This window comes from Rhamphochromis sp. 'chilingali' (assembly GCF_963969265.1).
Source record: "Rhamphochromis sp. 'chilingali' genome assembly, chromosome: 2".
Taxonomy (NCBI): domain Eukaryota; kingdom Metazoa; phylum Chordata; class Actinopteri; order Cichliformes; family Cichlidae; genus Rhamphochromis; species Rhamphochromis sp. 'chilingali'.
In genome coordinates this window covers 45,517,154-45,589,242 of record NC_137930.1, presented here as the reverse complement: position 1 = coordinate 45,589,242, position 72,089 = coordinate 45,517,154, and the positions used below count along the sequence as shown (strand labels likewise).

General features: G+C 41.5%; 1 protein-coding gene across 1 annotated transcript; it reads right to left on the bottom strand.

The window, feature by feature from the left end:
• Nucleotides 1–14,585: 14,585 nt before the first annotated feature.
• LOC308384378 (uncharacterized protein) lies at nucleotides 14,586–55,405 on the bottom strand (the record flags this gene model as incomplete). Its single annotated transcript, XM_080862892.1, has 6 exons — nucleotides 54,951–55,405; nucleotides 52,648–52,800; nucleotides 47,413–49,489; nucleotides 46,751–46,890; nucleotides 46,449–46,694; nucleotides 14,586–15,059 (listed from the first exon to the last, which is right to left on the bottom strand). The coding sequence occupies exons 3-6, from the start codon at nucleotides 49,460–49,462 to the stop codon at nucleotides 14,586–14,588; spliced, it is 2,910 nt and encodes a 969-aa protein (XP_080719018.1). The 5' UTR covers nucleotides 49,463–49,489; nucleotides 52,648–52,800; nucleotides 54,951–55,405.
• Nucleotides 55,406–72,089: the final 16,684 nt, after the last annotated feature.

The window sequence follows — 72,089 nt, the reverse complement described above, 5'->3', positions numbered from 1 at the left end:
AACATGCAGACTGTGTTTTGTATATAGATGTTTGTTTGTGATGACTTAAGTCAGTTCTATTTTCTTTGTAAATAACTTTTTGTGCACCTGGGAGGCCGGCAGAATAAATTATCCTCACTGAATGCTTTCTGACTACGCCTGGATTTGTTCGGGAGAAGCTTAGGAGAGGACCCCGCGACACCATGTTATAACCAACCATGTTATAACCAACCATGCTATACCCACCCGTGTTATAACCATGTTATAACCAACCGTTTTATAACCAACCATGTTACAACCATGTTATAACCAACGGTGTTATAACCAACCATGTTATAACCAACCGTGTTATAACCAACCATGTTATAACCAACCATGTTATAACTATGTTATAACCAACGGTGTTATAACCAACCATGTTATAACCAACCGTGTAGTAAATAAAACCATTTTATAACCAACCATGTTATAACCAACCATGTTTTATCCATGTTATAACCAACGGTGTTATAATAACTATGCTATAACCAACCATGGTATAAACATGTTATAACCAACCATGTTATAAACATGTTATAACCAACCATATTATAACCAACCATGTTACAACCAACCATGTTATAACCATGCTATAACCAACCATTTTATAACCAACCATGTTATAACCAACCATATTATAAACATGTTATGAACACCCTTGTTATAACCAACCATGTTAAAACCAACTTTGTCATAACCAACCATGTTATAACCAACCATGTTATAACCAACCATGTCATAACCATGTTATAACCAACCGTGTTATAACCATGTTTTAACCAACCATGTTCTAGCCTTGCTATAACCAACCATGTTATAACCAACCGTGTTATAACCATGTTATAACCAACCGTGTTATAACCATGTTATAACCAACCGTGTTATAACCATGTTATAACAAATGGTGTTAAAACCATGTTATAACCAACCGTGTTATAACCAACCGTGTTATAACCAACCGTGTTATGACCAACCATGTTATGACCAACCATGTTATAACCAACCGTGTTATAACCATGATATAACCAACCATTTTATAACCAACCATGTTATAACCAACCATGTTATAACCCTGTTATAACCAACGCTGTTATAACAACCATATTATAACCAATCATGTTACAACCAACCATGTTATAACCAACCATGTTATAACCAACCATGTTAAAACCAACCTTGTTAAAACCAACCTTGTTATAACCAACTATGTTATAACCAACCATGTTATAACCAAACGTGTTATCACCAACCATGTCATAACCAACCATGTTATAAACATGTTATAACCAACCATTTTATAACCAACCGTGTTATAACCCTGTTAAAACCAACGCTGTTATAACAACCATGTTATAACCAACCATGTTATAACCAACCATGTTAAAACCAACCTTGTTATAACCAACCATGTTATAACCAACCATGTCATAACCATGTTCTAACCAACCATTTTATAATCATGTTATAACCAACTGTGTTATAACCATCTTATAACCAATCGTGTTATAACCAACCATGTCATAACCATGTTCTAACCAACCATTTTATAATCATGTTATAACCAACTGTGTTATAACCATCTTATAACCAATCGTGTTATAACCAACCATGTTAAATCAACCATGTTATAACTAGGGATGGGTATCGTTTAGGTTTTATCCGATACCGGTGCCAAATCGGTACTTTTGAAACGGTGCCGGTGCTTAAGCGGTGCTCAAACCGGTGCTTAAAGAATGGAGAACACAAAATTGGTCCAAAAACCTCTCATGTTCAGCTGTTTTTTGTAAAAAGATAACAATGTTAGCCTTTTCTGCAGCTATGGGGCATATATGGTATCACTCTTGGCTGGAAGCAGTGCTTAAACAATGGAAAAAACACAAACTTTGTCCAAAACCTCTCATGTTTAGCTGTTTTCCTCTTTTTCTTTGGTCATTTTAGCCTTTTTGGCCAGGGTGAAGGGAGTATCTGCCATCAAACAAGAAGACAGCCGCATGTAGCTATGATGATGTTTGCTAGTTCACCTTACATGCATTAATGTAATAACGTGGTTAGCCTACTCAACGTAAATTAGCTACTCACGCAGAGAAGAACGGCTGCTGCTGCCATCATCATCCGTCATTATTTCTGCTACACTGGCAGGGCTAGGGGCCAGGACTCTCCTCTTCCTGTTTTTGGGGGATGTTGCATAACAGGCAACCCACCCGCAGTAGATGTGCACGGTGTGAGGTCTCGCAGCACGCTATCAAATACGGCGCATTTCTGGGCTTTTAAAAAAAAAAACGCTATGCGTTGCCAGGTGTTTCATCGGATTTGAGGTGTTACCTCCTTTGACAGTATCCCAGTATCACCTTAAAGGACTTGTTGCAGGCTGCTGAGTTTGCATATTTTGCTATGAAGTACAGCCAGACTTTTGACCGCTTCGCCTTGGACATTTTTAATCTGTAGCTCTGCTCTAACAGAACGTACGTACCTGGCCCCGCCTACTATCCTCGGAAACGTAAAATGATTGGCTAGAAGTGTATCACAGCTCAGGAAAAAAAAGCACCGAAATAAAGCACCGAAATGTGCGCTGCTTTTCGGTCTGGTTACTACCGTTTATGTCAGAACCGGTGCCATGATGGCACCGGACACCGGTACCCATCCCTAGTTATAACCATGTTATAACTAACCGTGTTATGTTGGGCTTGATGTACCTTGCACTCTCTGATGGTTTTCAGCATTCTCACGTCTAACAGGCAAAGGAAGCTTTGGAACACACTTGTAATCTTATGCTGTTGGAAGATAAACAATTAGAGAATGGTAAATTTACATGAACCTCACTCTAAATGGGTTTATATAAATATCATATCTACTATGGCATTGACAAACCTTAGCAGACTCTTTGGGTCCAGCTTGCGCAGTGAAGCACGAACGATTTGCTACTGCACTGGGCATTCCAATGTCCTCCTCAACCCACACATTGCCGTCTTTCGCTGTGTGGCTCTGCCTGGGCTTCCCAGTACCACAGGGCCTCTTCCGTGGAGGCATGTTGGGATCTTTTTCCGTCTCCTTTTCAGATTCTTCTGAGGAGGTATCAGTGGCCTGCTGGACAAATGAAACCTCTCCTCCATCAGAATCTGCTTCATGCATGACCACGGCCTATTGTGGCCAAATTCAGCCAATTCAAACAAAAGGAACAGGTGAAGAGTCGCGGCAGAGAGCTGAAAGGAACGGACTTCAGCGTGAACGACCAGTTCCCCAAAGAGATCCTGGAACGACGCAAGGTCCTGTTCCCAGTTCGACGTAGCTTTATCCAGAAAGGCTCCCGTGCTGTCATCGCTGTGGACCGGCTCTACGTGGACGGACAGCTGTACCGCGACCCCGGCACCACACCGTGGTTATACTGACTGCACTCCAGATAAGAACCCGCTACACTCTTTTCTTATTCATTCACACTTTCTCCTTTAAAATGTGTTTAACCTAGTAATATCAGTAGGATGTCATAGCAGATATAACACCGTCACCCTCCGTCATTGCTTTAATTGGAATGTTTCCGTTTCGTCTCTTTTTTTTTGTTGTCGCTCACAGTTCATGTGGTTTCTTTCTTTCTCTTGTCTTTCACTGCTGTGGTCACCTACTTCCCCACTCACCTACAAACAACACCCTCTATTTCTACATATTTTCACAACACGATCACGCAAACACATCAGCTCAACGGCAGCACATTCACAACAGCCTCACAGCACGCACAGACTTGCAGGACACATAAGCAAGCCACGCTTGTTCATATTAGTGAATATTCACACACATAGTCAGACTTATGGAGTCTCTCACCACACTTCTTTTTCTCTTTCTATTTACAAACAAGGGATGTTTCCATATTCTCTCTACCTGTCTAAACGAAACACCCAGCATACATCATTAAACATACACGCACAATTAAGGGCATGCTGAGGTTTGTCACATGGAATGTAAATGGAGCTGGCACCAGAGGAAAGAGGTTAAAAATATTTAACCAGCTTAAAAAACTACAGGCAGATGTTGTTTTATTACAAGAAACTCACAAACCTGTCACAGGTTTAAATGAACTTAAAACACCTGAGTTTCCTAACGTGTTTGCAGCCGGTTATAATTCTAGACAACGGGGAGTAGCAATTTTAATACATAAAAATGTTAATTTTACAGTACTCGATACAGTTATAGATCCAGAGGGTAGATTTCTAATTATTAAACTATCAATATTGAACAAAAAACTATGTATTGTTAGTATATATGGTCCAAATGTTGATGAACCCTCATTCTTCCACGGTTTTTTTAGTGCACTCTCTGAACACCTTGATTGCACACTCATTCTTGGCGGTGACCTCAATCTTGGACTAAATGAAGAAATGGATAGGCTCAACACAACAGGAACTCAGCGTAATTGGCAGTCCACAAATATAATCAAACAGTATATGAACGACTTTGGTCTTTGCGATGCATGGCGCTCTCTTCACCCCACCAGTAAGGAATATACTTTTTTCTCGCATGTTCATCACTCTTACTCTCGTCTGGATTATTTTTTGGTCAGCAGCTCACTGCTGTGTGACATTTCAGACACTGAGATTCATCCTATAGCTGTCAGCGATCATGCTCCTGTATCTTTAACACTAATGCACAAGAATAATACTACGCCAAGTAAAAACTGGAGATTTAATATATCACTACTTAAAGATGAAGACTTTATTAAATACCTTAAAAAGGAATGGACTTCATATTTAGACTTTAATGACACTCCCGGAATATCTGCTTCTGTTCTATGGGAAGCAGGGAAAGCTGTGATGAGAGGTAAAATAATTTCTTTCTCATCACACAAAAAGAAAGAAGAAAACAAAAATATTCAGGAATTAGAAAAAAACATCAAATCACTAGAAGAAGCCTACGTGTGCAACCAAGATCAGGAAACATTGAACAAAATATGCAAAACAAAACTAGAATTAAATGAAACTATTAATAAAAAAACACAATTCCTTATACAAAGACTTCGCTTGCAGAATTTTGAACACAGTAACAAATCAGGTCGATTTCTAGCTAACCAGCTAAAAATAAATAAAGAAAAAACAACTATATGTGCTGCTAAAGATTTATCGGGGAACACAATATATGATCCTGGAAGAATAAACAACATTTTTAGGGATTTCTATGAAACTTTATACTCACCACAAATAAACCCATCTAAAAATGAAATTGATCTGTTTCTTGACAACGTAACTCTTCCAAAATTACTAGACAGTCAAGCAATGGAATTGGATTCGCCACTGACGCCAAGTGAACTCCAGGAAGCCCTGATAAGTATGCCCAATAATAAGGCTCCAGGTCCAGACGGCTTCCCTGCAGAATTCTACAAAGAATTCTGGACAATTTTGGCACCAGTATTCCACAGCATGTTGCAGGAAATCGAGGAAAAGGGCAGACTACCACCAAATATGAATTCTGCCAACATTAGTCTCCTGCTAAAACCAGGCAAAGACCCTTTATTTCCCTCAAGCTATCGTCCAATTTCTCTTTTAAATGTAGACCTTAAAATAATCTGCAAAGCTCTCTCAAAGAGATTAGAGAAAATGACCCCCCTCTTAATTCATCCTGACCAAACTGGTTTCATAAAAGGTCGGCACTCCTCAACAAACACTCGTAGATTACTTAATTTAATAGACTACTCATACGATAAAAACATCGAAGCCATAATATTATCTCTAGATGCAGAAAAAGCATTTGACAGAGTTAATTGGAAATTTTTATTCGCAACTTTACACAAATTTGGTTTTGGAAACTCTTTCATAAACTGGATAAGAATATTATACAATTCCCCAACGGCTCGTATCAGAACAAATGACCAGACATCCTCCAGCTTCTGTCTCCTGAGGGGCACCAGACAGGGATGCCCACTCTCCCCCTCACTTTTTGCAATTTTTATCGAACCTCTAGCAGCAGCATTTAGACAGGCTACAACAATTAAGGGCATAAAATGTAAGAACATAGAACATAAAATCAGTCTCTATGCGGATGATGTGTTGCTTTTTCTGCAAAACACACAAACCAACCTCTCTGAGGTAATTACTTTAATAAACTGGTTTTCAAGAGTTTCAGATTATTCAATTAACTGGCCAAAATCTACAGTTCTCCCCATTAACTGCTCCTTCCATAATTCTTCCTCTGCCCCACTGCAATCCGGAAACATTAAATATTTAGGTATTAATATCTCTCCTAAGCTTTCAGACTTAACTAAACTAAACCACATCCCACTTCTAAAGAAAGTAGAAGGCGATCTGACTAGATGGAAATCTTTACCCATATCACTCATGGGAAGGGTCGCCACTATAAAAATGATGATCTTGCCAAAAATAAATTACTTATTTTTGATGATCCCTAACAAACCATCACAAGATTGGTTCAGATCTCTGGATTCATATATTTCCAAATTCCTTTGGAAAGATAAACCCCCGCGTATTAGCTTAAAAACGCTACAAAGAACCAAGGATAGAGGAGGATTAGATCTGCCTAATTTTCACCAATACTTCTTAGCCAACAGGCTTCAGTTCATCTCAGAATGGTTAAAACATACCTTCTTAGTTGAGCCCTGGCTAGATGTTGAACAGGCACTATGCAAGGATCTAGAGATTTCAGACCTACCATTTATTAGCTCAAACATCAAAAGACATGAATGCTTTAAAAGTATCAACATCAGCTTTTCTCTAACAGCATGGTGGGAGTTTCTAAAAATAACGGAGTCTTCATTAATCCCATGCAAACGTACACCTATCTGGAATAACCCTGACATATTACAAAACAATAATATGATTAATTTCCCAGAATGGAGTTGTAAAGGAATTAAATACTTAGAACATATATTAGAGGGAACAGAATTTATTCCATTTGACAGACTAGTTGAACAATATGGGATCAACAAGACAAGGTTTTTAGAATATCAACAAATTAAATCCATAGTAAAAAAGAAATTTAACCTCAGTCAAGTTGAATTACAAACACCACTAAGTGCGGCACATTTTCTTACTCTTAAATCCCCCAAATTATTATCTAAAATATACAGAACACTTTCTAAATTAGATGAATCAATATCCCTTCCTACTGCAAAGTGGGAAGCAGATTTATCAGTCAACCTAGACCAAAACTTCTGGTCTCAGATTTGCTTAAAAACTTTTAAATTAATTAAAAATCCCAGTCTGCAATTAATACAATACAAAATACTTCATAGAGTGCACTATACAGGTCATCGGATGTTCAAGATGGGCTTTACATCTTCCAACAACTGCTCACACTGTCAAGGCAATACACCAGACAATTACATCCACGCTCTTTGGTTCTGTCCACCAGTGCAAAAGTTTTGGCGCGAGATATGTGAAGACTTATCAAAATGTCTGAAATGTAACATTCCAACCTCCCCCTTAGTGTGTTTGTTGGGCAGCTTAGATAATGTCACTTCAGAAAAGAATATAGCCCATATGATCTTCACTGCCCTATGCATAGCCAAGAAAACAGTCCTCATGAACTGGAAAAATAAAAATAATCTTAATTCTAACCAATATAGAAATTATCTATTAGATTACATTAGTCTTGACACAGCCTCTGCCACCACATCAGATCAATTGCTCTGGGCCCCTTTTATCAGCTCCATCACCTAGTGGGGGTGGGGGGTCATAGTTTGGTCCCGCCTTCACTGTTGTGATTGGTGAGGGGGTAGGGACAGGCTTAGGGCGTCGGGGGTTCCCCGGAGGCATCTTCCTTGGGGGGCTCAACCCGGGGTAGCGGTCACGTCCGGTTGAGGGCTCTGTTGGCTCTCAGGTGATTGTTTCCTCGCGGCTGCGTGCAGCGGGGCTAGGGGAGGGTCTGTGCTGACGGACGTGGGTTACTGACCTGGCAACCTGGCTGCCCCTGGGTGGGTCCGGGATGGGCGTGAGGTTCTGGGGGTGCTCCGTCTCTGGGCGGGGGCCCGGGCCGGGCCTCGGGGGCTCGGGTCCTGGTTGGTGTGTTGCCGGGGTTGTGGGCGGGTGGGTGCATGGGGGCCCGGCCCTGGAGCAGGGTGCCGCCGGTGCATCGAGCCGCCTGGGGGGCTCTTCAACTGGTGGGGGGGATGGTCACATCTGGCAGGAGCTTTCTTCTCTCAGGAACTCTCTGCAGGAGGGGGAGATACAGGAGAGGTGGAGGAAGATCTCAGCCTGGGCGTTTACCGTCTTATGTAGTCTGGAAGATGTGTGGTTGGTGGGGTGGGTGCAGTTTTCTCTGTGGTGGGGTTGGGTGGACTGTCCAGGGCTCTGTGGAGCCGGGGGGCGCTACTGCACTGGGCCCCGGTCTGATGGGCCTGGGCCCCCCTTCCCTGGCGGGTCGCGGAGGGTGGGAGTGCCTACTGGGGTCAGCGGGGGAGCTGGCCCCAGGGAGGGGTCACTTGCCCCTCCCTTCCTTCCCTCCCCATCTCCAGCTGCCTCCCTCTTCCCGCTCCTCCACAACCACCCACACATGCAGGGCCTTGGAGTGGGGGTATGTCACCAGGGTGCAGAGGAGGCTACCCCCCCCCCCCCCCCCCCGTCCCCTTCTGGCTGCCTCTGCCTCAATTTTATCCCACATCTTAGACATTCACATTATTCACACTCTCATTACACATACATATAGGATCTTGGGGGTGGGCACAATCACGGAGTCCAAATCACCATCAGGGTGTATACCTCACCCCTGACGTCGTTGCCCACCTCTCAATTTTAAATACACTTAGTCATTGAGGGTTAGCAGGAGGGACTATGCGCTTACCTGCTGCTCCTTGGCAGGTAGCTCCATGCCCTCCTGGGTTTTAATTGCACCTTAGAACACATATGCATCAACACTACAATGAGCGGGTGGAGGGAGGTTTGGAGTCTTCTCCCACCCCCATTCTCTGCGGCCTGCTGGAGCGGGAGGGCTAGTAGGAGGAGTTGGCCGTCCGACTGCGGTCTGGGGTGTGGGGCCTCCCTGCTGCTGCGGAGTCGGGGTGGTCTGCCTCTCCCCACCGCAGGGAAAAGGGTAACACCACCTGGGTCTGGGTGCAATTCCCCCCTCCAGGGGCAAGGGTACCTAGACCCGGATTGTAGAGTACGCTTGGGGAGTGTGATTGTGTGTACAGCGTCTCTTTATGTCTGTCTCCACGTTGGTTGAGTGTGGAGTGAGTGCATATGAGAGCATGAGGGTGGGAATGGATGTTTGTGTCTGTGTGTGCCTGTATGTCTGTGTCTATATGTCAGGTTGGGTATCAGACGCCACCTCTCTGGGGACACCTCAGGCCCTCCAAGGTTTGGAGGCCTATCTCCACCCACCACCACTTCCCCTGCCGGTGGCGGACTCCCTCAGGTGTCGGTGTGTTGGTGGTTCTTTGTGTCTGGGGGTGGGCGTCCGGGTACACACCGGCTCACTCCTTGGCGGCCGCTTGTCGGGGCCTGGGGCCTGGGGCTCGCTCGGGCCCCCTTTGGAGGTGGGGTGCCCCCGGCCTCTCGGCCTAGGGCTCGGTCACTCAGGCGCAGCTGGGGGCCGGCGGAGCTCACGGGCGCGTCACTGCAACCCCCCCTGGCTTCTGCTCCGCGGCTGCTGAGTGAGCCCTCATCTGGGACTCTCCTCAGCTCTTACTGGAACAGTGGCGCGGCTGCCCCTCTGTTGGTCTTCCATGGTCTTTTGTGTTCTGGGGGTCTCTGGATGTCTGGAGTTTTGATCTCCTCCATACCCGCTTCACACCCTGGAGGACGGGGCTGAGGCCCCCCCACACTCCCTAGCAGATCATTACATGGAGAAACCTTTGGAATGCAAGCATGCTGATCCACACAGGTATGCACACATGGGTATTCACAGACGCGGACTAAAGCTTTCTTGGCTGCTGCCTCAAAGCACATTGTGCGCTGTCTATCTTGCGTGCTGCACAATATTGTTTATTACTTAGTAAATATTGATATCTATGACTAGCTAGTTTATTGTGATGGTGCTTTGTTTTCTCTATTATTATGTTGCTCTTTGTTGTTTGCTGTCTCCTCTGTTTGTTTGTTTGTTTGTTTGTTTTTTTTTCTCCATACAGGTGACCCAGGAGTTTTTTTTTTTTTTTTTTTTGTCTCTCTTCCCCCCCCTTCTCACCGTCTCTTCTCCCCTTTGGTTTTCTTTCTTTCTCTCCCCCTCTCTCTCTCATTCATTCCCCCTGTCCTATTTATTAAAAAAAAAAAAAAAAAAAAAATGACAAAGGATGAACTGAAGCTCTGCCATCACGTAATGTCGCATACTGCTGTTTCTGATGTCATAGAAAAAAAAAAAAAAAAAAAAAAAAAAAAAGAATCTGCTTCATGCATTTCCTGAAGCAAGGCCAAAGCCTGTCGCGCGGAGAGGTTCTTCCTGCGTGGCAGTGATACGGAGGCCATCCTGATGTGCGTTCTCAGAAATGCGAACAAGAAATGATTCTCCCGCCTGGGTCGGTCTGCTTTTATGCACAGCACTGTGCTGTAGTCAAGCAATGCCACTTCCTCACATACACAGTGACAATGGAACAATGGAAGATCTGTGCTGAGAGTCAAGGAAGGTGTGAATGTGTGTCTTTTATATAGGGCTTTGGAGTTGACGTCACGCCGCAATGCATTATGCAGAATCTCCTTATCATATTAAGTGATTCATAATTGTCACTTTATGCTTTCTCCATCTTGAAAGTGATGACATCCTTGCATTACATACTTTAGGTTCATTTTCTGCAAGGCAGGTTTCTGACAGAGAACAGGCAGATTTAGAATATAACATGCAGCGTTCTATAGATGGACACATAAAAAAATGAAAAATTACATGTATGTGCTAACTTTCTAAACACTTTGTTACATTAATGATAAAGTAGATAAAACATATTTACGTCGGCCTTGGCTCATTAGTTCTTGTCTTTAAATGAACTTTGTCTGTGTGTGTTTCAGGTACTGCACTCTCAAAGACTGAATGAACCAGCATTGCAGCCATGGGTCACTGTGAGCATCACAGGAAAGGTTGAAGCCGGAGTCGTGGAGACCTGCACCCACGTCGCTGCTCTTCTGTTTAATGTAGGAGCAACAGTTTTGATCCGTGGCACAAGGACTGTTACAGATGAACCTGCATACTGGGTTTTGCTCGGTAATATGACCAAGATACAGCCAGAGGTTGGCCATAAGATAGACTTCTCCTCTTCAGCTGCCCAAAAAAAGGCTCTTGATCAAAACATAAACAGACCATCCGTATTGACAGGTAAAAGGAGCCGTCCTCAAAAAAGGAAAATCCCACCTGCTACTGTGGAGGAGTTGTCACTGCTATTGGATACTTTGCTGGAACACAGTAAAGCTGTGGGTTGTGGGAATGACCCATAATGTTTTATCTAGGGGTCTAGATTTATGCCTGTAGTGCACTGCCGTGTAAATAATTTGCATTTACTGAATATATACTGACTGAGTCCCACTGTTCAAAAGTTGAATAAAGAAACAAACTAATTTTTGCCTCTTTTTTTTTTTATTAAAACCACCTTATAGAACATCACATCAGTTACAGTGTAGAATCCATGTCATTTATAGTTTACAAATGACAAAATGTTTACACAAAATCATGAGTGTTTACATGACATCACCCACTACTAACATTACTTTATTTACTGTATCTTTTGAAAAAATACAGCAATTTTAACAGCACAATACTTAAGAATATTTAACAGGAGCAGGTTTCATTTTTCCCTGGTTTTATTATCACACTGTTCACCAAACGCAGCAAACCTTCACCATCTTATCCAGAAGGGTCACCTCTTCACCCTTACATGGAAGAAGTAATCTGATTGGCATGGTGGTATGTTTGAAGCAGGTCCCTTGTGTAGCGCTGGAACCCAGTCATGATGTTTCATCCATTTCATAGGCTGGTTTGCTGCAATAATGCCAAATAATTAGCAACTCTATAAATAGAAGGTAGTTCTGCAAAATCACTCAGTAGGATGTTTGTTCTAATTTGCTATGAGCTCAGAGCGCATAGAAAATAAAACTAATAGGCTATAAAGAGTGATATGAACATATTTAGAACTTACCGGAATGAAAATGTCAGGAGCACCAACAGATATTTGGGGATGGAAGAGAACTGGAAGCTGTGAGAAGCTCGTCTCACAGCTGCTATCCAGGCTGGACGCCTTCGTTTGGTAACATCCGATACACGAGCTGCCTCATGTTGCTTCCAGGTTGGGAAAGAATGAAAAGATAAACCCTTTTCAAGCTTATTCTCTTGCCGGTCGTGTGATTGAACATTGCAGCCGACCACACAGCAAATACGAACCATGGCTGTTGTGTGTGCCTTCGCTCCCTTTTCACTTGCGCTAGACCCCCAAAATGGCGGATCGGGCCAAAATCTTTTCCACGCCCACCCCAGTGACATCACGCTCCAAAGCCCTATTTGCAGATCAGTCAATGTGTAGGATATTTTGTATGGATACGGCAGGCCAAAAAAGTTGTAACACAGAGGTTTGGCCTGACTTGGATCTGAGAAACTCTGAGTGAGCAAATGCAAATGTGCCAGGCCTCAAGGATAATGGGTGGTTTGCACAACAAAAGCTGAAGGAGAAACGAGCTGACGACCTGTGAAAATCTCAGCAGGGGTGATTAACACCTCGGGACTTGCACCAGAAAATAAAAAACCCAGTGTCATGGGCTGGGTCTGTGACCCAGTGTTTGAGTTCTTATATATTCTATATATATATAGAATATATATATTCTACTACTTCAACGGGGTCCACAGTCAAGAAAAAGCGGTGTTTGCGTCGCCCTCACACCGCCCAACACTCGGAGGTGAGTGAAACTGTTCTGTCATCCCAAGTTACCTCTGAGTGGAAGGCGTGTGAAGTAAATACAGACTTAGCCAGAGATATGGCTAGTAATGAACTATTAACCAAGCCACAGTCTAGAGATAGTTCTTCTCAGTCAATCACAAATAATTCACTCAACCCTGCAGGGACCTCAGAATCTACAAATAGACTGAAAAAGACTTCCACTGCTTCTCATGTTAATAGTGGGAGGGAGGTGTTTCCTTTTGTGTCTCTTACCATGTCTGCAGTTCCGACCAAGTCTGAGCTGCCTATGGCGAATGTCTTCCTTCCTGAGTCGGCTCTGCCCCTCCACCAGTCACTTAATGAAGGTAATGAAAGCAGAACTCAGTCACTGGTGAAGGTCATGTCTGGAAACCATGTTCTAAATAAAGGTTCAGCTGTACCAGAGCTGACTGGCTCCCAAGCCGCACCCTTCCTCAATGGGCCAACAGGTGTGCTTGTGTCAGAGCCGGACCTCAAGAAATGTGTTTTCCGACCTCTGGGACCCTCTGCAGCCACAGTGAGCAAGGATAATGCAGAGGTGGTGAACCATGAATTAAAGGGTGACATGACTAGTGATCCTGTTTTCCCAGCCACACTTGTGTTTAATGAACTGAAAACTGTGAACGCTGATCATGAACTCATGTTAAGTTGTCAAGATGCAAACATAACTGCAGATCATGGTGACCTGGACTGTGTAATGTCACAACATGAATTCTGTCTTCCTGAAGGTAATAAACAGGGTGATTTTGAACTGTTTTGCTCCAGCACCATTACCTCCAATCAGGAGATGGAGGCTGAGATCAGACACCATTTTCCCCTGTCTCTGTGAACTCATCACTAGATAAGATTTTGGCCTCGAACAATGGTGTTACCACTCACTCACAGTCTGAAGTGTCACCTGCTTCAGTTAAGGGTTCAAGTACCGTTTTACCTGTATCTGTCTCTCCACTTGATACAGTTATCACTCTGAAGCCACAGATCACTGCGGGTGTGGGTTCAAGCAAACGTGTCTGGCCAACATATCACAGTCATGCTACTAACATGCCATTAGTTAGATCCATACCCGAGTATTTAATGTTTGTCCAGGAGCCTCACCCTGATGGTCTAAGTCTTGTTTTTGTGGGTCAGGTGGTAATTCTTGTTTTTCGTATGACTAAACCAGCCCCTCTGAGCCTTACACTGCCATTGATTAGGTCCAACAAGCTTATGTTGACTTCTCCTGTGACTACAGAGACTGGGCCATTTGCCTTTAAGCCAATTAAAACCGATGCAGACTCTGAGAACCTAAGGATTGCTGGCTCAGAACTGGTGGTCATTAACACTGCTAAGATAGTAAGCACTATGGACTGTTTTCCACCTGCTCTCTCTCTCTGTGGGATTATGCCTCAACAGCTTGTTTTTCCTCAGCCTTTACCGCAGTTGGCAGCTCTGCTCCCGGTCAAGCCAGGAGCCTCCATAACTGTTCATCCTGCGTCTGCTGCTGGATGCCTGGGTGTGCCTACCCAGCACCCTGCAGCATCCACACCACTTCACATCATGTTAGCTGGAGGGCCCGAGGAGCCCGTCCAGCCTCTCGCCACATCAGCTGGAGGGCCCGAGGAGCCCGTCCAGCCTCTCGCCCCGTCAGCTGGAGGGCCCGAGGAGCCCGTCCAGCCTCTCGCCCCGTCGGCTGGAGGGCCCGAGGAGCCCGTCCAGCCTCAAGTCACGTCGGCTGGGGGTTCGGGAGAACCCAGCCAGCACATCCTCATGTCTGCTGACGGTCCGGGGAAGTCTGTTCAGCCGTCACCTGCTGTGTCATCCCCTGCGGCTGCCTCGCCGTCGCTGGGTCCAGCTTCAACGTCGGCTTCGCCGTCGCCTGTTCCAGTTTCAGTTTCAGCTTCAGCGTCAGCTTCGCCTTCGCCTGGTCCAGCTTCAGCTTCGCCTTCGCCTCGTTCAGCTTCGCCTGGTCCTGCCAAGCTGCGTCCACGACTGTACAGTCACTGGCCGTTTTTGGGGCCATTAGCTGGACTTCTTTGCCGTCCGCACGGTCGGCCGCCTGAGCTACCTTCGCATCGCCGCCGTCCACCCGGTCGGCCGCCTGAGCTGCCTTCGCATCGCCGCTGTCCGCACGGTCGGCCGCCTGAGCTGCCTTCGCATCGCCGCCATTGCCGTCCGCACGGTCGGCCACCAGACCTGCTCTGTTATGTGCTTTGGTGCCATCACCACGGGGCGACCGTGGCTCAGGGGGTTGGGAAGCGTATCTGTAACCGGAAGGTCACCGGTTCGATCCCCGGGCTCTCTGTCCTGGTCGTTGTGTCCTCGGGCAAGACACTTTACCCTACCGCCTACTGGTGTTGGCCAGAGGGGCCGATGGCGTGATATGGCAGCCTCACTTCTATCAGTCTGCCCCAGGGCAGCTGTGGCTACAACCGTAGCTTGCCTTCACCAGTGTGTGTGAATGCGAGATTGAATGAATAGTGGCATTGTAAAGCGCTTTGGGTACCTTGAAAAGCGCTATATAAAACCAATCCATTATTATCACCCCCCAGGTCGACTCCCTGAACTAATGAATTGTGGGCTTTTGTGCCGTCACCCTCCGGGTCGACCTCCTGAGGGGTGCTTTTGGACTTTTGCTCACCTGGGCTCGGGGCCGACTCCTGAAATGTTTTATGAACTGTTCTTGGGCCTTTTGTTTCAGACTGTTTGAGCTTCAGATTTGTTGTGACTCTTGTTTTCTTGGTCGGTTTCGTGTTTCCATGCCCAGTCTTTTGTATCCCCAGCCATAGCCTTACCATAGTTTGTTCCCAGTTTAGGTTTCTGTTTAGTTACTGCTCTTGTGCTGCCCTCATTCTTGTTTGTTTCTTTCGTGATCATCAGCCACAATAAAAGGCTCGCTTTTTGTTTAAGTTCACTCCCGTATCCTCACTTGTGTTCGCACCTGGGTCCACCACACACATCTCCGCATGGTCTGTCTCCACAAACCGTGACACCCAGTAATTCTAGGGGGTGTTGGGTTTAGGGAAGTTACGCAAATTTGCGCAGGTTTAGTAAACCTAGTGTTAAAGCTGCTATACAGAATCTGCACAACAAACTGGGTTGAAATATTTTTGACCCTCTTTAACAACATTCCAACATAACATTACAATTGATTGGGGAGATTAAAATTAATGATATATTTTTATGTGGTTCAGCCACAACTCTACTAAAACCTCAGCCAGTAATAGGTAGGCCAACTTTTGGACCATCCAGTTGTCTGTATGACTGCCGCAGTACGTGCGCCACATTTGCGCACTATCAGAAAGTGCCAAACAGCCCTGGTGGAGTGAGGAGCTGTAAAGAGAAGCAGAGTGCTCTGTTTCTAAAAATGTTTTAAGCTAGCTTGTTTCAAAGATTCTGTACAGCTGCTTTAAATGTTTTCCAAAAGCACACATACACTTCTCCAAAAGTTGATTCTGTTCATCTGGACGTAGCGTTTTGTGGGAGAAACGTTTCGTCACTCATCAAAGTGACTTCTTCAGTCTCAGCTGACTGCAGGTTTCCCCAGTCTTATAAACAGTACATTTGCATAATGACTGAAAACAGCCCACTGAAGGAACAATGGGCTGGGAGGTCCGTTCCGTAATCTTAATCACACATACACTTATCAGTGTTTCTCAAACTTTTTACAGTGTGTACCACCTGATAAAAATTTCAAGCTCTCCTAAGCATGAAACTCATAAATCTTACAACACAAAATTAGTATTATTAAATTAGTAAAATTAGTATCTGCAGTAAAGATTTTTTCATACATTGTATACATTCTACCACAGGCAAAGTTGCCTCCAGTTTTATATTTTTTATTAATATTTTATAATAATTTATTTGTAATAATTTATTCTGTTTTGGGAGTATTTTTTTTATGTATCTGTATTATATTATGCATACACATTAAAAATCTCTGTCCAAAAAATGCGCTCAGTTTACTTCTTACTCACTATGAGCGTCATTCATTATTCTCCCCCAGTAATTAAGGTTAGGATATGTATTTTTTTTTTATTCCAATCCATTCTTCTTTTGCAGCATTTAAATAACCTTTATCAGATTTGATGGTTTTGTTACAGACTTTTCAAAAAAAGTGTTTTGCTTTTCTTTCATAAATGTGGGATTAAATTGTGTTAAAATGTACAAAACAGTGATGTCATGTTTTGTGACGAGGACCCAGGCACAGAGCGACTTGATGAATTTAAGAATCTTATGATTTAATAAAGAAATTTGCAGACTTGCACAGAGATGGTAAAATTATGATGACTGATAACGGAGAAGAAGACAACAGACGACAAGGACAGGGAGGAACAGGGGTTTAAATGCATCAAGGAGACAGTCAGAGGGAACTCAGGACAGCTGGAGACATTTAAGGATGCAGGGACTGACAGAGACAGGGAAGAAGTCTCATTGTGATGTGTAAAGTTTATCTTGCCTGGCTGGGCAGCTCTCTGGGTGCTCAGCACCCCCAAAGCTCTGATCCTAGAATCGCCCCTGAGACAGACTAATGTCTTTGGTTTATGTGTGTCTTTTTTGGTGAAGGGACATTACACTCCACACCAGTTGGTGGCGATAATGCACAATTTTGCTGTTTGCCAACTGCCAATAAAAATTACTAAGCAGAAGCATAATAGAAACACTGAGCAGAGAATGATAAGACAAAACAATATCAAAATAAAGAACATTATAAGAAACCAAGCGATAGACTTAATTAATCAATTAGTGACTTAATTGATAAATATTGTAAATTATGTGAGAGAATAATGTGTCTTTTTTGATTTGGTATTTTGCATAAGGGATAGGGGAAATGCTAATGCTCACAAGTGGAATGTAAATACTGTCACTGCTACAGTTTCTACCACATTACGGAAAACACATGATGGCCCTGATGATTAAACACAGCTGCTGAAGACATTATGCTTAAGAGACACATATCCAGCTTTTTCCTTTCTTTTGTGATTTATGCACAAGCTTTGGCTGAAAATAAGCTCCCAATACTTCCACCACTAATTATACTTTAGTATGTTGCTCTAGGGAGGCATCTTTTTGTACTGAAACCATATTGTTGTTTCATAGAGGATCAAATGTTTGCTCCTCCAAATACAGCGCCAAAAAATTTCATGACTGCCATCACAGTGAATGTTTTCTGTTGTTTTCTGCTCAATTAGTCTGTGCTTTCTGACTATAGTAGAATTCAAACATATGAACCGAAATGAAGGGCGGACAGCTGCTGTCCTTTTATGAGGGAACAAGCAATGCAAACGAAAATACCAAGGCAACAAGCTCCAGACAAGTCTGTCATTTTCCTTATTTTTGCACATACTAATATGTACAATGGTCGGGGTGTGATCACTTAAACAGTAATTTTTTTATATTATTATAATTTATAATTACTCATCTTATGTATCTTTTTATGTTTTGCTTATGAGTCTTAATCATTTAAATGGCAAAATCACCCAAATGTCCACTATTTCCTCAAAGGCAATTTGGGGGTTACTGCAGGAAGTTGCAGATGTTCTGTGTTTCATGACCAAATGATTTCACACTTTCATACAATATTTTTTTTTTCAATGTGATGTAAGAAGGTGGCAGCAACAAATTGTTTTTTCACACCTTACTTTTAATCTGAATGTTTTTTTGTTTTTTTTCTCGCCTGTCCCATTTGGTTCTTTAGCCATCAGAATTGTTGTCTGAAGACCAACAAGGATACCCAATGGATTTACTTTGCCAAATGGATCATCGTGGCATTGCCGTATTGGTCCATTTGGTCGATCTTTGTTTTTATTATTTATTATATTTTATTTTCAGATGTTACAGACGGGACAGACATGAGTGAGAGATAGGAAAGGGAGAAAGAAAGAGGAAGGAAAGGAAAAACAGAAGGGGAGAGGGACAGTGAGAAAGGGGGGAAGAAAAAAAAAATCTCCTGGATCACCTGTTGAGAGAAGAATAGAAAACAAGCAAAAAAAAGACAAAAAAAAACCAAAGCAACATACTAAACACAACACCATCGCATTAATCTAGCTAAGTGTAAACAGCAGTAAATACTAAATATTCAATGTTGTTGTGCAGCACGCAGGACAGATGTGCTTCGAAGTAGCAGCCAAGAAAGGTGTAATTTGGGTCTACAAGCAGTGAACACCCGTGTGCATACCTGTGTGGATCAGCACGCTTGTATTCCAAAGGTTTCTCCATGTAACGATCTGCTAGGGAGTGTGGGGGGGCCATAGCCCCGTCCTCCAGGGCATGAAGCAGGTATGGAGGAGATCAAAACTCCAGACATCCAGAGGCCCCCAGAACACAAGAGACCATGGAAGACCAACAGAGGGGCAGCCGGTGAGTACCTGGACGCCCACCCCCAGACACAAAGAACCACCAACGCACCGACACCTGAGGGAGTCCGCCACCGGCAAGGGAAGTGGTGGTAGGTGGAGATAGGCCTCCAAACCTTGGAGGGCCTGAGGTGTCCCCAGAGAGGTGGCGTCTGATACCCAGCCTGACATATAGACACAGACATACAGGCACACACAGACACAAACATCCATTCCCCCCCTCATGCTCTCATATGCACTCACTCCACACTCAACCAACGTGGAGACAGACATAAAGAGACGCTGTACACTCGATCACACTCCCCAAGCGTACTCTACAAACCGGGTCTAGGTACCCTTGCCCCTGGAGGGGGGAACTGCACCCAGACCCAGGTGGTGTTACCCTTTTCCCTGCGGTGGGGAGAGGCAGACCTCCCCGACTCTGTAGCAGCAGGGAGGCCCCACACTCCAGACCGCAGTCGGACGGCCAACTCCACCTAGCCCTCCCGCTCCAGCAGGCCGCAGAGAATGGGGGTGGGAGAAGACTCCAAACCTCCCTCCACCTGCTCATTGTAGTGTTGATGCATGTGTGTTCTAAGGTGCAATTAAAACCCAGGAGGGCATGGAGCTACCTGCCAAGGAGCAGCAGGTAAGCGCATAGTCCCTCCTGATAGCCCTCAATGTCTAAGTGTATTTAAAATTGAGAGGTGGGCAACGACGCCAGGGGTGAGGTGTACACCCTGATGGTAATTTGGACTCCGTGATTGTGCCCACCCCCAAGATCCTATATGTATGTGTAATGAGAGTGTGAATAATGTGAATGTCTAAGTTGTGGGATAAAATTGAGGCAGAGGCAGCCAGAAGGGGACAGGGGGGGGGGGGGGGGGGGGGGGGGGGGTAGCCTCCTCTGCACCCTGGTGACATACCCCTACTCCAAGGCCCTGCATGTGTGGGTGGTTGTGGGGGAGCGGGAAGAGGGAGGCAGCTGGAGATGGGGAGGGAAGGAAGGGAGGGGCAGGTAACCCCTCCCTGGGGCCAGCTCCCCCGCTGACCCCCAGTAGGCACTCCCACACTCCGCGACCCGCCAGGGAAAGGGGGCCCAGGCCCACTTTCATACAATATTGAATCAGTGCATCAAACGTAGTTGAGATTAAATGAGTGTGATGTTATTTTTGATTCTATGCATATGATTAACATCATACCGCACCATGTGAATCACTGTACGTTTTTTTCTCATCTCATCCAGCTCCTGACATCATCTTTATTTTGTGTCTGTATGCATATATGTCTTGTTTTTGTCTATTATCCACACATAAAAATGATTATGCAGTGCTGAACTTAATCGATTCATTGAATTAGGCAATGTTAGAAATGTACCCCTTAAAAAGCTTTAATCTCATGTCTGACCACAAGATGGCAGTACAACCTAAGTCAGTCTTTCTTTATGTTTCTTCTTTTTTCAGTTGTTTTTATGGATTACTTGGAAGATAGCTATTATTTTTACATAAATCATAGACGTCTACAGCATATTTCCGACCCCAGCCAAGCATCAGAACATTTTATAGCAAACACCTTGGGTAAATAGTTAGGATTTCATAAACAAACTTTAATTGTGAATCTGACTGAACACTCATTTTTGAGTTTTAGAGCACATAACTACAACACATCTGTGCTACTGACTTTTTACAGGTACTTAGAGTAAATCGGTTTACTTTGTGTCCTGTTATTGCTCGCTCTGTTGCTTTTTTTCGTTTGTTTTTTCTTCTTAGGTGGACACATTTTAACATGCCCTCCTTGTATCTGTGTTTTTAACAAACAAACTCAATACTGACGCAAACAACAACATGAGCCATTGGGAACAATCAATTTATCCAATTTAACCCTAACGCTGACATAAACACACAGACATCGCATGCACTCCCTGACTCCTATTCTGACCTCTGTGTATGTGAGAGTGTGACTGAGGCACTGGTCAACAAAAAAGGCCTCAGACCACAGTGAGTTCAGCTGACCCAGTTTACAACAATGTTTTAAGGCATTTAGGAAAGATTATCTTATGCTTATTGCCCTCGTGAAATGAGCATTTTAAAGTGAACTTCAGTTCCTCTACTGTTGACACAACATTTTTTAACAAGCAGAACAAGAAAAACTGTATAAGAATGACACATCAATGATATCGATGTAGGGTCTGTGCCTTACAATGTAAAGCTTTCACGGGCTTCTCATTTTCCTTCTTCCTGATGTTTCTGTCACTTGGTATTGCTAAAACTATGACTACGGCACTAAGTCTGTCTTCCTCTCTTTTTCCACCACTACTATATCCTATTATATATAAATGAGTGACTTCATTACTCTGTGGCTGTTATGAATTTGAACATTAAGAACCAAAGGTTATTTTTCTTATACCAGAGGTTTTTTGGAGGTTTTTTTTTAAACATATTTATGTCTGGCAGGGTGTAACTCCTCAGGTTGCAGAAATTCTTTTTTCCAAAAACATCTTCTTCCAAGAAGCAGTTTTTGAGAAAAGAGGCACTGTTCACTCTGTAGCTGAGGCCTTCAAAATAGTTAATTCGTGCTCTCTGATAAAAAAAAAAAAAAGTACAGTACACCCTGCATTTCTCATCACAATACATGTAGAGCTCTCCTTACATCCCCTCCTCCTTTCTCAAATTTGATCTTCCTCTTCTCTTGTCTGCACCAAAGCAGTGTTGCACAATCATTACAGTTAAATTGCTAAATTCCCTAAGATATAAACTATAGCATTTTAAGTGTGTTCCACTTTTCAATTTTAAACTCTTCTTATCTCCTATTCTTGCGTCTGTTGTTTTTATAATAGCACTAAAATTCTTCCTTTTTGTCTCACTGATGCAGTGTTAGCTGTTGCTATCCCTCCTTTGTTCTCATTTCTGAATGAGCATGTTTCCCCCAATGACGACATGCTTTTCCCTCCCACTTAGGCTCTCTGGGGTTTGCTCTCCCTTCCCCCTCTTTCATCCAGCTGCTGTTTTACTGAATGAGCACTGAAATCATCATCATCGTCACAAACCACTGCTGTTGCTATGATATGCAGCTACCAGAAACATCCGGTTGTCTCCAGACAATCGCATGTGCACATACACACAAAACTCCGACATGCATGCGCACAGCATCCCTACATTACAGGATTATAGCATTTAATCTGCACAGCAATAGCCTCCAGATGCTGCTGTAATGCTGAACTGGAGAATGAGTGAACGAGATGGAGGAGAAACGAAAGGAAAAGAAAGCATGAGACAGAAAAAAAGGAGAAATGCCAAGACTCAGTCAGCGATATCATAAAGAAAGACACAGCTATAGTAAGAGATCAAGAGATGCGAACGATGCAAAGGCAGCAAGGAGAGACAAGATTAAGAATGGCTGCTTTTTCATTCATAATTTCCTCTTCATTCAGATTGCCTGTTAGCCCCGTGGACAGCCGTGATCACTCGATTATATAAGCAGCGGAAGAAGGGATGAAGAGGCAGAACTGGTAGAAGGGAGGGGCAACAGGAGGTTAAGTCAGGTAAAGGAGGATGGAGATGGTAGAACAAAAATAATCCGATCCTTTCACTACTGGCACATTTACCCTAATGTGCCAATCAGGAAGCAGTTCATTTATTGTGATGATGTCTACAGTAATTCAGTGGCATACATGCAGCACAGAAACTGTTGTCTATATTGTTTGACTGTAGGAGAAATCTGTGTCCATTGTTATATTATGTTAATCTGAAAAAAACTAAAATTAGTATTTCAAATAAACGTTTCAAAGCTCAGACTGTAAGATTTAGCTACATGGGTGTATCACAGTAAGGTACTTCTTTCAGATAAACGGAAACATGCACTTAAGAGGAGTAAAACTGAGAGGATTGAAGAAAAAAAATGGTACAAACTGCTGCAAAAATTAAGAAAGATTCAGTATACATTTTTGTCCAGATGTCTACTTTTAGAAGTTAGTTTAGTTTGCTGACAAAGGACAACAAAGGGCAGAAGCAGGAAAATATTATGGCAGTATGGAAGCCTGCAGAGCCATTCTTGAAAGTGTTGACAAGTGCTGTGGTAATGAAAATAAATTTGATTTTTCACTGTATGCATAAACTGTGAAAAACCCAAAGCTGTCTGTCTATATTCCATTAATCTAAAAAATGGGTATCCATTTATTGGATTATTATGGATGTACTTTAGTAATATTCCATAAACATTATTGTGGAACAAATCTGTAACTTCAAAGTGTTATTTATTGACTTTATTGGCTTCATAAATATAGTAGCAGGTCATTATTCTCTGAGTCTCTGGTGCTGTGCTGCCATGTTTGTAGCCAGGGTATTCAGGTCTGCAACAATTCTATAGCCAGTAAATCTTAAAGACTGCTCATTTAAATGTTCCACATTTCCAAATTAAAAGAGCAGTCATGATCAGTGTGTTACATATTTTGCTTACTTATACACACAATACAAACATGATCTTACATCAATGATGAATCATTCCTAAAAGCTTAACTATTATTTTGACTGATAAAAGTGATATGGTAGCTCACGGAAAAGTGTTTCAAATGCTGACTCCCATAGCTTTATGGATTATGAACTTGACTAATAGTAAGATAAGCAAGTAATATTATATTAATGAATTTTCTTTTTCATTCAGATATAATTACACATGCGTTTGCACATAATGTGAGAAAACAGTACCGTGTTTGGGAACCTATTATCCCAGTGTTTTGTTTTTTGTTTTTTTTGTTTGTTTGTTTTTTAGCAGAGGTGGTGGAGATACAATTTCTCCCAGTCCCATGCATGTTCACGATGTAATCTAACCTGGTCTTTTGCTATTGTTTAATTTAAAAGATATGTAAAAGAAAATATCCAAAGCAAAATAAATTTGAAAATATCTTCCATGTTTTGACATCATCAGCACATCAGTTTTAAATGGACAAATGGACAAAGACATCCTAAAAGAGAGGCATGGCACTCACACAATCTTGAACTGAAATCTATGGGTGACACCAGAAGATAGTAAATATCAATTAAAGTCTCATACACTTTGGCATTACAGCTTTTCTGTCCAGAGTTCCAGGTGAAGATTATTTTGAAAGTGTTATATGTCAGCTAAATGAAGGGTTAAACAGTTTTTGCCTGACTTAACTGGTCGATCTATACATGTCTGAGGACCACTGGAATTAAAGTTATATGTAGATTAAAATAATCAAAAAAATACCTGCCAATTTTGTACAAGTGGCCAGATGCATTGTCAAAAAGGCTGCAGGGTGGCAAGAATTGCTTATAGAAGGGATTTATTTTGTTTTGTTGGCCTTGAACTGTGGAATTGTCTATGCCCAAAACTTATTCAGAGAACCATTTTTTTTCTTTAGGCTTTTTTAAGTCATTTTGGAGATGCAACACTTTCTGTTTTAGTGATGATTTGTTCGCTGTGAAGTGCTGCTGTGCTTTGTTTCACAGCACATGTTTGAATTAAGATGACTTATTTTTTGGTTGACCCAAATAGGGTTTTTTTTCTCACCCCTAATAACAAATACACAGCGGCCAGTATCTTATTGCATGTCACCTTGTCACGGCTGCCGAGGCGAGCCGTGTGGAATAAATGAGGATCCAAGCGCAGGCAGTCGTAGAGGAGTGAAGGTGATTTATTGAACACAAAAGAATGTGGACAAACAGCAAACGGGGCTCGAACTAAACTAAACTGGGAAACAACTAAACTACAGAGCACAAACCTGAATGAAAACGAGCAGAGGAGGATGACGATGAACAGCAGGGAGAAGACACGGTGGATACACAGACTGACACTGAGTAATACAGACGAACCGGCAACAGGCAGGAGAACACACAGGGCTTAAATACACACACCAGTAATCGGGATGAGAGACAGGAGGGCAACACAGCTGGGAGGAATCTGGGCTGACGGGACAGGGGAAACGTAAACTGATCACACTCACATACGACATGGACCTTCACAATAAAACAGGAAACTCAGATACATGGAACCAGACAAGACATTGAACTAAACAGACAGATTCACAAACAGATGGGGAGACACCATAGACAGACAGGTACAGACGCAGACTTAGAGGCAGATCGAAAATAACACAGAACTTAAACAATCATCATCTAGAAAATGATAACAAACTAAAAGCGCTGGGTCACCGACCCAGGACCATGACACACCTCCTGTAACCTCACTGGGAAGAGATATGAAACAGAAGAAGAGTTTAAGGGTGGGGGAACGAAAGAGAGAATGAAAGAGAGTGAACCAAGGGATGAATCATACTGTGATGACTAACGTCTTGCATAACCTAGTCTAAGAATCCTTATTGCTTGACAGCAAGCGCCCACAAAAAAAGCTTTTGTAAGCCACCCACTGTGCCCTCCTCAAAATCTACTCCTGTATAAATACTAATAGCATTTATTACCTCATAATACCTGTGTATATGTATCTTATTATAAGAAGGCTATCACTGTTTAAATGTCATTGTGTTCAGTAAGACATTTATCAGATGAATGACTGAAAAACACAGATGAAAAGTATCTTGTGTGGATGCAATAAAGGCTGTAGCCCAAATGGCACTGAGGTTTGGATTCAGTTAGATGGGCAGGACTTGCGCTTTCACTGGGCCTTATCAAAGATATTGGTATTTTTGGACTCTGTCATAGTTCATTTACATAGTTCATTTGATACATTTGGAAATGTATCAAATATTGCTTAACTTTCAGGTTGGATACAAGTTTCATTCATGCTTCTCAAATATACACATATATATATATAAAAGAAACAATATGGTCGTGTCCAAATTCATGGGCTGCATCCTCCTGAGGCCGCATTTGTAGGCCGATTACGTCACAGCGACGCGACGAAGGCTGTCCAAATTCGTAGACTCCTCCAAATGCAGCCGACAAATGCGTCCTCCTTTTCCTCGAATTTGAAGGATGGGTCGGGTGTGTCCTTCGTGGCCCACCATATCCCAGAATTCATAGCACCGCTACTAAGTTTTTAATATTACTCTTATTACTCTTTCTGGGTCACAAAATAAACTTTTAACATATTTTCAGGCGAGAATGTAGCTGTATAACCTTCAAATATCTGCTCGGTTTATCAAGATATCGCATATTTGCAAAAGTGCTCCGGCGTTTTCGGAGACGTCTGTTATCCACCAGCTCGATAGCGAGCCAGGAGCTCGAGGGTCACTAGAGCCGCCGAGAACGGCAAACTCCCAGCACATCATTTTCAGATCACCGCGGACTTTCGCTACTTGGGTTAAACGTAATATATAAGTCACTTAGATAACCTAAAAATGTTATTGTTGGGCTTTTTCAGTGTTTTATTTGTTCGTGAGTAAATCGGTTTGGCTGAGATCAAAGTTATTAGATTAGATAAAATAAAACTTTATTAATCCCCCGGGTGGTTTTCACACAGCTGAATAAACGTCAAACAGAAAACTCATTAAACAGAAGTGTGAGATGGTCGAGTGTCCTGTTATATTTTAGATAGCAAGGAGCAGACAGTCATTATTTTTGAACATATAGACATACATAGACATATACCTATCCATACACTAGTGGTCATAAGTTTGAGAAACACCCCAGCTTTTCCAGTTATTTACTGCAATTCAAATCATTCAAGTCCAATGAATAGCTTGAAATGGTACAAAGGTAAGTGCCATAACTGCCAGAGGTTAAAAAAGGTAAGGTTACACAAAACTGAAAAATAATGTATGTTTTAGAATTATACAAAAAGGCCTTTTTCAGGGAACATAAAATGGGCAGTGGGCAAGTTACTTTGAAAAAGTCCTTTTGCCAGACCCTGCCTTCGTCATAAATGCTGTTCAGAATTTTTATGGCTGTGGTTAGAATTTCCAAGTGGCCAAGTAGCAAAGGATTTTAGTGGTCTCAAAATATCATTTCTGTTTTTTGCAGATAATGTGGTTCTATTGCCCTCATCAGGTGGTAGCCTCTGACTGGACCATTGCATCATCACAACAGGGCAAGTCAAAGTCCTGATCTTAACCCAATTTAAACTCTGTCCAAAAAAAAAGAGCTGTACATAAATGAATGCATGAAAACGTCAATTGAACTGAAGCAACAATGTAAAGAAGAGGGTGCCAGAATTGCACCACAATGATGTGAGAGACCGATAATGTTATGCAGAAGATAATTACCTGAAGTTATTGCTGTTAAAGGTGATTCGGCAAACTACTGAATCATAGAGGCTACTTTGTTTTTCACACAATCAACTGCGTTTTGGATTAGTTTTTGTTTAATAAACAATGATACTGTGTAATGTTATGGCATATGTTACTGCTGTGTTTAAAGAACAGGGTGTCCTCTCTTTTTGTAAATTGTATCCAGTAGCATACACAGATACAAGTTTATGTAAGGTTGTGTTATGAGTAATTTCTTTGCTGGTTTCCCCTAATTTAAGACGATGGCCTACTTTTGATTGTGACTACACCCCCACCCCCAAACCATCACTACTCACCCCCCAGTCACCTCTCAAACACACACATCCCTTTTACGTCCTCCTGCAGAGGCTTCCGAACTTCCCTCATGGATTTTGTTGTTCCATCCAACTAAAAATAAATACCCGATGGGAGAGGATGAATCAGACCACCCCACAACCACCAGCAAACTCTTCCCCCTCCTTTTCTCTTTTTCCCTTCGTCACTTGTACATTATGATGCATTGTGAATAGTGTCTCCTCCTGTTTCTGTAGTCATCCACTTTCTTCTCTCCTTTTGATTCAGGATTTTTATTCTTCCACCCATACATTCTGCACTGTCCCCTCCCTCCTCATTGTTCCCAACATTACTTTTACTCACTGTTCACTCATATTATTTATTTATTTATTTTTAATATCCCTTTAAAATTTGGACTTCCGTATTGTCAAGATTGCCTAGAATGTAATTCTAAATATTCTTGCCTTTTTGGTCAAAACATGAAAGACTCGATAGTAACAACATGAAAATCCTTGACCCTATATAAATTAAGCTGTTAATCATGATAATATGTGCAAAAAATATGAAAAAGTGAAAAAAGCTGTTAAAAAAAAGAGCATAAATGCAGAACGCAAAGCAATATTTTTATTTATTCATTTATTCATGCTTAGCTACCAGAGTCTTACTTAATCATGCCAATACATAAATGATGAATCAAATTATAGCACTATATCTTAGTAGCTTTAATGCTGACTACCTGGTAAAACTGGCAAACAGGTGTGGATATACACATGGTGAAATTGCTGGCTGTGAAAGATTCTTGCATCGAGAAGCTGAGCTGTGTGCAGAATGTTCTTTAGCCTTAATGTGCCACTGGAACAGGCAGGAGGATTTCCTGTAAATCTAAAATAAGGATTTGGAATTTCCCTGTTTTGCTACTTAATAAGAGATAAAGGCTACTGTCAAATGCTTCATTAATATGCATGACAGTATGCATGCTTGCTGTGGTAATATTTAGGGTATGTTAATGTTGGATTTGCACCCAGAACAAATGTTCTGATGTAGCAATGTTGTGCTTAAATTCTGCTTCTCCAGATTTTATGGCCACAGCTGAGAAACTCCAGAACCAGTTCAGTAACAAGAGTTTAGATACGTGTTGTTTTAAAGTTGTATGAACTCTTGAGGATGTAAGGAGAATGCCGTTCTATTAAGTTGTCCAAAACTGGCCTTTTCATGCACCTCTACCAAGGTAGTTGAAGGGCAGAGTTTGTAGGAGGCAAATGAAATGAAAGTGAATTTTCCAGACAACTACTTCCTTTGTATTCACATAGACTCAACTAGACATTGCACTGACTTGGGCAGAGCTAAAGATAAAGACCATTTAATGTCATCATGACTGATTTGTATATTTGCATTTTTCATCTCTTTTGGGTAATGGCAAAAAACATTCAGGGCTTCAGTTTAGCAGTTCAGTATTTCATCGCCTGGGAAGTGAATGTGTTGGGCATTATTGTCTGAATTTGGTTTTATTCATTTAATTTTTTTGGTATCTGCTCACATTATTTCAATCTGAATTTATGCTTTCTGTGTATTAAAGTTTGCTTCCCATCAGACTTTCCCATTGCACAGAACAAAAAACAGCCTTTAGATTTTGCTGGAATATTGCTGACCACAGTGATACACACATGTAAGTGGCAGTACTTGCAGCTAAACCACCTCCCAAATTTCATGACCTCTCACTAGAAATCACATGTATCCATGAAGTAACAGGTGGGTGGTGTTTCTGTTTCCAAAAGCTTCACTAAAAGAGGTGCGACACTGACAAGGGAAACTAATAATAACATATCGCAGCTCCAGTGACATCTCACACTTTTCCAGAGCTGTTAAAGAAGAAAGAAAATGAGAATGCAAGTATAATTAAGCCCTTTCTCATACGCATACACACATGTAAGCTGTAGACTCAAAATGTTGGACTGATGTCTGTCGTATTTTACCCTCCAGAATTTTCACAGGCTTCCTGTTTATACGTATTTCTCCATTTGTATGTTACTGTTTTCCATATGTGCCCATAAATTTATAACTCTAATAAAACCAAGACAAGACTATGATGTAGACCGGGAACATGTGGAACTAATCTGAGTGTCTTATCACAAGTAAGTGGGATTCAGCAGTTTTTGATTGCTGAGTCTAGAGCTCATCTACTCCTTGTGAGTAATAAATTAGAAAATGCTTTCATGAGATGTGATGGATGACTGAATGTTTTCAGCAACTCTGTTTCCCACCAAACAGCGCTCCTTTTTTACATTTGACATTTTTTTCACACCAGTGTTTAGCAAATCACAATTGTGACAGAGGACAGAATGAAATGCTTCACCTGGCCTGAAAATTTGCATTGTGTCATCAGTGAATGCTTAGATTTTTATTCATCTGCATTTGGATTTCCTTATATCCTTTTAAACAAATCTTAATGCATTGTTGATGACTAAGGCTACGTGCACACTAATGCATTTTTGTTTGAAAACACGTCGTTTTCGCTGATGGAAAACGCAGCGTTTTGAAAACGCTCTCGAAGACGCATACATTTGGAAACGGTGCTTTTGCGTTGCAGTGTGGACAGCAAAGACGCAGACTTGCTAAAACGATGACACGTCATATGATGCAGTCATGTGACCAATTAAACTAAGATAGCGGAGGGCATTATACAGCAGTTGTTTTGTTTGCTCTCAATTTTGACAGCCCTATTAAAGATTAATATCAGTCTGTACATGCTTCAGATAGCTTTTCTTCAAATTCTTTAATTCTCACTCGCTTTTGCAACTTTGTACTTCTGTGTTACTCGCAGCAATAACTCCACCTCATTGTTAGTCCATTTGAAAAACTCGGTGCTTTTCCTCAACATTTTGCCGCGACGTTTCAAAGAGCCGGAAAGTAAATAAGTGGCAGACATTTTTTTTTCTCCGAACTTTATTTGAAATTATAAAGTGAACAGTCAGTCATTCCAGTTCAGTTTGTACAGTAGATATACAGGGCAAATAAGAGTAACAATAAACAGTACAATGAAATAAGAGGGGTAAATAAATAAAGGAAAGAAAGAAAAAAGAGAGGGATGTGACAGACTTCATAACAACTTTGTACTTGAAATCTGTGACAGCTCATTTGTTAAAAATTTCTGAATGAATTGCAATCAATGATAAACCTTTTTTATTTGAAGTTAATTTAAGAGAGTTTAAGTAATATTCAATTTCAATCAAAAACAAATTAAATGATGGGGTTGAGTTTTGAAATTTACATTTATGTAAATGGATTTTCCCTAATAAGATATAAAGATTGACAATGGCACTTTTTTTTCCTCTTTACTTTCAAATTAAGTGATAATGTTCTTCCCTTCAGTTTTGACTTCGTATGTTGTTTTGCACAGTATATAAAATAAGTGGCAGACTAAATGAGGCAGGTCGAATCTTCTTGCGTTTCACGCATGCGCGGTACTGGAATGTAAGTGTTTTCGGCCGTTTCAATGTGGACGCACAACTCTGTGAAAACGACTGAAAATGCTAGTGTGGACGCTTAGCGGTTTCAGACGATAACGCCGTTTTCAAATCTATCCAGTCTAGTGTGGACGTAGCCTAAGGATAGGCTCAGCCACCCTTTAGAGCACAGGTGTCAAACTCCAGGCCTCAAGGGCCGGTTTCCTGCAGATTAACATGTTGTCGCCTCTTGGCCAGGACTCCCTTGAAAAAGAGGTTTTTAATCTCAATGGGACTTTTCCTGGTTAAATAAAGGTAAAGAAAAAAGAAAGAAAAGATTTTAGATGTGTCCTTGATCCAACACAGCTGATTTAAATGGCTAAATTACATGCTCAACATGTCTTGAAGTTCTCCAGAAGCCTAGTAATGAATTAATCAGGTGTGTTGAACCAGGGTGATATCTAAAACCTGCAGGACACCGGCCCTCGAGGCCTGGAGTTCGGCACCCCTGCTTTAGAGGAAGCTCTTTTCCACCTTTGCATCCACAGTATCGTTCTTTCAGTCACCGTCTGGGTGAGTGTAGGAACCTAAATCAGCCACACTCAACTCTCTTTACTACAACAGTTGATTACAGCATCTGCATCCACTCATAAAGGGAGACTTAGGTCAGTGAGTCATTCCTGACCCAGACTTAACCCTTTTCCAGCAAAAGACCATGATCTCAGACTCTAAGATGCTGATCAAGGTTATTATATTAAACTAAAACTAAACTAAAACCGAAAACTAGATTTGAAAAATCCCTTCAGTTAACAAAAATAACAATAAAAACAGACTTTTGAGAATAATTAGTTTGGTTTAAAAATAAAAACTGTTATTACAACTTGCCTGATCAGCATTTATGAATGTGCTTGAGACTTTGGATGTATACAAGACTCTGAGTCAACTGCTTCAAAAAGTTTTGTGTTTTTGTTGTGACACCTCTGCTGATTTTCCTAAATCTTTTGTCTGACTTATGCACAACAATATACAACATATACATCAACAATTAAACAGATTTTTAAGTGATAAAAACTAAAGTGAAATAAAACCTTTCTATCTATAGAACTTATAAACAGAATTAGTGAAAAAAGACTGCCCTATAGGAGTCCAACTCTCACTACCAATGTGTCTGACATACTACATAAAGTGCCAACTCTTAGTATGGTTGTACTAAGACTGAATGGCTAGTGAGCCAATACTGCCAAAATACACAATACTGCATGTCTCAAGAGATGAAATAATGATTTTCTCCAAGTGCAGAAAAGGCATGGAGACTGGTTAGGCAAATTCCCATAATGGATTGGATTTATATAGCGCTTTTCAAGGCACCCAAAGCGCTTTACAATGCCACTTCACTCTCACATTCACACACTGGTGGAGGCAAGCTACGGTTGTAGCCACAGCTGCCCTGGGGCAGTCTGACAGACATCCACCCTCTCACAACTTCAAAAAGATAAAGAACTGGTTCAGTGTTCCATAACTTGGAAAGAAAACATATTGCTCCTCCTGGATGTAAGTCTATGCCAGGTAGATTTCCTCCCATCCTCCTTTATGAAAATGTGTCCACCATTCCAGTCTGCCAACCCAGGTACTGTCCCCAACTTCCATGCAATGCTGTGGAAGTGTATCCATCAAGACAGCTACCTTTTTATGGCTGGGGACTTTGCGTATCTGTATGATCCCTAGAGCTATGCTGTTGGAAGCAACTCCAGGCAGTTGGTATTTGGTGCTGAGTGAGGGATCAGATTAAGATTGATAAAACATACCTTCTTCACAAAATTGTCAGTTAACTTCAGTGCATAACTGAAGTTATACCAATGGCAGCGTCAGTGCCACATAGAAGAAGTTGTTTTGGTTTTTTCACACAATAAATTCCAATATGCTCCCCATTTATACCAAATTTGTGTTGTTTTCTACTGGCCAATAGGGTTTTGATTTTCACATCCTTGAGAGAACAAAACATTCACAATGAGGTAATAGTACATGTACATATATGCGTACTGAAGCATATGAAGTATTAATGAGAAACTTAGCACATACATATTGATATGAAAAGTTAAGCACAGTCTGAGGAAACTAAGATGACTTCATGTATATTGTATATGCACATTTTGTTTTCTCATTCTTAAGTCTTACATATACTTTCATGAAGTCACAACAGCATATTTGGAGCCATTACACAGTTATTCATCCTGAACTCACAGCTTGAGGCAGAAAACAGACAGAAAACATGAATTCTTTATGAGCATTCTGAGAGAAATGTTACTTGATGTTTACTGCTAAACATTTTCAAACTACAAATGAGGTTTACTTTCTTTCAAGGAGTTTTTTTTAGGTTTTTTTTTTTTTTTTTACCAGTTATATGGTTTTAAACTTTTTGTAGTTCTCAAGTTTTGATTATTATTGAAACCTGAAATGTGATTAATATAATTTTTTTTTATCATTTTTGAGCACATGTAGGTTCAGAAACATTTGCATCTTTGTATCTTAAAAGTGTGTCCTTCACCACTGTTTTATTAGTCATTTTGCAGACAAAGTAGCTATCGCAAAAGGCAGAGGGAAGTTGTGCAGTTCTACTCCACAACATGCACTTTGTTTAAGGAGATGATAGTAAGTAAATGCAGTACTCAATCTGCTCTCAGTCCATCAGGAGAAGATAGAGCTCTCATATAGCTAGAGATCACATTCTAATAGACAATCAACATTGACATCAAGCTTAATTTGTGTTTATGTCAATTAAATTGGGTTTTGACAGATGGAAGAACCCTAAGATTGGGTGCAGCCCAGTGTTCCCTCTAAGCTGCTCGCGTGCGTAATTGCGCACTGCTGGCACGGTCTCTGCGCACAGAAAATCTGCGTTGCACAAAAAAAAAAAAATCTAACCTGAATTGAAATTAAAATTAAAGCTTTAACAATTCTGTTTTGCAGTGTTAGTCAGTAAGTGACTGGCTGCTCCATATGGGATTAGAACGATGCTGCCTTATCCCATAGTCCAGCCAATAATGCAGGCTATGACAGCGTCCTTATTTGCCAACACTGGTGTTTTAACTAGCAAAGCGGCGTGGCTGATGTGGAGTGAAGCCACGGTAAGGACAACGTGTACAACCATTGGAGATGTGAGCAGGACAGACGGAACAATTGACAGAAAAAGTGTGGACTTTATACCATGTAAAAACTGCGTTTTATAAGGAAAACCCCCAAAGCACTCTCCACCTGTGAGCAAAAACAACACCAAAAACACCCCACCCTTTCCTATTGGTCAAAAAATGTACCATGTCGACCAATCAAAAAATGATATGGCAACATGGCATTTAGTTGTTTAGGAAGGGGGGAAGTTTTAGGAGTGACGGTAGTTTTGTTGCGTGCGTCAGAACAATGAGGCGACTGCTGAATGTTACAGGTGTTACAGGAGTGATACATCTCCTGTTGTCAGGCCTGCGGGTATTAGGCTGTTGTTCTCCTTTATCTCATAGTGGACAGAAATTATTTTTGGAGTGGCACAAATAATTTGTGTGGCATCAAATTTGATGCAGAACAGCTGATTGTTCTGAAAATAGATTGAAATGTTTATTTAAAACAAAACACCTTAGCTGCATTTTTAGGTTAAACAGCTGCAAAAAACTTTGCTGTTTGCAAAACTCAGTAACTATATAATTAATTGCCCAACATTGGTCATTATATACTGTATTTTGCAGACAGAGAGTTACAGACTCTCTCCCAGACCACAGACTCATACTCATAATACCAGTCAGAGTTTTATATATATATATATATATATATATATATATATATATATATATATATATATATATATATATATATATATATATATATATATATATATATATATATATATATATATATATATATATATAATAAATAAAATAAAATAAAAAGGAAAGTTGTGTTTTCAAAATTGGAGTTCAAGTTATTTTTACTTCCAATAGTGTTAACATACTACACAGGTCATGAACAAGATTTTTTTTTAAATTTTCATTGTAAGTGGGCTAAAGCAGTTAATTAAAGTAGTCTAACATAAATGCTGTAATTTGATTATTTTAATAAACCATGTAACTTGGATGGATTCGATGCTGCCGTGACCACAGTGCACATGTCTGCTGTTGCTCACAGTGGTCCAAGTGTCCACTCAGGGAGTTTGTGTGTTCGCTCAGACACATGAAAAATTAGAGGTAACATTGGTGTAGCCCCTTCACTAAATGCAGAATTAAATCAGATCTACAGTGATAACCCATATTGCTAATCAATTAGTACATTTTTTGTGTTCTGCAGCCTGGTGTTGTTTCCATAATACTATAGATATTGATATTTGCTTAGTAAAAAAAAAAACATCCATGGGCCCACTTACACCCTCAACACATTACATTTCCTTTCTGATGCTTTTTGCTATGTGTGCTATATGGCAGTACTTAACCATATAGCTTTCAATGTGAGAAGAGCAAGCATAAAGGGAATAATGTTTTTTAAGTGCCAGGTCATTGTAAATGGAACTTTGCACAGACGGAGTTTGTGAATTTTGTGATATTTATTAAGTTGTCATCTTACTAAATATCTGAAGTCAAAATATGTTTCAAGAACACATTCAAAAACATAACAGATAAGTTAAAAAGGACATTTTATTGAAAAGAAATTTCTATAATTATGTGTGCTTCTGGAAAGTCTGCTTAAATTATTTGACTGAATATGGAAAGAGTAAGTTTGAGAAAGTTTATTTTTCCCAAATTTTACTTAAAAAGCCATATGATGACAGGAGGAAACACCCTGGGTTTGACTCAGGCATGTATATACAAAAAGAATGATCACATCACATAGACTTACCTTAGATTAGTCAGACTGCACAGGAGCTAGAAAATGTTTCCTACTGTTAAACCTTCTGTTCATCAAAAGCAGCTGGAGATTTTTCATCCTTTGTTTCTGTCTTACACCCACACAAGTACATACGCATGTCAGCAAATTACCTCTGCACCTTGGCTCTCCCCAAAGAACCAGATCATTAAAAATCCATGACCCATTTCCCTCCATTTTTTTAACGAATGGTTGTCAGAACAGAAGGCTGACCTCATAGCCAGAAGGCTAAATTATGTATGTGCGTCTTGAGATGACATCATTCAAGAGTCTACATCACTGGTGATTCCAACTTGACAAGAAACTAAGGGGGTCAAAAAAGGAGTTCTATTGGATATTCTTTTCTGTAGATTACAAGAGAAAAATTGTTAGCTAAAGCTTACGTTCACCTTTATGCGCGTTTTAAGTGTACTGCATATATGGTCTGGATCTTGGCAACACATTAAAAAAAGTATAAAACCCTTTAGTCTATGTTTGATATTCAGCACCTGGATGTGCTGTAACAGTTTCATTTCATCCATTCTCTTCTTCCAATTCAGGGCTGTAGGGGAGCTGGAGCCTATCCCACCTACAATAGGGTGAGAGGCAGGGTCCACCTGAAGCTACGTCCACACAAGCCCGGATAGATTTGAAAATGACATTTTCATGAAAATGCTCTGTGTCCACGCTAGCATTTTCAGTTGTTTTCACAGAGTTGCGTGTACACATTGAAACGGCCAAAAATGCTTACATTCCAGTACTGCATGAAACCCAAGAAGCTTTGACCTGCCTCATTTCTGTCTGCCGTTGATTTACTTTACGGTTCTTTGAAACATCGCGGCATAATGTCGAGGAAAAGCACCGAGTTGGGTTTTTTTTGCCTGTCCCGTTTGGTTCTTTTGCCATCAGAATTATTGTCTAAAGGCCAAGAAAGATGCCAAACAGATTTACTTTACCAAATGGACCATCCTGGCCTTGCCGTATAGCACCGAGTTTTTTAAAGGGACTAACGATGAGGTGGAGTTGTTGCTGCAAGTAACACAAAAGTACAAAGTTGCAAAAGCGAGTGAGAGTTAAAGAATTTGAAGAAAAGCTATCTGAAGCATGTACAAACTGATATTAATCTTTAATAGGGCTGTCAAAATTGAGAGCAAACAAAACAACTGCTGTATAATGCCCTCCGCTATCTTAGTTTAATTGGTCACATGACTGCATCACATGTGTCATCATTTTAGAAAGTCTGCATTTTTGCTGTCCACACTGCAACGCGAAAGCACCTTTTCCAAATATATGCGTTTTTGAGAGCGTTTTGAAAAAGCTCCATTTTCCTTTAGCGAAAACGCATTAGTGTGGATGTAGCCTGAATAGGTCACCAGTATGACGGAAGGCTAACACAGATAAACAGAGAACTATTCACACTCACGTTCACACCTAAGAACAATTTAGAATTTCCCATTAACCTAACCCCACTGTGCCATGGGTTCCCAAGTTTCACCCATTCTGGCCAACTTAAACATGGAAGAAGTGGAAAACAGGGCTTTGTTATCCTACCCTGGAACACCACCAAGTCATTGGTTCAGGTATGTGGATGACACCTGGGTAAAAATCAAACCTCAGGATGTACCACAATTCACGGATCACATTAAGTGGACCAACACATCAAATTCACCAGGGAGGACATGAAAAATGGCAGGTTAGCCTTCTTAGACTGTGAGATTTAAAAGCTGATGTGTACTGTAAACCTATGCATAAGGATCAGTATTTAATGTATGACTCTCATCAGTGGTTGTTGATCAATGGCCATGACAGTTTGCATATTAATGATCAAAGAAACTGACCTCCTAGCCCATTGTTCTTCAGTAGTGCTAGTTTCAGTCATTATGTTGGGGTTGGGGAAACCTACAGTCAGCTGAGACTGAAGAAGTAACTTGGATGAGTGACAAAACGTTTCTCCCACTGAAAACGCTCTGTCCAGATGAACAGAATCAACGTTTTGGGATCTACTTACCTGGATGACTGAGCACGCATCAAGACACTAACCCCACTAACGGCATATTTTTGGACTGTAAGAGGAAGCCAGAGTACCTGGAGAGAACCCACACAAGCACAGGAAAAACATACAAACAAAAAAGCCCCAACCACATAGTGGAGTCAAACTCAAGACCTTTGCACCACTGCACTGCAGTAGCAATCCCAATATACGTTATTGTCGTCTGTCATTTTTCTTCTAGTCTCACACCGTTTGTCGTAGACAGACTGTTCATACCTCAAAATGACCGGCTTGATTGTGTGTTGTGTTTTCACACCATTTCTGAAATATTGCACTCACCTCTCTCTTATTGTAGTGGGCACTCACTCTTCCACTCCTTCATACATGTTGAAGATTGTGAGTTCAAGAACAGCATGGGGCATTTCTCATAATGACATTTTTACTATATTTTGCATTATGCATTAACACACTTTTCAGATTTTCTTTCTCTGTATAATCTCAAAAAAACAGACACACCAAATGTTGTAAAAAAAATTCTTGATTACTCCATACTGCAGAATAGCAACAACCCCACCCCAATTTCTTTAGAAATTGTATTGTCTAGTTGTAGAGTTAGTATTTCATAATACTAAAACAATAGTAACTCAAGCGTGTACACTTGTGGTGATGACCAGTGTAGCTTTTACCCTTTGACTCATCCTCATTGAGCAATGTTACAACCTGGAGGTCACAGTACGTGTTTTCACAACATAACTTTATAATGAGGGTGATTACAGGCGCATTAAAAAGGAAATGATTCACCTGACATGTTTATAGCTGTGTATGTAGTGAATCAGTCTTTCCATCTTTAAATTATTGTTTTTTTCATCATGCGTATTCCAGATCCAGCATGATTCATTGTTCTAAAGCTTTCCTGAGATCACTGCCAAATCCGCATTTACATACCCTATAATTAGATGAGTACAGGAGACTGCTGGGTACAGTGGGTGGACTCTGTTATGATTTCTCACCCATATCAGCCTGTGGGGATGATTGTTGTAAGCAGCAACATTTCAACCTCTGTAAGATGCTTTTGGTTTCTGGTTTTATTGTCATCCAGACATTAAATCCTATATTTTACAAAAAGAAAATGATAGAGAAGGTGCACAGGCAGCAAAGAGTTGAGGTCTGACCATTTGTGCATGTGTCTTACACCACTTGTCCATAACTCTTATTGCTCACCCAGTGACATTATTATTATTTTTCATAGAAATGTGGCATCTGGTATGATCAGTCAAGACAGATTTTGTTTGTGCTGCAAGAGAATATGAGCAGGATATATTTTATGGATGGCTTGGAATCTCTTCCCTTCAGTCACACAGAGAAGCTCACATTATGATTCAAGAATAGAACCACCATCAGTAGTCTTGAACTTCTGTGGAGGAATTTTGAACTGAACTATCCTTTCTTTGTAACATTAATTCTGTTCATTGACATTATTGGGCCTCCATTTATGAAAGCTCTCTTGCGGTCCTGTCACAGAATTTCAGTGAACTTAAATTCTAGACTTAGACTGGGCCTTTACAGCACTTTGATTCTTACCTTTTTTAGCAAATATGTTGTAGATTGCCCTGTCTGCTTGGGATCCTTGTCAAGTTGCATGACCCAAGTTCAGCTAAGCTTTGGCTATCAGACAGCGTCAAATGTGATGTCATCTGTTTGACAGCAAAAGCTTAGCTGAAATTGGGTATACAAGGGGAATTTATGGTTGACACAGTGATACCAAGGTGCTCAGGTTCTGTGGCAGCAAAACAAGCCCAAACCATCACACTTGCACCACTGTGTTGGCAGTTGGAATAAAGTGGGTTTTTTTTCTGATATGCTGATTAATTGTCCCGGTTATAGGCATTATGGCCAAATATCTAAACTTTGGTGTTGTCTGTCGAAGGGGACATTGCTCCAGAAGTCTTGTCGTGCGTTCAGATACAACTTTGCAACCTTGAGCTGTGCTGCTCTCCTTTTTTTGAGTGAACAGACTTTCTCTTGGAAACCCTTCTGAACAAGCTATACTTGTTCAGTTTTTCTTTTGTCTTTTTCTAATCCGTTTCTAGTAAGATGATTAACAACACTAAACCACGAGCATTGTTGCTATCACTATTGCACGTTTCACTTTGCTATTCTTGTTCTCTTTTTTCAATGTGTCGTTTAATGTGTGGACATGCTGCAAATCAATCAAGTTAAAGTTACCAAGTTACCAGATTATGCCACTGTGTTAACACAGATCTGAATGCTGTAGAATACCAAAGTTTTGAATTTTATCCTTTTATAAAAGTATGTAACGCATGCTGATAATCAGTTAGTCAAGTGTACTTGATCCAGAGAGCCAAATAGTGGCAGTGAACATAAGCATTGATAGGAGTTTCCAGCTGCAGTCTCCCAACACACACAAAACATATATATAAACACATATTTGTTTTTATTAATCCTTTTTTATTTCTAAAGCTTGTCTGATTCAGTGTATTATGCAACTTCCTATAAGCTCATGATATCATACAGTTGAAGTTTTTTTTAGAGATTTTCAGAGATAAACATTTTTGGACTAGAAATATTTCAACAAAAAGCTTTGTTGAAAAATGGGATAAAGTGCATTACTTCTCCTCGGTTTTCCTACAAAATGAGACCACACACCAGCAAAATACTTTTGGACTGCAGCAGCATGGTGTCAAGAGCTGAGAGGCCAATACTGATTGTTTCCAAATCCTCAAGCTGAAGCCAGGTAATGCAGTGTTTAGACAGAAATACTATAGTTTAATATCTTTTTGTCTATAAACCATTAGGAATCACTCTCACTCTCCAGATAATTTCCTCTTTTTCCAGTAATTGCTGCTGATGTCATTAAAAACTTTTAAGAAAAACCAGCAAAGCATGGAAGATTTCAGATACATGGAAACATGCGCCGTATTAGAAATGATTTTACAAAGAGAGCTTTTTTTTTTCTCTTTGTGAACCCCTCTCGTGAAAGGCCAATGCATTACGTAGCTGAACTGTAGAAAACACATAATTTCCCTGGTTTGTTGCACAGCATTGGCGACATGCCTGCTTCCACTGCATCAATATTTCAGCCTTCGCTTCCGCTCATCAGTGATGGCATGTTGAGTCAGATGTTTGAATTTAAGAGTCTTAGATCATTTCGCATGGGCTGAGAGAAAGGTTAAAAAAGGGAAGGGAAGGCATAACAGACATGCTATTATTTCTATCCTTACTCTCAGCTTAATACCATAAAAATGTGACTGCAAAATCTTAGTACATACAATAAACAGATGAAAGATTCTGTGGCCTTTGTGTGTAGGAGCTCTAAAACTGGGCCTTTCTATGAGTTATGACATTCTTATTAAAGGATGCCAGGAAGCCTGAGTTTAACATTACAGCCCTGAATAACAGTCTTCCACTGCTAAGTAGGGATTAATCTCCTGAGTGTTAAAGAGATGAATGACAGTGTCCAAATAGATGATATAGGCACTTTTCTCCTCTTGTGTGAAGTATTCAAGTTCAGGGTGAAGCTCTGATCAGTTGATGGCATATTTGAATAATTTATGCTTTGATAAAATATGTAATTGTACTTCTAAATTATTAATTTGAGGGGACAGAGTAATGATTTTTCATGAGATCATCATTATCACGCGTTATCATTCGGTTTCTGTGTGGTCGTCAATCTCAAAAGGGTTCAGAGGCCCAAGGACCTCTAATCTGCTGCTTATGAGTTGTGTGTGAGTTATGTGGGCACCGCTCCCCAGTCAGTGATGACCTTTTGAACTTCCTATTAGGATTAGGTCAAACTGCTCAGTGTTTACCAGGATACACAAGAATTCTTGCAACATAAAAGGTCTGCAGGGAATTCCACAAACAGTCCATTTCAAATGAGAGCTGTTGTGCCTTAAAGGGCCAAGCATGTGACCCCTAGATCATAGGTTAGACAAATAAAGCTTAATGGCAGACGATAGGAGCAAGAATGTCAGCTTTGAAACCACTTTGTTCAGGACAGTTCAAACGACTGCTTTTTAAGCCTTTGTTTTCCTCTTATGATCTAGTTGTTTGTTCTTTTCTCTGGTCATCAGCTTCTGAAAGTACGATCTGTTTTGAATTAAGTTGTTTTTTTTTTTCTAAAAATGTGGTTCAGTAAAATTTTATATTCAATTTGTTAATTCATAAAAAACATTAAACTGGCAAATACCAGCTTTGAATTAGCTTCAGCTAAAGTACACTGTATTTGAATAATAATAATGAATAGTTTTTAAAATATACACAATTATGCAAATATAGCAAGTTCTCTGTTGAATAATTTTTTATTTTCATTTTTTAACTGAGACTAGAGAAATATAGGCCACACATGCACAATAAAACATGCTTCACTTTAGTAATAACTCATTGCTGAATAGAAGTGTTTGTTGAGCTGTCATGTGAAATGCTGTGGTTAAACTTGGCTTCGTTTCTGTATCTCATGACCTCCTTTGAGGGCAGGCAGTCTAAGCTGACAGAGGCTGAGAACCAGGGAAAGCCTGCAACACAAACTGCACATGCTTCTGACTGAGGACCAACTAACACGTTATGTTAGTGCTGTCTGAAGACAAGCCTAGAAATTTCCAAAGCAAGAACCCAGATTTACATGGTCATTACTGTTAGGATGTGATAGTGGACTATTGACTAACCACCAGGGTGAGAGGCAGAGTAGGGTAAAGTGTTGACCATCAGCCACTGAGCCCTGTTCACATGATGATCCTGGAACAGATATGTTCAAGATACATCCAGCTTACAAACATACAATTGAATATGGTTAAATCAAGCTCAAATTAAATATACTATTTTTTCAGAAATGACTCTCAAAATGTACATTTATATGTGCACAAAATAAGTATTACCATGACAATTTGTGTTTTCAGCAAGTTACAAGCTAGAACTAAGTTTATCCAGAACAAATGTACAGCCTTAGATTAATACAGTTTGTTTTTTCCAGAAGTTTCAAACGCTCCTTGTAATTGAAATGTGATATGTAAACATGGAAGGAAAAATTAAGACTTCACCAAACTTTGCACCACGTTTTTTGGCCCATCAGCAAGAGTGACAAGACAGGGACTTATATCCAGATTTTAGCGTTAAATTAAAATGCTATAATAGTGTAGGAAAATGGGTTTTAAGGCTGTAGTTTTAGAGTTCAACATAGAGTTGTTTGTTTTCTGTAAGCAATAAACAGTTAAACAGCAACTATTACATTAAAGAAAGATATGTGAACTTTTATTCAGTTTTCCTCTGCTTCCTGAGCACTGATGACAGCAGAGTTCATTTCACACAGTCTATTGTTGCTGCCATTGGTGTCAAGCCCTGGCGGGTTACGCAACCCACATACATCCAACTGTTTGACTGGCAGAACGGATGTGGCGGCTCCTCTTAGCCAGGTCTTGGCATTCTCCTGTTACTGAGTGTGCAGGCAGACAGGTCCTTGTGTGTATCCCTTACACTTGTTTAGGCAGGCAGGAAGTTCCTGTTGACATGAATGAACTGGCCTTTCAATAATTCAGGAGGAGCTTAGGGGAGAATGGCTGTCTCTCTCTGACGGCCATTAGCTCAGCAACTGTCTTGCTTAGGCTGGCCTGGAGAGTCTGTGTGCATGTCTCATTAAGAGAAAGAAAGAGGATGAGGAAACAGTGTTTGTTTTATGTTAAGTGGTTGCATTACAGTGTGTGTGTGTGTGTGTGTGTGTGTGTGTGTGTGTGTGTGTGCGCGCGCGCACGCACGGATAATGGTGTAGATGTGTCTCTTCTTAACATCCCTATGTGAACCATAAAATAAAGTAAGAGTAAACAACAGTTAAAAATATGCATATACATAATTTTATCTTTGCCAGTCCCACCTTATGTCTCCTTGAAATGGAAACATGCAAGTACTCTGACCTAGACTTCCATGGAGCAATCCAAAAATAGCACGATCTGGAGGAGCACAAGAACACAACACTTAAGAACTGAAATCGAGTAAGGGTTTTATATTTTATGGCAGCCCGTTCTCACTCCCGAGGCGTAACATGTCGACGTTTTGTCACGTCCCGCGGCGTTCCTGAGGAACGCGAAAGGAGACCTTCGGCGTTCTTATGGTACGCGGCGGGCTATGGCTGGAATCCAGTGCAATGACGCTCCCGTGGTAATAGACGTTCCAGCCCTGTATTCCAGCCCTAAACCTAACCTTATCCCTAGCCCTAACCATAACCTTATTCCTAAACTTAACCAGGACTATAATGATGTTAAATAGCGTGTTTCTAAGCGATTTGAAGAAAAAGAGCGAACATGTGTAGATGGAGTCCAGACGGTTCTCATATTTCCTCTTTTTTCCGAGGTCGTTATTTAGGAACGTGGTGGGTAGCCGAAAACGTAATATGTTGACGATTTGTCACCTAGCGTAAAATGTTAGGCTTTGGGAGTGAGAACAACGTGTTGTTTATGGATATGGCTCACATGACTGGACCTACATGTTTCTAATGACCCTAGGTTTGTCCACTTGCTTGTTCCTTATGACATTCGACTTAATAATAATAAACTTTATTTATAAAGCACACTAAAAAACCAAGGGTATACCAAGGTGCTTGACAAAGAAAGAAAAAGAAAAAGGAGATGGGAGGGGAAAGACAAAGGACCTGGCACGTATCAATTATAAAACCATGACAATCATAATACATAAAAGTAGTTAACAAAGCATAATGGATAAAAATGTATCTACGCACACCAAATATTAGCTAGGTGGAAAAGCAAGATTAAATAAATAAGACTTCAGCCATGATTTAAACAATGGCATAGAGTCGGATGCCCGGATAGCAACAGGAAGATTGTTCCATAAGACTGGGGCAGCTACAGCAAACGCACGGTCGCCGTGGACTTCAGCCGAGAACGAGGTTGCTCCAGAAGAAGTTGGGTAGCAGATCTAAGTGCTCTGACAAGAGTGTGTAACCTAAAAAGCTCATTGAGGTAGCGCGGCGCCAAATTATTGATAATTTTGTACGTGAAAAGTAGTATTTTAAATTGAATACGGTATTTAACTGGCAGCCAGTGCAAGCCAGCAAGAACAGAAGTGATGGAGGAAAATTTCCTGCTACCTGTCAAAAGGCGTGCCACTGCATTCTGGACAGTCTGCAATCTAAGGAGAAGGGAGGAGGAAAGGCCAATGTAAAGAGAGTTGCAGTAGTCCAACCTGGAAGTCACGAATGCATGAATAAGTTTTTCCAGGTCAATATGCGAACTATAGCACTTAACCTTAGAAATGAGGCGCAGCTGATTAAAACTAGACCTCACTACGGCAGAGACTTGCTTGTCAAATTTAAATGAGCTATCCAGTAATATGCCCTGGCATAATCAGAAGAGGAGCTAGCAAAAGGCATCAGAGCAGCACACAATTGGTCGCAAGGGATTTTACTATTGAACACCACAATCTCCATTTTCTTTTCGTTCAGGACAAGAGAATTACTCTTGAACCAATCTTTAACCTCACGCATGCATTCACGAAAATAGTGAAAAGACATAGCAAGATCATCAGTAATCTCAAAATAAATCTGTATATCATCAGCATAGCAATGAAAGGCAATATTATTGTCAGGGCTCTGTGTGCGGGCAGGCAGAGATGAGGATCCAAATGCAGGACTCGAACACAGAATTGAAACTCAAAAAAACCTCAGCTTTATTGCTGGCAGAAAAACATGGAGTGAGGATGGAACACTGAGACCAAGGACACACAGGCATAATTCTGAGGGTACGACGCGACACTGAGCATGGGAAAACACAGGGCTTATATACACAGGGTAGTAACGGGGAATCGGCAACAGGAGGGAGACACAGCTGGGAGAGATCAGGGCTAACGAGACGGGGGAGCTAAGCTGCACACACTAACATAAGACAAAGACTTTCACAATAAAACAGGAAACATGAATTACTAAACAAGCATGCAGACTTTACACTGAGAGACAGACAGATGGCACATGGAATCTGAACTAAACTAAACGTGAGATATAACTGAGAACAAATCCTTAAGCACGGATAAACAGAAACAAGAAATAATAATCATCATCATCACTACGAGAAGAAAACAATCCATGAAGCAGAAATAAACCAAAACATAATAAACTCAAAATACTGGGTCCAACGGACCCAGTACCGTGACAGTACCCCCCCTCTAAGGGCTGGCTCCCGACAGCCCCAAACAAAAAAAGCACAACAAAGCACCAGGCCAGGGCGGGCGGAGGGGGTCCAGGATGGAGGGACAGGCCCAAGCAAAAAAAAAAAAAAAAAAAAAAAAACACAAAAACAAGGAGCACCAGAGTCCAAAAAACGCAGGAAAGCATATCAAAAACAAAACGAAACCAGAGCTCACCAAGAGTCTACAAAAAGTCCAGGGGGCCGACCGTGCACACGGCAACGGTGGCGACGTGCGAACAGTTCTGGAGGCCAACCGTGCGGACGGCAACGGCGGCGAGGAAGCAGTTCTGGGGGCCGACCGTGCGGATGGCAACGGCGGCGGGAATGCAAGCCTGGAGGCCGGCCACGCGGAAGGCAGTGGCGGCAACAGAAGTCCGGAGGGCGGCCACGGTGGTGATGATGCCCAACAAGCGGCCTGGCAGATGACCGACAATGTGGAGGTGGTAGGAGGGGACCCGAAGGCTGCGTGGCCCCTGCAGCCCCAGGCGAAGCGGAGGTTGGATCAGATGAGGCAGAGGCTGAAGCCGAAGCTGGGCCAGGCGACGCTGAAGCGAATGCGGAGGCTGAACCAGGTGAGGCTGATGCAGAGGCGGGGCCAAACGAAGCTGGTGATGCGGGAGCTGGACCAGACGAGGATGAGGACGCGGGAGCTGGACCAGACGACGCTGAAGCGGATGTGGAGGCTGGACCCGGCGAAGCTGAAGGCGGAGGCTGGACCCGGCGAGGGTGGAGACACGGAGGCTGGACCAGGCGAGGGTGGAGACACGGAGGCTGGACCAGGCGAGGGTGGAGACACGGAGGCTGGACCAGGCGAGGGTGGAGACACGGAGGCTGGACCAGACGAAGCAGCTGATGAGGATGCTGAAGCTGGGCCAGGCGAAGCAGCTGATGAGGATGCTGACACGGAGGCTGGGCCAGGCGAAGCAGGTGATGAGGATGCTGACACGGAGGCTGGACCAGACGAGGGTGGAGACACGGAGGCTGGACCAGACGAGGGTGGAGACACGGAGGCTGGACCAGACGAAGCAGGTGATGAGGATGCTGACACGGAAGCTGGGCCAGGCGAAGCAGGTGATGAGGATGCTGACACGGAGGCTGGGCCAGGCGAAGCAGGTGATGAGGATGCTGACACGGAGGCTGGACCAGACGAGGGTGGAGACACGGAGGCTGGACCAGACGAGGGTGGAGACACGGAGGCTGGACCAGACGAGGGTGGAGACACGGAGGCTGGACCAGACGAGGGTGGAGACACGGAGGCTGGACCAGACGAAGCAGGTGATGAGGATGCTGAAGCTGGACCAGACGAAGATGATGATGATGCTGATGATGAGACCGCAGCGGGCGAGGATGATGAGACCGCAGCTGAAGGCTGGACGGGCTCCTCGGGCCCCCCAGCTGACGAGGCAGGCGGCTGGACGGGCTCCTCGGGCCCTCCAGCGAGAACAGTCTCAGGACCAGTGGGCACAGGGGCCCCTGGAACACACAGGACAAAACCAGCAGGCGCACGGGCCTCTGGCAGGGACAGAACAGGACCAGCGGGCGCACGGGCCTCTGGCAGGGACAGAACAGGACCAGCGGGCGCACGGGCCTCTGGCAGGGACAGAACAGGACCAGCGGGCGCACGGGCCTCTGGCAAACACATAGCAGACTTCAGCCGCCCAGAGCATTGACTCTGCTCAGGCAGTGACAGCCGGGTGCAGTCCTCAGCTGGGTTCCTAGCCTCCAGGGGTCCAGAGTAGGCTGAGGGCTGAAACTCAGCCTCTGGGGAGGCCCTGGAGCGCGTCACAGTCTCTGAACTGGCCAGCTTTTTAGGAATGATTACATTATCATGAGGTTTGTTGCTCTGCTTAGAACAAACTGATGAAACACAGTTCCTTTTAGATTGATTTGACTGAGCTTGTTGTACCGGGGTAGCAAGTGACACAGGGTGCAGGGCTAGTGGCTGCTGAACAGGAGGCTGAACTGAGGGTGACTGAAACAACGGTTGGGATGACGACGGTGGTGGAATTGGAGACTGAGCTTGAGGCCGGGCGGCTAACTGAGCTTGAGGCCGGGCGGCTAACTGAGCTTGAGGCCGGGCGGCTAACTGAGCTTGAGGCCGGGCGGCTAACTGAGCTTGAGGCCGGGCGGCTAACTGAGCTTGAGGCCGGGCGGCTAACTGAGCTTGAGGCCGGGCGGCTAACTGAGCTTGAGGCCGGGCGGCTAACTGAGCTTGAGGCCGGGCGGCTAACTGAGCTTGAGGCGAAAGTGGTGGTGGTGGAGTTGGTGTCTGGGCTACAGGTGGCTGCCGAGCAGGGGACACTGGAGACTGAGCTACAGACGGCTGCCGAGCAGGGGACACTGGAGACTGAGCTACAGACGGCTGCCGAGCAGGGGACACTGGAGACTGAGCTACAGACGGCTGCCGAGCAGGGGACACTGGAGACTGAGCTACAGACGGCTGCCGAGCAGGGGACACTGGAGACTGAGCTACAGACGGCTGCCGAGCAGGGGACACTGGAGACTGAGCTACAGACGGCTGCCGAGCAGGGGACACTGGAGACTGAGCTACAGACGGCTGCCGAGCAGGGGACACTGGAGACTGAGCTACAGACGGCTGCCGAGCAGGGGACTGAGCTGAAAGCGGACGGGCAGCTGACTGAATAAACATAGCTCCAGAATAAACAGATCCAGACGGAACAGTCTTAACTCCTGGATCTAAAAAAACATCAGGCGCACAGTCTTCTGAACCAATGGGAAAATAGTCATTCTTAAAACGAAAACTCTTATTTTCCCGAACCGGAGAAACACGAGCTGTAGTGTTCATGTAGCTGGCGTTCGCAGCTTTGGGGGAAACAGTCTGTCTATCCCTTGACAAAAAAGGCGAATGAAGGGAGACTCTGTCACTCACCCTAGGCGGTTGTTTAAGCTGAATCCCAGGCTCCTGCTGGAGCTGTGAGTGCTGGCTGCGTGTTCGCTGCCTCCCTGTTGAAGAGGGAGCGGCGCTGGCGGAATGTGACGAGGGAGGACTCTGCTGTGGCTGCTCCTGCTGTGATGTGGAAATGCTGGGTGAGTCAGGTGGCACGATAATAATCCCTAACATCTTGTAAAAGGCTTGTGCAGGCGTGAGCTGATTGCTTGCAGGCTCGTAGTAATCCTCCCGGGACCGGCTGGAGCGTTTTCTGCGAGACCTGGGCGTCCGCGGGGAGGAAGCAGACGAGTGGGCCGAAGGGTAGGCTGCCAGCGAGGAACGGCAGCACGGAGGCCCTCCAAGCGCTAGCCGAGTCCCGTCAAAACGGGAGCTGCGCTTCCACGGTGAGTCCGCTGGATCCATTACTGGTCGCGTCGTTCTGTCAGGGCTCTGTGTGCGGGCAGGCAGAGATGAGGATCCAAATGCAGGACTCGAACACAGAATTGAAACTCAAAAAAACCTCAGCTTTATTGCTGGCAGAAAAACAAACATGGAGTGAGGATGGAACACTGAGACCAAGGACACACAGGCATAATTCTGAGGGTACGACGCGACACTGAGCATGGGAAAACACAGGGCTTATATACACAGGGTAGTAACGGGGAATCGGCAACAGGAGGGAGACACAGCTGGGAGAGATCAGGGCTAACGAGACGGGGGAGCTAAGCTGCACACACTAACATAAGACAAAGACTTTCACAATAAAACAGGAAACATGAATTACTAAACAAGCATGCAGACTTTACACTGAGAGACAGACAGAATGACACATGGAATCTGAACTAAACTAAACGTGAGATATAACGGAGAACAAATCCTTAAGCACGGATAAACAGAAACAAGAAATAATAATCATCATCATCATCACTACGAGAAGAAAACAATCCATGAAGCAGAAATAAACCAAAACATAATAAACTCAAAATACTGGGTCCAACGGACCCAGAACCGTGACAATTATACTTCTCAAAAATACTTCTCATAAAACCATCATTACATTTTTGTGTTGTCAGCACTAAGCACTCTAGTTAGTTAGTAAGTTACTTAGGAAGGAAAGTAGATAGATAGGTGAGCTAATCTTATGCTAGATTTTCTGGTATTCTTGGGCAACATTTTGCTCTGAAGCTCAAGCCAGCTCTATGTTGTTCATGTTGCATTTTAACTCTGGACTTTTTACAACTTACTTATTTCAAAAATGTTAATTGTAGCACCTTCAATGTGTCAAGAGGCAAAAATGTAGGCTCCTCTATGAGTTGTGTAAGTTAAAGCACATATGAGAATACCCATTCATTTTCCAGGTTGGGTGGATGTTAGCATGGTTCTCACAATAATTTGTGAGAACTACAGTGTACTGAATTATTAAAACTGGCACTTTAAACTTAAGCCTTTTCTTCATAAATCACAATCTGCTGTCACATTTTGTCGACCAAATTATACATCAAACACACCATCATCGCAACAGTGCTATTGTAAATGCTTCTTGTTATCTCAGTAGACTAAACAAGCCAGACTACAAAAACCTGTTTGACCATAAACCCCCAGTGCACAGACTCTCCCCTCCCCTCAGTACAGCATTCACACTACACTGGGCTCCACTCTTCAGCAACTCTTTTGAAGTCATCCCCTGCAGCTCTCCACCATTAGACACCCTTCCATCTGCCAAAGCTACTTCATTATCAACCTACTGCTGCTGCCATAATCGGAAAGAGAACAGCATGCCAGTGTAGGAATGCTGCTTCCTGAACTGAACCCCGCTCATTCCCAGTCCAGCAATTAGCTGTGAGCCCTTACTGACATGAAATATTCCAATAACTTGTTCCTCCTCACCTCTCACAAGATTATTTAGTTTTACAAGATGGCCCACAATTGCACATAGGCTCCAAAGAAAACATTTTGTTTGACTTGTTTTTGATTTTGACCGTGAGTAACCACAAAAGTTAGCCATCTACAATGGCCATTTTCCTAACTGCACCTTGGGTAGTCACCAACTGACCTATAACTCTGTATATTTGTTCATTTACTCACACATGTAAGGCTCATTTGTTGGAAATTCAACTACAGTGGTAACAGAGCATTCGAGTCTGACTTTCAGTTGTATTTCTTGGTGCCAGAGGACATCAAAAAGAAGCTAAATCAAATAAAAAGACCTGAAACCGGATATACTCTGAAGCCTAAAAGACAGTGTACCTTCTGAAACTGGCAATGTTCCTGTGCTCTCTGCTGGGGTGAACTTGTAATATTAAAAGGAAGGCTTTCTTGGAACATACATTTACACACCTGAACCTTTCCCAAATGAAAGTTTTTATTTTCCAATGAATCATCTTGATGTTTCAAGTGAGCACTCCCCCATTAAAGCACACACAACATCTGTTTCTAGACCAAAAAAAGAATTAGTATGCCATTTAGCATTGGCATTCAATATACTGTTCCTGTCTTTTTGTGTTTTATATGAAGGACTGTAAACATACAGATAGCCTGTGGCTTTGTGGTTCCCCTCTCCTCTACCTAATTTAGTTACTTCCTTTCAAAGTGGCAGTAAAATGAGCTGTATTCCTCACTATCCCTCTGGTTTTTTGTAGTGCCAGACAGCAAGATCAAGTTTAGGTCAGCCAGGTTCTTGTTTGCATGTGATTGGGGGGCCTGTTTCTGCTGCTGCTCCAGACGCTTAATGTAAATGTTACACAGATATGTGCTGATTAGTGAATGATCACATGCTGAGATGCTTTGAAGTTGCTTTAAAATGTGAACAGTACACAAGATTTGTATAAGGAAACGATGAGAGTTGATTTTCTATAACTCTATTTTATGAAGCTATAAGGTCAGATATCAAACAGAGTTTAGGTCTACGAGGTCAGTGGTGCTGCAAAATAAAACTTATTATTTGCATATTATAGTTGTAGTACTCAAATAGAATACATTAACTATATTCTTTGAACAATAATTTAACATTTTAAAACAATAATGAATCAGAAAAGGAGAAGCAGGGAATTACAAATAAATATTACAAATATATTGAAATAAACTAAAATTAATACATAAGTAAAATAAATACAATAAATTACTCTGGAGTAGTATCATCACCACAGTGCTGGTTTGACTGTGATGTCATTCAGCACATGGTTCAGCATCAGTTGCTCAAGAATAGGGTCACAGCTCGGTCATCGTGACACTACACTAAAAAGATAAATCAAGTTAGCTGTCACTGTTTGCTGAGAATAACCAACACTCTTTCCTGACTCCACTCTCCTCACCACCTGAACCAAAGTATTGCACCACTTGTCAAGGTTCCGACCTGGACTCAGCAGGTTTATATCAGGCTTGGAGGTAAACACACGTTCATGGAAAGCAGTTATTTTAGATGTAAGCTTGTGGGGGGCAGGCAGAAAGTCCACAGATTTCTCTCTAAAGTGAAAAAAACAAAGATGGTCTGTTACAGAATTCATTTTCTCAGGGAACCTCAGCACTAGAAGTATCTACGCAAAAGAGAAAAGAACCAGTAATTCAAATGAGCAGCGCAAACACAGAAAATGTGAGTCAAACAACACTACCGCAGTAAGTCTGGCATCAACTGAACAAGTCCTTTAGCCTTAAGTAGCAGGGAGGTAACATCCAGTTCCACACAGGTGAGTTAACTGCAGCTTCAACAACAGCTTCCAGGTGCATCAGCCAAGAGGGCGGGAAAGCATTGAGAAACCTAGCCTCTGAAACAAACATGCACAAACACAAACAGGTCAGGGAGACAGACAGAAAATGGCAGGTGAACACAGAAGCTGCCATGTTTTCAAAAACACTTTAAGGATCCATATTTAGAGTATTTTTTGCCGTTTTTACTCACTGAAGCACACAATTGATATTCAAATATGAAAAATCAAAGCACTCTCAAGCGCAGGTAATCAAATCATAAAACTCCTTCAGTGGGAGACTGCGGCACCCACGGCGTGGGACGGAGAGATTTCGCAGGTCTGTCAGACTCCATAATAAAGACTTTAACTGATCAAGCACACACATCCATACATATGCAATAATACTAAGTGCAATAATCCTTTCTGTCATCGTTGTATTTTTACTCAGTTGTATATAGTATTTGTATTCTATTTTTATCTTATTGTATATTTATTTTATTTTATTCTACTGTATATAGTATTTTATTTTATTCTATTCTGTACAGTTGTGTACTGTATTTATTCTTATTGTATTCTAATTTTTGCCTCATAACTTTTGCACTGTCCACTTCCTGCTGTGACAAAACAAATTTCCCACGTGTGGGACTAATAAAGGTTATCTTATCTTATCTTAAAACATAAATGAGACTAGCGCTACTTTTAAAATGTCTACAAATTTAAAAAAAAAAAAGCCCCATCTGACCAATCAGAGGCATGATTTAAAATAGCTTTTGCCTGTGAAACTCTGAAAAAGTTTCCTCTTGCTATATAAGAAATGAACATGTAAATGACAGCTGTGTTGAATTTTTTGATAAAAGTATTCATAAAAATATGCAGCATGAAAGGACTAGAGGGACTGAGAGATGCCTCAGGCTACGTCCACACTAATGCGTTTTTGTTTGAAAACACGTCGTTTCCTCTCCGTTTTGACATCCCGTCCACACTGAAACGGCGTTTTTAAACATGCTCCAGATAGCTTTTCTTCAAATTCTTTAATTCTCACTCCTTTTACTTCTGTGTTACTCGCAGCAACAACTTGACCTCATTGTTAGTCCATTTTAAAACATCGGTGCTTTCCTCTGCATTTTGCTGCAACGTTTCAAAAAGCCGGAAAGTAAATAAGCGCCACACAGAAATGAGGTAGGCTGAAGCTTCTTGCGTTTTACGCATGCGCAGTACTGGAACATAAGCTTTTTCGGCCATTTCAATGTGGATGCACAAGTCTCTGAAAACGACTGAAAACGCTAGTGTGGACTCGGAGCACACGAAACAAAAAAACTAGTATCCATAACTCGAAATTTCGAGTTATTTTTTCAAAATTTCGAGTTAGCTCTGCCAATCAAAAATCTACGTGAATGAGGTCACTTTCTTGTTACCCAGAAGCTTCCGGGTAACAAGGAAATGATGTCATTCATCATTACTGATTGGCAGTGCTAACTCAAAATTTCGAGTTACTTTTCTCAAAATCTTGAGTTAATAAGTCGAAATTTTGAGTTAATAAATCGAAATTTCGAGTTAGTATGTTGAAATTTCGAGAAAGTAACTTGAAATTTCGAGAAAATAACTTGGAATTTTGAGTTATGGATCCTTTTTTTTTTTTTTTTTTAGTGGCGGAAACGGGCTTCCATAGTTTACAGACGAAAACACCTTTTCAAATCTGTCCGAGCTAGTGTGAACGCAGCCTCAGATCTGCAGAAAGTTTCATCACTGTCATGCATCGTCAAAATCCAAAGACCCACAAATACATTTTACTTTACAGTTTACAACTCAACTTGTGCATATATATATAGTATGTGTAAGTCATTTAGCCCTTTAAAATATGGAGTTTAGAGCTGCTGTGCTGATTTATTATTATCACCGTTTGCCCTTTTTAAACTGTTGATTTGGTAAAGCCATTTTTGGAGTTGATATGATGATGAAGAGCTGCTGTACAAACTACTCGATTAGAAACCTTAATTTCTATTAAATAATTAATTTATTTCTTTGCACAAATGATTGGAGGAAAAAGTACATACCCAGCAAAAAAACAAAACAAGTAGTTTTTTTGTTTGAGTTTACAGGAACAGGAGGCGTGATACAGCAGGAAGCATGGCCCCTGAGTCTCAGCAAGTAAGTGCGAATGTGACAAAAGAAGAAGAGACAGGAAGCCACATGCTGCTCCACTTTTCAGAGGAAGAATACTGGCTTACTGTGCATGAGAGGTTGGTGTGAGTGAGCAAGAGTGTGGTCTTCATTTGTCAACACCTCTCTTCCTGACTGTGTCAGGGAACTCAGTGTGATATGGTATCTCCCAACAAACTCACTTCCACCTACACTCCATATATTCCTTGAGGTGAAACCTCTGTTTTCTCTCCAACTATCCTCTTCCACACAGCCAAGAATTTACAGCCTCCAACACTTGAGAGCGAAATGACAGGAACTGTTAAAATATCATTGGCTGTTTTGTGATCCAATGTGCGCCTTGATCCCGGGCTGTTTCTGAAGGGAGTAACATGGAGGAATAAAAACAAGATAAGTACTATTCCGTGTGTGTCTGAGACACTGTTTCCAGCTTTGTAAGAAAGAACATTTATAACCCTGTCACATAAACTTAAATAGGCGAGACTCTATTGAGCTCCTCTCAGCCGTGACAGAGAAACCAGCATCCTTATCTGCCTCCCTAACTCCTTCTGTCTGTCATCTCAAAAGCTGACCTCTTAAACCCCTGGTGACCCCCACCAGTGGCAGACTGAATGAACCATAGGAAATATGTTGCCTCACAGGAAGCCGCTACAACTCCTTGTTGTGTACAGGGGAATGTGATGCTTTTTTTACACCATTTGACCTGGTGCTCTCATCAGCACTGACGTGTTACCTCTGCTAACGTTAGAATATGGGAGCACTGCAACCACTTATGTTATTTCAACGTACACACCCTGTCTTCCTGTTTCACTTGTTTGCCATATTCTTTTCTCTGGAGAAGAATATAGCAAATATTTCAGCCAATTCACTGAGTTGCAAATTATCAGAATATTAAAGTGTATTTATTTGACTTATATTATAGCTAAAGATTTTAATTCCTGGATTGTTGTTGATTTAGAAAATATTTGTACCCCTTCAAATTTTGCTCACTTTTTCATTTAGAAAAAGCTAAATGGAGAAAAGCATTTCTCCCTATCTCTCAATACTTGGTCGTTAAAAAAATGAACAGACTTTTAAATTTCAAAATGTAACCATTTGTAGCCCCTCAGTAGCATTGCTGCTTTGGACCTCTACAGACTTAGACTGGATGACTTATTCAATTCCTTTTGAAAAATCCCTCAAATCTTTTTGGAAAAGATTCAAAAAGATTTGAATTGAAAATCTTTTTGAATCTTTTTCAAACTTTATAGATTGAAAAGATCTCAGCTGTGTATATCAGCCAGGCATTTTCCTGAAGCCACTGCAGTATTGTCTTTGACTATATACTGTGCTGAAAGGTGAATCATCTCCAGTTCTAAAGCTCTATGGAGTTCTCAGTGAACAAGGACAACTTAGGTCCAACTCTAGGATGTGTCGTTGTGACTTTATATTTATTTTATTTTATATTTATTGACTCATTGTGCTTCTGATAGCACAACTTTAGAAATAGATCAAATTTTAAAAAGATCCACTCCCATCAGTAACATTATCCAATTATAAAGCTCTGCAGCTAATAAAAATCCATGACTTTTCATGCTAACAGCAGGTTTTATCCAGGCTGAGTAACACAGGGTAGAATAACCCAATCGTGAAGTATCCAAAGTCAAGCTACCAGCCAATTACCTACCTCTTCATGACATGGAAGCTCCTCTCAGGTTTCACTGCAACCAAGCTGATCAGGCACATGAGTCAATACACAAGCACAGCTCAGAAGGACATTGGGAATAACACTAAAAGGCAAAAACACCAGCCCCTGGTTAATAGAGCAGTACACCAGGACTAAGATCAGGAAAATCAACCTTAGTCCTGCCTGCAATGACTACAAGAAAGCCTCCAGCTCATTGTCCCACACATGGATACTAGAATGCTTGGTACTGTACAAGGCTAACAGTGCATTAATAACATTTATCGGGAACTCAGTGGGACTGTGGAAAACGACATTAGATGGCTGCTCTAAGGCAATCGGACCATCAAGTGCCTGACCAGGATTCCCAGCAATGATATCAAGATATTACTTTGACGAGATAAGTGTGGCCAAATGGTTGCAAAGAGAGGGATGGTGATGTGGAGTGAATGTGTGGAATTGCTAGAAGGCAAAATGGTAGACGTAAAACAGCTACAAGTACCCGAGTTTCCCACAGGCCAATGGGAATCATGATAAAGATGCACAAAGGCCACAGCCAAATACCTCCAGAAGGCAGGCTTGTACTAAGAGGTCAGCTGGTATAAGACCTAACACCTGCATTAACACATATGCCATTTAGCCATCAGATACCCAGATTCAGTTCAATTCAATTTTTGAATTCAGTTTTATTTATATAGCGCCAAATCACGACAACAGTTGCCTCAAGGCACATTATGTTGTAAGGTAAAGACCCTACAATAATACAAAGTAACAAACAGAAGAGTAATAAGTTAGCTACTGGAGGAGATAAGTCCCGCTAATGTTAATACAGGCTCTGTGAGCATAGAGAAAGAGGGAGAGTGAGGATTACTTAGTTTCAGACTCACAAACAAACAAGTAGCATATGTGAATGCATCAGAGACACTCATACCAACCCCTAGGGGGTGACACGCACACTGTTTGACTCTACTGAAATTGCTAGCCATATTACATCTTTTCAACAGAGCCCAAATTAGTTAAGAACAGTATGTTCAGTCTACTTGTCATATGGACAGAATGTTGGCTATTGTGATAAATGTCAATTTCCAATGATTTGTGCATGAGATGTACAAGTGGCTCTTTATGGCCTGAGTATGTCCTTCACTGTAAAATCTAATATTGTGTTTAATTAAAAATATTAAATAGGCTGAACTCAATTTTTATTTTTATAAACTTGAAAAGCAGAAATTTTTAAAAACTGTTTTTGTTGATATGTATTTATTGGTCTCTGCTTTTGATTTGCCTTGCTGAAATATGTGAAATATGAGGACATGGACAAGCATGTGACCAATTTATCAAATATTCAAAGAAATTCATATATGGTATTCATGGTATTATGTTCTTGACCAATTTTGACAATTGAACAGACAGTTGTGCATGCGAGTACTTATACAATGAAATCATGCTGACATGTTTTGGGGGGAATGATCATTAGACTGAGAATCAACTAATCAGTTTAGATCTACAAGATCTATTCATTTGGAAAATGTGCTAAATGTGGGCTAACTGTATAACTGTAGGCTACTTGTACTTAATCATTTGCAAAGATGCACTGAGACAATTGAGACATGTACTAAGGCATTTGCCATTTGATAAAATGAATGAGAAATGCCATTCTGTTGTGAACATTTGCCAAGAGGTTTGGAGGTTTGTCCATGTTATTTTGAGAATGTAATTTCTGTTTCAAGAAATGAGCCAAACCAATGGAGAAAAACTGTAATCACATGATTATTGTGAATATGCATCTTGATGCATGCCCAATTATCCAAGTAAGGATATCACAGAAAGTTAATTCTGTTGATCCGGATGTAGCGTCTTCAAGTGTGACAAACTCTTTTAAATTCAGTCTCCCATTTTAAAACACTGAAGGTGTTTTGTTGTTTTACATAAATGTAAAATTGAGTTCCTGCTTATTTGACCCCCTCAGTAATTAACATTATCCTGCTATTTTCACATCTTCTCCAGTGGGCGTGGTAGTTTTTGCAGGTGACGTGTGACCTCAACGACCTTTTGACTGACTCCATCCCCCATCCCCTACTCATGTGGAAAGAATTTATTTTCAGCTTCTTAGTTCCTTTTCACTGCCCCTTTCTCCTGCAGACCCACCCTTTCTATGCTTCCTCCTGGGGCACTGAGAGTGCAGCTGTTGCTCTCAGCCCTCTATTATCCACCCGGAAGGGGTGAGTAGGCCAGGGCAGAGGAGGGTAGAGGACTAGAGCTGTGGAAGGAAAAAAAAGAAATTCAAAAAAATGCAGAGGAAAGTATGAGATGATATGTTCACATTTCTGGGAAGCAGTGGGTATAGTCCTGGATTACTTGAACAGGTGTTACCCCAGTTTCTTTTATGCTATGCTCTCCTCTGCTTCCTTAGAAAAACAATAAAATATGCTGGAGTAAAATCCTACAAATGTAATGGATAAAAAGGGGAAACCATTCACTTTGCCTGCAATTTTGGAACAGTGTTATATATATATATATCACTTGTTTCCGTAGTGACACAAAATAAAATTCAGCTTTTGTGTATTAAACCATATGTTCAGAATTAACTTCCTTTTTTACTGTAAATCTTTATTACTGTGCTTAATATTTAACATACCACTACAATAACCCAACCTTTTTTAGTTAAAACATTAACTATCCAAATCATACTTTATACATCACTGTTAAATACTTGGATACAACAATATCAAGTATCTTTGAAGTCTTTGAAGTCCGTTTTTTAATAATAAACATTAAAAACAACCTGTACCTTCTGTCTTTATTATAGTAAGTAACTATAAGCACAAGTAATCAATATTAGTAATGAATTTAGATGAAATGGTTGTCAAGTTAGTATAGGTAGACTTTTTGATAAAAAGTAAGGAGGTAATGTCATTAAAGTGTCTTAAAAATGAAGAAAAATACTACTTTAAATTCAGGAACTCTGTGGAAAGTGACATATTTGGAGTCATTTTGGAAGGAAAACGTGACTGGCACACACTGTGCATACAGGCGACATGGGGGTTATGCTGCAGAAGCTTCAGGGAAGACAGTTTTCTTTGAAAAAGTCTGAAACTTCTTTAAACACAGCCTGGAACTCGTGAAATCTGTTGGTAACTTTCTGGTTTTGCAGATTCATGTAAACCACAATTCTTCTCAGTGGAGAATAAAAATGTGAACATTTCATAGTCAATTTTTAAAAAGCAATCTTTAACCAATAGCTTGATTTTGGCTTTAAACAGAAAAGGAGGAGAGAAAGAGAGAAAAGGAATACTGTATGACTTCTAACAGTTCACTCTTCGGTCAACCAGTTACTCCATTAAAACATAAAGTTGGTGACAGCAGGCTAGTGTGACTGATATTCACTCCACTAACCAGCTACTTTACCTTGACCAGAAGGAAGCCACCATGTAAACTGAACTCTGTTCCCCCATCAGTCAGTTGACTCACTCGCCATCCTATCCATCTCACTCCTCAGGATCAATTTGGCTGAGTTGAATGGGGGGTCAAGGCAATTTAATGCTCCTCCTGCATTGTAAAACAGGAGAGGAAGGGGTCAGGGACAGGCAGGTGGCAGTCAACTTTGTGTGGGCTGTCTGCATTCCTCTGTGTAAGTGTGTGCATGCTGGGTGATTGGAGGCAAGAGGGTTGACAGGAAGCAGACCACTGCCAGTGGTAAACGCCATCATAAAATGGATTGTTTTGTGTGTGGGACAGTGTGTCTGTACATTTGTGTTAGAGAGTCAGATTCCTCCAGCTCTGAGAGTGAGAACTTGTTTTTGATTTGGGAATAATAGTCAAAAGTCTTAATCGTGCTGCAGTCCAGTTAGAAAATTGGAGCTTAACCAATTGGCACCACAATCTTTAATAATTAGGGCCAGAGGCTTTTCTCTTCTTCTCTTTACTGTTAGAGACATATGTCAAAATGGTCATAATTCTGTGACTGCACTTAGTAACACCAGACATAGTAACACTTGCTTATCACTTTCAACCTAGTAAGTCCACTAGGCTGGACTATAGATTGGTTTTGTGACCCTTAGGAGAAAGTGATCCAGATGATCTTTCAAACATTAGGTAAACATGTTAAGATTAATGAAAGCAACTGATATGTCTGAAATGCGTTCAATACATTGCTGATCAGAATTTTTGGAGGCAAGAAAAACATAGTTAAATGTCCACATTACCTTTTAAAATGTTGTTAAAAAGCAGAAATTCTTGCACAAATTGACAGTTAAACTGGGGAGCTACATGAAATATACTGGCCGATACATGTCTGCAGAATACTCTAAAGTTATCCACTGAGGGTTTTTTGTTTGTTTGTTTGTTTGTCTTGTTTTTAATAAATGTTAATTTTCTTATTTATTACACTGACTGGTCTTGAAATTTTCACAAAGATAAAACTAAGTGATAAAGATAAAATAAACCTAAACATTCCACTGGCAACTTGATGGATGTTTATAGAATTAGAACTTACCTAGTATTCACTAATTTACATTAATTAAAAATATTATTTATGTTATAATGAAGCTCTGTATCTTTGGATATCGTATGAACTTCAAATCACATTTACATCTTTGGTATTGTGGTTGTTGTTGTCTATGTTGTCTAGATGAGTTTCAGTAGGTAAGAAGGCTCTGGATTCAAATCCACCAGCCAGCCAGAGCTTTTCTGTGTGGAGTTAGCATGTTCTCCCTGTGTCTGCATGAGTTCTCACTGAACACCTTTGATCCCACTATAAAAAGACATGGAAATTAGATGATTTGGTGATTATAAATTAAGCATAGATGTGAATGTGAGTGTGAAAGCTGGTCGCCTTGTGCTAGCAGTAGTGACCTATTCAGGGTGGACCTTCACTCCACCATCAAGTGAAGTAGTTAGGAGAATGAATGCATGAATGAATGAGTTTCCAGTATATTAACAGCAAATTTAAATATATACTTTTTGAGGATGCTATATTATTTGCATGCAGATTTTGCAAGTGTGTATTTTAGTCAGTAGTGTTGGTTTCCAGGGAGCAAGGAAGCAATGAGGGGCTGGCCTTCTGGGGTTTCATAGCAATCACCAGTTCAGGTATGAACATAACATCCTACACAGTGCAAAAATTCACAAAAGAGCCTAACCTTAACCAAGCTGGATTAAGGTCTCTTGTCTTTATTTCTGTTGCCTGTTGCCATTTTCCTTTCACAGGGTCACCAGATAACATGTGGGGGTTGGGAAGTTCACATCCACCAGCAAACATCAGCGCTGCAGACAAACGCATGATTTCTGAGCCATTGTTGTTTCCTAGTGTGACAGATGGCTCTACCCACTTACTTCCCCTTTACTGGATATTTATTATCTTGTCATATGGCTGCTACATGACTGCTACACGGTCTGACTCACGATTCTCCGTTTTCTATTAACCAGATGTTAAATAGATAGACTGGCATAAAGGGTTGTAAATGGGAGAAACAGCTAGTCTCGTTAATGTGTACACCTTTAAACCGCAAACTGCAACAAACATTTTTTTAACCTTTTTAAGCTACGGTGTATAATACTAATGATTATAGGTTATTGAAGGAGTACTGAAGTTTGAAGAGAGCTCAGCTAGTTGTTTAACCTTCCTCCTTGTTTGTATGATAAGTTAGTTTAGCTTATCTCTCAAAATGTTAACCAGTTTTGTTTATAGAGGTAGTTATTAGAGCAAAGTCCTGCTTATGTAGCAGACACTGCATGCAAAACCAATGCAAAGAAGAACAAGTGTAGCTAAATTTCACGTGCCCTTGGCATAGAAAAGAAATTAGCCAGTTTGATTTATTTATTACCAACGAGATTAATGGTTCAATGCAAAGCTTATTAATGAGCATCAATCAGAAAAAGATCATTCTAGGTCCCTTTGCCTCCTTTTTGTGGAAGCTCAACTTGAACTAACTTGAAAAGCAGAAATCTTTTAACGGAGTCTTCATTAATCCCATGCAAACGTACACCTATCTGGAATAACCCTGACATATTACAAAACAATAATATAATTAATTTCCCAGAATGGAGTTGTAAAGGAATTAAATACTTAGAACATATATTAGAGGGAACAGAATTTATTCCATTTGACAGACTAGTTGCACAATATGGGATCAACAAGACAAGATTTTTAGAATATCAACAAATTAAATCCATAGTAAAAAAGAAATTTAACCTCAGTCAAGTTGAATTACAAACACCACTAAGTGCGGCACATTTTCTTACTCTTAAATCCCCCAAATTATTATCTAAAATATACAGAACACTTTCTAAATTAGATGAATCAATATCCCTTCCTATTGCAAAGTGGGAAGCAGATTTATCAGTCAGCTTAGACCAAAACTTCTGGTCTCAGATTTGCTTAAAAACCTTTAAATTAATTAAAAATCCCAGTCTGCAATTAATACAATACAAAATACTACATAGAGTGCACTATACAGGTCATCGGATGTTCAAGATGGGCTTTACATCTTCCAACAACTGCTCACACTGTCAAGGCAATACACCAGACAATTACATCCACGCTCTTTGGTTCTGTCCACCAGTGCAAAAGTTTTGGCGCGAGATATGTGAAGACTTATCAAAGTGTCTGAAATGTAACATTCCAACCTCCCCCTTAGTGTGTTTACTGGGCAGCTTAGATAATGTCACTTCAGAAAAGAATATAGCCCATATGATTTTCACTGCCCTATGCATAGCCAAGAAAACAGTCCTCATGAACTGGAAAAATAAAAATAATCTTAATTCTAACCAATATAGAAATTATCTATTAGATTACATTAGTCTTGATACAGCCTCTGCCACCACATCAGATCAATTGCTCTGGACTCCTTTTATCAGCTCCATCACCTAGTGGGGGTGGGGGGTCATAATTTGGTCCCGCCTTCACTGTTGTGATTGGTGTGGGGGTAGGGACAGGCTTAGGGCGTCGGGGGGTTCCCCGGAGGCATCTTCCTTGGGGGGCTCAACCCGGGGTAGCGGTCATGTCCGGTTGGGGGCTCTGTTGGCTCTCAGGTGACTGTTTCCTCGCGGCTGCGTGCAGCGGGGCTAGGGGAGGGTCTGTGCTGACGGACGTGGGTTACTGACCTGGTAGCCTGGCTGGCCCTGGGTGGGTCCGGGATGGGCGTGAGGTTCTGGGGGCGCTCCGTCTCTGGGCTGGGGCCCGGGCCAGGCCTCGGGGGCTTGGATCCTGGTTGGTGTGTTGCCGGGGTTGTGGGGGGGTGGGTGCATGGGGGCCCGGCCCTGGAGCGGGGTGCCGCCGGTGCGTCGAACCACCTGGGGGGCTCTTCAACTGGTGGGGGAGATGGTCACATCTTGCAGGAGCTTTCCTCTCTTCAGGAACTCTCTCTGCAGGAGGGGGAGATACAGGAGAGGTGGAGGAAGATCTCAGCCTGGGCGTTTACTGTCTTATGTAGTCTGGAAGATGAGTGGATGGTGGGGTGGGTGCAGTTTTCTCTGTGGTGGGGTTGGGTGGACTGTCCCGGGCTCTGTGGGGCCGGGAGGCGCTGCTGCACTGGGCCACGGTCTGGATGGGCCTGGGCCCCCTTTCCCTGGCGGGTCGCGGAGTGTGGGAGTGCCTACTGGGGTCAGCGGGGGAGCTGGCCCCAGGGAGGGGTTACCTGCCCCTCCCTTCCTTCCCTCCCCATCTCCAGCTGCCTCTCTCTTCCCGCTCCACCACAACCACCCACACATGCAGGGCCTTGGAGTAGGGGTATGTCACCAGGGTGCAGAGGAGGCTACCCCCCCCCCTCTGTCCCCTTCTGGCTGCCTCTGCCTCAATTTTATCCCACAACTTAGACATTCACATTATTCACACTCTCATTACACATACATATAGGATCTTGGGGGTGGGCACAATCACGGAGTCCAAATTACCATCAGGGTGTACACCTCACCCCTGGCGTCGTTGCCCACCTCTCAATTTTAAATACACTTAGACATTGAGGGCTATCAGGAGGGACTATGCGCTTACCTGCTGCTCCTTGGCAGGTAGCTCCATGCCCTCCTGGGTTTTAATTGCACCTTAGAACACACATGCATCAACATTACAATGAGCGGGTGGAGGGAGGTTTGGAGTCTTCTCCCACCCCCATTCTCTGCGGCCTGCTGGAGCGGGAGGGCTAGGTGGAGTTGGCCGTCCGACTGCGGTCTGGAGTGTGGGGCCTCCCTGCTGCTACGGAGTCGGGGTGGTCTGCCTCTCCCCACCGCAGGGAAAAGGGTAACACCACCTGGGTCTGGGTGCAGTTCCCCCCTCCAGGGGCAAGGGTACCTAGACCCGGTTTGTAGAGTACGCTTGGGGAGTGTGATCGTGTGTACAGCGTCTCTTTATGTCTGTCTCCACGTTGGTTGAGTGTGGAGTGAGTGCATATGAGAGCATGAGGGTGGGAATGGATGTTTGTATCTGTGTGTGCCTGTATGTCTGTGTCTATATGTCAGGTTGGGTATCAGACGCCACCTCTCTGGGGACACCTCAGGCCCTCCAAGGTTTGGAGGCCTATCTCCACCTACCACCACTTCCCCTGCCGGTGGCGGACTCCCTCAGGTGTCGGTGTGTTGGTGGTTCTTTGTGTCTGGGGGTGGGCGTCCAGGTACACACCGGCTCACTCCTTGGCGGCCGCTTATCGGGGCCTGGAGCCTGGGGCTCGCTCGGGCCCCATCGGGGGTGGGGTGCCCCCGGCCTCTCGGCCTGGGGCTCGGTCACTCAGGCACAGCTGGCGGCTGGCGGAGCTCACGGGCGCGTCACTGCAACTCCCCCTGGCTTCTGCTCCGCGGCTGCTGAGTGAACCCTCATCTGGGACTCTCCTCAGCTCTTACTGGAACAGTGGCGCGGCTGCCCCTCTGTTGGTCTTCCATGGTCTCTTGTGTTCTGGGGGCCTCTGGATGTCTGGAGTTTTGATCTCCTCCATACCTGCTTCACACCCTGGAGGACGGGGCTGTGGCCCCCCCACACTCCCTAGCAGATCGTTACATGGAGAAACCTTTGGAATACAAGCGCGCTGATCCACACAGGTATGCACACGGGTGTTCACTGCTCGTAGACCCAAATTACACCTTTCTTGGCTGCTACTTCGAAGCACATCTGTCCTGCGTGCTGCACAACAACATTGAATATTTAGTATTTACTGCTGTTTACACTTAGCTAGATTAATGCGATGGTGTTGTGTTTAGTATGTTGCTTTGTTTTTTGTTTTTTTTTGTCTTTTTTTGCTTGTTTTCTATTCTTCTCTCAACAGGTGATCCAGGAGATTTTTTATTTTTTTTCTCCCCCCCTTTCTCACTGTCCCTCTCCCCTTCTGTTTTTCCTTTCCTTCCTCTTTCTTTCTCCCTTTCCTATCTCTCACTCATGTCTGTCCCGTCTGTAACATCTGAAAATAAAATATAATAAATAATAAAAACAAAGATCGACCAAATGGACCAATACGGCAATGCCACGATGATCCATTTGGCAAAGTAAATCCATTGGGTATCCTTGTTGGTCTTCAGACAACAATTCTGATGGCTAAAGAACCAAATGGGACAGGCGAAAAAAAAAAAGAGAAAAAAAAAAGAAAAAAAAAAAAAAAAAAAAAAGCAGAAATCGATTGCATTCATTTCCTCTAAGATGATTCTATATGGTGTGTGCATTTTTCTTTTCTTTCTTTTTTTTTTTAAAAACTGGTCGTAGTTTTCTGGTAAGCTGATGTTACCTGAGAGCTCTTTCCATCAGCATACTGTAACAGCTCTTTGCTAAATCTGTTTAAATCCCTCTTTGCTCGATGGTTTAACATATCTGGATTCTGGCAGATGAGGTGATGCTGTTGACATAAAGAGCATATTTATTTCAGGGAGTTTCTCACCTTACACCTAAGTGTCACTCAAAGAGACAGAGCCTGAGGCTTGGTGATGGTGCCAGGCCTCAGACTTTATGCAACTTCTAAAGACAAGTAGTACATCAGAAGTTGTTTGTTCTTTGTTAAAAGTCAGGAGTCAGTGTGTCTGGTTGATGAAGATAAAGCCTCAAAATTGTAAAACTGCATTTAGGAAAATATACCTGAATTTAATTCATGGTGTGTTTGGAATCACTCTTGCACACACAGTGATATGTACATATTTGGTTACTAAGTGTAGTACATGGAAACAATGCTCAATTAAAATGTTTCCTTGAGGAATAATTTATATTTTCGCCTTTGGACAAGCTGTTCTTTTGGACATAGTCTTGTAAAACTGTGAATTTATATTACTAGAATTTGCTTTGAATTTGCAAATTCTGGCTCTTGTTTTGATCACTTTTATATTAAAAATATTTAAAATTTAAAATTCTGTAACCATTTTTGTTTTGTTTTGGGCTCCAGATGTTTTGCTCATACTTCATGCAAAATGATTTTGGCAAAACCATTTTTGCTCTCACTGGGCCTGAGTATATTTCACCCTGCAGGTACAAACAAATTATATCTGATAAGAAAACTGCATTATTCTTAACAGAAAAGTCCCATTAAAAATAGTCTATAAAAAAACATTCTAACACAAAAATATTTTTACTGCAGTAAACCTGAAGATGAGAAAAAGCTTTATGTGGTGTGTCACTTCTTAAAACAACTCAACTTCATTGGATAAGCTGAAATTATACTTTTGATACAATTTAAAACTTACAACTTCAGGAATGCAATTTTATATGTGACCCTGACCTCTGACCTTTCTCCTTCAGGAGTCAACCATCAAATATTATAAAATGAGGTAAGTAGTTAAAGTTGACTGTTGCATGACTCTTGTGGGGTAGGAGTGAAAGGCGGAAGGTGGACACAGCCTGAGTAAACATTACATTAGGCACACTAAAATATTTACAAGGCTCCATCAGCTCCTGTGCCTCCAGCCGTTGTCAAGTATCAGGGCTCTTGCCATCCGGTGTGGCCCCTCGTATTTACTAATGGACCTCCTCCCCAGGTTTAACAGGAGGAAGTTGTTAGTATTTCAGTTCTGGCTTTCCAGAATGGATAGAGAAGGGTATGCAAAGAATAACACATTTGGAAGTGTTTTATTCAAGCCTGGATTAGTGACACGAGGGAAAGAATGGCTGCATGATTCATTTTATTGCCACGTTGTTGCCATTATATGTGAAAAACTGTGCTATAAAGACACTATGGAACAATGATAGAGATAAATAAACATAAAAGAAATGTAAACTGACATTTATGCAGAGTGAGGAAAGTGCAGGCACAGCTGTGTTAAAGCCATATAAGGGATTTATATTTTTGTCTTTGTTATTTTTAGATAGAAAGATTGGCATTCAGCAGTTAAACTCTACTGTTTTGCAGTAGAGCTGCCCATCTTAAAAGCATGTGTAAAATATGTCTGCTTACATTTAGTTAGCTCCATATAGCTTGTACAGTGGCAGACTTATTGCTGTCTTAGTGGTTTCCAAAACATAATTCTTGTTATATGATAATTACGGGCTTTAAGTACAGGATGCATTTATTTGAGGGTCTGAGCGAAAATATTCACACAAGCACCAGTATTTTATAGTCAGCACAAGCAGCATTTGACCCTTGACTTTAGAATGGGAAACCTCAGGAAGACTGGATAGTGCAGTCACGGTTGTTTGGTGATCGTATTTATATTATTGGATATCTGATGATAACCTTTGACTTCTGTGATGACAGGTTGGACTCGTTTCAAAACATAACTGATAAATCATTTTTCAAAAACCTACAAGAGAAAAAATTATGTTGACAGCACCACTACGATATGTCATCTACTGTATATTTGGGAGAGAAAACATTACATCTTTAGAAAGAAGCCTGTTTCTCATTTGTCGGCTACTCAGTGTAGGGTATATAAATCTCTTTATCAGTGCCACTGACCTACATTTTACAATGCCTTTTCTATAAAGGACAATCCAATAACAGCTCCTATTCTCCTCTTTCTTTTCCTATTCACAGGCAGCAACCAAAGGTTGTTTCAGACCAAGGATAAGGTTTTTTTTTTCAATACACTAGTATTTTTTGTGTGTGTTCTACTTTAAGCCATTGTTAGCTAATGGCCAAATATGATGTGTGACTTATTTATATCAGCAGAGATCCACAACATTTAATGGGGAATAGGCACCAAAGAGACGAAACAAGGTGCCTTTTATTTACCTGTTTTTCACCGGATGAGGAGGATACTCAGCTGCAGAGATACAGACAAGAATCTGTCAAAAAGAAAAGTCTTGGTACAGATCTCCTTACCATGTTGGATGGGAAGTCAGAGTCAAGCTGCAAAAACATCATTAAGAGTGTTTGCTATAATAAAACAGTAAAAAGTTAACAATTTCCCTCTACTTGCCTAAGTCCATTTTACTTAAGTAATCATCCTATACGGAGTAAATAAATGAGTTGTATAACGTATACGTAAAGGGAGATTGTCGGTCAAAATATTGCTCTTTTCAGTCTAACATAAAAGTTATACCTTCTTGAAAAATTAATAGTTTAATGGAAAGAATCAGTCTGTTAAAATTCCGAATTTCATTTACAACTTTGGTATTTGTAATTATACACTACATCTTACTCCCCATACTTTCCTCGAAGATGTGGTTCCCTTTCACTTATGCTTTTTTGTTCTAGTAGCCCACCTCTCATGAGGCAGGTGTTCCTCAACACCACCTGACATGGACCTTAAATTGGGCAAAGGGCAACGTCCAAACTGGTATGGCTTCATTTATCCAGTCTTTAAGTCTGGGGTTATTAGCTAATTTTCCGGGTCCAAACTCTGCTTCAGTTCCCATCAAATGAACACTACAGCAGTGAGAGTTACAAACTGTCTAAATTCTTTCATCTTTAATAAAATGAACAGTGTGCCTGCTCTACCAGGTGTAACAATTAAGTTTAAAATCCAGGCATGAAAACAGGATTTATGAAATTTAACGGAGTTAGAAGATAGCAGGGAGTTAGCTCACTAGTTTCCACCAAAACATAATATAGCATGTTCTGACTGAAGGATTTCTGAAAAAATTAAAACGTACAGCTCTGCTATCATTTCCGACATAAATGAAGACAGAAAACTAAACAGTAGTGACGTTTGTAGGGTTACTGAACTTGGGCTAGCTGGTATATAATGATGTGGCTAGCTATGCAGCTATGGTGAGCGTAATATGAACACATTGAAGCAGGAGGATGAATGCTAACTTTTTTCCACTCAATAAAAGTTAACGCGAGGGTTCCCGATGGTTAGGAACAGAGATGGGCAGTAACGCGTTACTTGTAACGCGTTACTGTAATCTGATTACTTTTTTCAAGTAACGAGTAAAGTAAGGGATTACTATTGCAAAAACGGTAATTAGATTACCGTTACTTTCCCATAGGAACGCTGCGTTACTGCGTTACTAAAACCGTGATTTTTTGCGAGAATGTCTCATGACAGTGACGTAAGCGAGTGCGCTGTTAGTGACAACAGCTGTGTGCAGATCAACAATGGATCACATATCGATTGTGGGAGAGAGTATGAGCGTGCAGCGTTTAAAGCTTGGAAGTACTGACCTTACTTTGAGTTCCATAAAAAGTGACAAAAACATTAGCGTCCGTTGTGCGTGGGAAGAAAACTTCTTTTTACAGCGAAAAAAACCCCTAAACTTCCAAGCAAGCACCGAGTGCGCTATGACGTAATGGGAAACTCACAGAGAAACTCGCGGATTCTTCCATTGACCGCGGCACACCTGCACCAGCGTAAACCTCCGCCTACCACAGTCCTGCTTTACAGGTGAAAATAGAGCAACAGGACCGCTGAGTCTTTGACTTTATTTATTTTCTGCTGTGTTTTACTTGCATCTATTTGAAAGAGTGAGTGTAAACACAAAAAAAAATTATTTTATGTGCTGGAATGTGCAGAAAATAGGTTTAAATGTTAAACTAATTTATTCAAGTCAGAGAATGTTGCATATAATTAAATTTTTGCTTGATGCATAAAGTTAAAAGATTAAAACTGATAAAACAAGTTTTAAAAAGAGATTTTTCCATTTGATTACATTTTGTATGATGGATTATGTAGAAAAAGTAGAATTGGGCTGAAAGATCTATCGTTTTATCACCTCTTCAGGTTGTAAATCGTGTTTTTAAAAAGTAACTAAGTAACTAAGTAATTAATTACTTTTGAAAATGAGTAATCAGTAAAGTAACGGGATTACTTTTTGGGGGAAGTAATCAGTACTTAGTTACTGATTACTTTTTTCAAGTAACTTGACCAACACTGGTTAGGAACAAATGCAATCACATGGCAGGATGATGTAGTTACATTGTAAGGTTTTAAAAACAGCTTTTAAATGAATTGTGGTAATAAAAAACAAGGGAGGCCGAAGGTGATCACTGCCTTATTTTAGGGGCTTGTTCAGATTAAATAGAACAAGATACAAAGCATTAGAACATGTTAAAAACACAACAGCTCTGAGTATTTTGGACCTGGAAGCAGGGTTCATACATCATCACTTAAGGACCGGATGTGCTTCTCGCTCGTATTCCAAGGTAGCCTGGAAATTGGCCAAGGAATTACTTTTTCTTTGTATTTGTGCTGTTTTGTTTGTCCTGTTTTGGGTTGTTTTTTTGTTTGTTTGTTTTTTTCTATGGAGTCTCAAATAAAATAGAAAACCTACTTGATTCTGATTCATACTTCCTTAAAATTAGATGTATAATTTGGTGCGGTCAACAGCCATGAGTAGTGATTATTATAGTAGCTCCATGGTATAGTATTTTTTTAAGATTTTGACTTTTCATCAAATTACTTTTCGTTCCTGAAATAACAACCAGAATAACAACCAAGCTGTAATGAGCCAGGAATATCCACAGCATGTGAAATGAGCACAGGTACAGTGGACTCATGTATGAAGTAAATACTGCGTCTATTTTGGTAGATGTCAACAGTTCTGTAAAGGGTTCAGGTCGTCAATCAATACTTGGTGAAGCGTGCTAGGATGTTGAAGTGGTGAATTGATAATTCCTCCCACTGTGTCCCTTATTAGCTCTTTGTCTCCTGCTCTGTCGCTGAAGTGGCACAGTTGTGTCAGCAATGTTACTCATACCTGGGCTGGATACACTTGGCAGCCAGGTCTGGATCTGCCTTAATCACCAATTTCCACTTCCTATTCTTTGCTGTGCCTACAGCCAGCCGTGGGTGGAGACTGATGACGGGAAACAGCACAGTCAAACTGCAGCGAAACAGGAGGTAGCACTTCACTAGGATATTATTATAGTTTCGCTAATATAGGGCCAGCAAAGTGGGAATAACAGTGCAAAGGATACAAAAATCAACACACTGTAAGAACACATACACACATAGCTAAAGGAAGCCATTCTTACGGATTCAAGCATCAGAAAGGCTGCAAAGAAAAAGAGTAGTGCATGATGACCACATGTCACAGTATGCAAACTTAAAGTAAGCAAATTATTTACAGACATTCTTGCTTGTCGACAATTTCATACGGGATGAAAGACATTCCATATTGTTGAACAAGAAGTATATTGATTGAACTGTGTGAAAAGGAAGAAAATTCTGGCTTTGTTATTCTTTATGTAATCTTTTATTTGGG